This window comes from Prionailurus bengalensis, chromosome C1 (assembly GCF_016509475.1).
Source record: "Prionailurus bengalensis isolate Pbe53 chromosome C1, Fcat_Pben_1.1_paternal_pri, whole genome shotgun sequence".
In the NCBI taxonomy this organism is placed as follows: domain Eukaryota; kingdom Metazoa; phylum Chordata; class Mammalia; order Carnivora; family Felidae; genus Prionailurus; species Prionailurus bengalensis.
The window spans coordinates 182,640-240,145 of record NC_057345.1 but is presented as its reverse complement, the minus strand read 5'-3'; the positions used below and the strand labels follow the sequence as shown (position 1 = coordinate 240,145).

Genomic DNA, 57,506 nt, shown 5'->3' with positions numbered 1-57,506 from the left:
TATCTCTTGTTTTAGCCTAGAGAACTTTCTTTAACTTTATGGGCTCCTAAGGAGATGTCTTGTATTATCTCCCTAGCCTAATAAAATCTTACATTCTTTCATATTCTCGGCACTGTCTAGCTCATGGGGTTACTTAAAATGTTCCAAGAATGTCTCTCTTGGCCTTTTCTGGGCCACAGGGGGCCACCGCCCATCAGAATTTTCACCTAATGCAGACTTTTCCTCAGTGTTTGCTGGGTGCCCTCACTGACAACAGCTTCACAGATCCTGCTGGCCTTCCCCTGCCCTAGGAGGTGCCGGGCAACCCCCGCCTGCCTTCCACAGGAGGGAGGGGCACTGGGCTGAGGATGGGCCACTGGGGGGGAGGAGGGGCACTGGGTGGGGAGGAGGGGCACTGGGTTGATGGAGGGGCACTGGGTTGAGGGAGGGGCACTGGGTGGGGAGGGGGGGCACTGGGGGGTGGCGGTTCACACCACCCTGCAGTTGCTTGGCAGCCAGGACACGAGCTGGAGAGAATACTGCCCTCAGTGCCTGAATGAGGTAGGGGACAGGAGATACTCGTACAGCAAGGCCACGAAAGGACACGTGGGGAACCAGAGACAGTCATCCAGGACCACAGCCAGAGGGCAGGAGGCAAGATGTAGAAGTAAGTTGGTCCCTCCCAGGGGCCAGGTTCCCTGACCATCCCAAGGGATGTCCAGGAAGCCTGGGGAAGAGGCTTGAGCTGGGAGGGAGGTGGGGTCTGGCAGGGGCTGAATTTAGGCGAGTTGAGGGGCGTGGGGCAGAGAAACAGTCAGTCCTGAGCTCTGTCCTGCCGTTGAGCAAAGGGAGAGCCTGTGGGAACCGGCAGTGATGGGGGCGGGGGGGACTGGGTGATGGAGAATCCTTCGGGTGAGGAACCAGATGGCTGGCTGGGAGTCAGCCTGGCTTATGGCCCAGCCCCCACCAGGGTCCCTGTGGTCAGTTCCTGCCCTCAGAGCCCTAACCCTTAGGTGGACCCTGGGTATAGCTCCTGCATGGGACCCCTCCCCCTACACCTCCACCAGCTTCCTGGGGCCGTGGGCCTGACCTTGCCCTCCAGCTTGGAACCAATCAGGACCAGAATGTTCAGAAAGGCCGAAGCCCACCACTGGGCCTAGCAGGAACAGCCCGCGTTCACCTTCCCACAGCAGCCTCTCTGGCCAGCTCCGTCGGCCCCTGGCGCTCTCACGGCAAGTCTGTCCCTGGAACACTGGCCTGCACACCCGACAGCCGTGCCTGTAACACGTCAACTGCCACAGAGGCCCCCGAGGGGCACCCACCTCCAATTAAAGAGGCTCGGAGAATGCCGTCTTCCAAGAAAGAGACACAAAAGGACTCTCCCTCCTGTTCTCAATACTCCTGCTTGGAAATATCCTTATGCTGCAAGGCTAGCACTCTATTTTCGCTGAAAAGTCTGGGCATTCAGACTTGGGAAGGATGTCCTAAGGTGCATTCTGAAGGGAAGAGAACACCCAGGACGCAGGCACAGAGGCCAGCTGGGAAGGAGGTCGCATGGATGTCCCGGAGCTGGGGAGCCCCGGGTGCCAGAGTCCTGTGGCACCCACGCCCCAGTACACTTGCAACTCCTAACCCTGACCCACACTCACCTCTCACTCAGACACCCCTAGGAAGGCTGACAGGCTCCAAACCCTTTTATTAGCACACGAGAGACTCTATCTGTTGAAAAGCTGTGAGTGTGCAGGATGCACACAACTGTTCTTTTTGTCCGGGGGCAGCTCAGAAGCAGAGCCTGAGACCACACTTGTGGAAATTCCACCAGCCACGGGGTCATCCTGTTGGCACAGAGCGAACCCAGCACACTAGACACACAGATCCCATGGACTTTGGAACTCATTGTGGGGAGCAGTCACAGCCCCCTCCCCATCCATGAGTCCTTATGGCTGCAGGGTAGTCTAGTGGGAAGAGTAACCAGTCTGACTGGCCCCACCGGCTGGCACCTGTCTCTTTTCCATCTATTCCTATCCGCAGCGAGGTGCAAGTGCAGGTGAGGCCTGGGTGCCTCCTTGTGCCTGTGCTGGGCAATGGGTGCCCTTCCTGGTTCAGGCTGAGGTCGTAGCTCTCCCGGTTCACTTACAGGCCCTTGAGGAAAACCGGTCTCAGCCCCATGGGAAAGCAGCCATTCTTTATTCATGATGACCCCCCCCCCCCCTTTGTCCTTTCCTGTCTGCTGTGCTCTGGAGGGCCATCAGGAAGGTATAACCATGCTGGACATACAAAGGGGAGCAGTCTTACTCCGTTTTCTCCTGGAAGCTCCTTGGCATACCCTTTCTCCAGGGGCCAGCCCGCGGGGCCATCCTCTGCATGCCCGCGGGAGGATGGGGGGGGGGGGGGGTTTGAAAGGCCAGCCTTGGTATGGACCAAACACTAAGATATCCTATTTAATCCCGACCCCACCCTGTGAGAAAGGCTCTGCATCACCCATGAAAGCTGACCAAGGTCTTTAAAGCAGCAAAACTGGTCTGCAAGGTAAGCCAAGAACAAAGATTCCTTTCTAGGGCTTCACATCAAGAATTCCACAAAGAGCAAACATTTCAAAGGCCTAGTCTCTCCCCAGCTCTTCACTGGGGCCAAGTGCTGGCCTCTCGTCCAGACAGCCAGGACACAGGGGTCTGAAAGGTCTTGAAGGGGCACCCCAGACCTGAGGTAGGAAGTGTAGATTTTACAGCGGGCTTATTAGGAGACACATCTTCGCTTCCCAAAGGAGTTTTTGCTTTTCAGTGGGCTAGTAGGCTTACTCTCCAGACAAATCATAAAATTGCATTGTCCTCTGCGGATGTTCCTGTCACGTAACCTTGTCATGTGTGTAAGGTCACACCTGTTCTCATTTCCTCTCGTAAAACCGAAAGGTAGCCCTAGAATCAGCCACACGTTGGAGCTCTCTATCCCCCGCCTAAACCCGACAGTATTTGATAAACGTTGTCGCCTTGGGGACGGACGTGGCGGTCTTCATTTCCAGGCAGCCTCCGCTAAAGCGGAGATGGGCCGAAGCCCCGGTTATCCAGGACTTCCTCTAGGGTAACGCGCCGACGCTGACTCCCCGCACCCGTCCCTGCTGACGCGGGGCCGCGGAACACATTGCCTTTCGCGCGCCGCCACCTGCTGGCCTGCATCCTGGGGCTTCCCGGTCTCCTGGCAACGCCAAAGATGGCCGGCGCGCGAGGACTCCTGGGGAGTGTAGTTCTTCCCCTCCTTTCCACCCTGTCCATGGCTCAGCTATTAGGACCTAGGTGCCCTGGACTACACTTCCTAGGTTGCTCCACGCGCGCCTCCCACAGCTTCGCGAGAACCCTGTGCCGGAACCCATCTGGAGAGAGGGAGCTCTCGCGAGGACCGCCGGTAGTTGTAGTTTGAGGCTGAGGAGAGACTACAGAGGAGTCTACAAGGCTGAGCGGAGACTACGAAGGCGGAGAGACTACAAGTCCCAGGGGGAGAGGCGCGACCGCCTGGAGGGCGGGGGGTACGAAAGACGAACGCGAAGGGCGCCGGGGTGAGTGATGGGCCGGGGGCGGGCGCGCGGTCTGCAGGGCCGGGGGCGGACCGGGGGCGGACCGGGGGCGGACCGGGGGCGGCCTTGGGGCGCGGACGCCCGGGCCGGATGGTCTCCGGCGCGGTGTGGGGCGCGGAACCCGGACAAAGGTCCGCGGGGACCCGGCTCCCCTCCGGCTACCGAACCTCCCGCAGGAGTCGTCATCTGAGAGAGGCCGTCGGTAGCTGGACTCAGGCCCCCTCCCCCGCCCCCGAAGCCGCGGAGCCCCAGGAGGTCTCGCCCTCAGGACCGAACGCAGGCCGGGGTGGGTGGGGGGAGTGTGAGGCCGCCGGCTGTCCTTGGAAGCCGTGTTCACACCGGCACTCTCCCTGGAGGTTGCGGGATCTATTAGTCCGTTTATCGCCACGACATTGTCAAGGTTGAGTCGTTATGCAGGTTTTCGAGGAGTGTGTTGCCACCGTAACAATTTGACTGATGTGTTAGTTCCGGTGTAACTTAAGAGCAGGTCACTAGGGTACATTCGGATACGGCCTTTCAAGGGTTTGAAGGAGTAGCATTTTGGCAAATGCAGCTTCACCCAAAAACCTGTTTTCTGACAATTCTTAACGGTTTCGTTTGATTCGAAGGTGTCAACCTTGGCCCCGTTTTTCGTTTTGTGTTTTTCTTAGTATTGCTACATTATAAGGAGAATGCTGACCTAGGTCTTCATCTTTCTCGTGGTTTTTAACCTGAGGAAGGCCTGGACGGGTTCCCGTACCGGGTGGTCAGGGAGCCCGCCTGGATTACTCCCACTCCCGCTCCCACTCCCAGCCAGGAGCCACTGGATAAGTAGTCTGTGTTCAGGCAGAATCTTAATGGCCACATTGTTTTCAGAAGTTCTTAGAAGGAGATAGAATCTGAATTATCCAAAAAGTTTCTTTTCGTAACACATGCCCCCGCCCTGGTACAGTCCTCCCCAGAGCCGAGCAAACAGATGCATTGGTGGGTGATCACCTGAGTGGGCTGGTCCACAGGGGCACCGCAGGACCCCAAAGGCACCTCCCAGCCCCTCGCTTACTTCTGTCCTCCAAGACAAGCTGTGACTTATCACGTGACTCAGAAGCATGAAGGAGTCACCACAGCGCTGAGAGTTCCGCACCTCCAAGGCGAGGGATGCCTTTGAGTGGTTTTCCCGCATGCAGACCCCAGGCGGAGGCTGCAGGGGTCCACACCCCTGTGAGGTGTGCAGAGGCCGCAGAATGGTGGGCAGTGGGTGCCACGTGGCATTCGTGGCATCGGCCACACGTGTCAACAGACCGGAATGTTTCCTTTCTATCCGGTCAAACCGTGGACGGCATTTACTTTCCATCACAGCTCGAGATGGGACTTTTAGATCGGGAAGCATGTTCGAAAGTTCTCAACGGTTCTTATCTTCCCGAGAGACGAGTTCCACGATGGCTTCCTTTGCTTGCTGAGAAGACCATCGGCAGTACCTACTCTGATTGGCGGGGAGGGGTGGGCAACGGGCCTGTGTTGTGCTTCATCAGTGCCTCAGAGCCCGAAGCTGGTGACCCCCTGTCCCCACTCTCCTGTCCGGCCACAGCTGCCTGGAGGCTCAGGGAACCGAGCTGCAGTGAGCACTTGTGTGCTCACTCTGGCTGAAGAGCCTTTTGCAGGGTCCTCCCCCCAGCCCTAACTCCTTATGGAGGGACCGAAGATAACCCCACCCAGTCAGCCCTGATACATTACTTGCTTAGGGTCACAGCGGCCTGGAGGCTTTATTTCTTCACTGAAACCAGTTCTTCTAAGGAAAAATGAGCTGTGAGAGAACATACAGTACAATTTAAATTCTCACCAAGTTTTGGGGTGCGTGGGTGGCTCAGTCGGTTGAGCATCCGACTTCTGCTCAGGTCACGATCTCCTGGTTCCGAGTTCGAGCCCTGTGTTGGGCTCTGTGCTGACAGCTCGGAGCCTGGAGCCTGCTTCGGGTTCTGTGTCTCCCTCTCTCTGCCCTTCCCCCGCTCGTGCTTGCTCTCTCTCTCTCTCTCTCAAAAATAAACATTAAAAACTTTTTTAGGGGCGCCTGGGTGGCACAGTCGGTTAAGCGTCCGACTTCAGCCAGGTCATGATCTCGCAGTCCGTGAGTTCAAGCCCCGCGTCAGGCTCTGGGCTGATGGCTCAGAGCCTGGAGCCTGTTTCCGATTCTGTGTCTCCCTCTCTCTGATCCTCCCCTGTTCATGCTCTGTCTCTCTCTGTCCCAAAAATAAATAAACGCTGAAAAAAAAAAAAAAACTTTTTTAAAATAAATGAATTAATTCTCACCAAATTTTTCATTGCCACGTAGAAATATTTTTATCCAGTTACTTAACTTTTTCGCTCTGATACGATCAGGACGAATCACATCTATTCAGTCGGTTAGTGAGGTGTAATTCACATGCAGTTATTGACAGATGCACCCAGCTGTGTAACCTGCACACCGATCATGATAGAAAACATTTCTGTCATCCTGGAAAGGTCTCTCGTGTTGTGGACTGAATGGTGTGTCCCCCAAATCCATATGTTGAAGCCCTAACTTGCAGTGTTTTGGTATTTGGACGCTGGTGGGGCCCTTGGGAGGTGGTCAGGGTTAGATGAGGGCACGAGAATGGACCCCATGGTGGGATTAGTGCCCTTAGGAGAGAAGAGAGAAATCTGGTCACAGGCACAGGGAAGGCTGTGTGACACCGAAAGAAGTTACCATCTGCAGGACGGGAAGGAGGCTGAGCCAGACACGGAATCTCTGGAATCTTCCGGCATCTTGGAGTCTTGGCTCCAGTCCCTCCGTGTTGCTGTGTCAGCACTCCTGGGATGTGCCACAGTGCACCTATCAGTCCTGTGGTGGCACTTGGCTTAGGTGACTAAAGAGGTTATGGACATTGTGCACATCTGTGGGTATGCTTTCCTTTCTCTTGGGAAAATCCCTGGGAGTGACGCTGCTGGGTTGGGTCTACTGAGCAGAGCAGTGTTTCGGGGTGGCTTTAATTTGCATTTCCTTGAGCTTAGTGATGCTGAGCACCTTCCCACCTGCTCATTACTGCTCACACCTCTTTTCTGAAATGTCTGATCCAGTCTTTTGCCCTTTTTAAAAAATTACCAAGTTGTGAAAGTCCTTTCTATCTTCTGGATACATGGTTTGCCAGATATATATTGCAAATATCTCTCATTCTTTGACTTGCTTATTCATTTATTAATGTTACATTTTAAAAATTAACTTTAAAAATTTTGGAGGAGTTTTAGATTTACAGGAAAGTGTTAAAGATAGCCAGTTTCCCCTACTACAGACATTTAGGTGACTATGGTGCATTTTTCAGAACTGAGAATAGCAGTGCTCACATTCCAGACGGCAGGTGTCACTCAGGTCCACAGCGTCCCTGTCCGGGTCCCACACTGCGCTGAGTTGTCACAGCTTCTTTGTCCCCTCCGGGATGTGTCTCTCAGCTTCTCTTGCTTTGTCATGACCTTGACAGTTTTGAGGAGGACCGCACAGGTGTTGTGTCGAATGTCCCTCGTTTCGGGTTTGTCTCTTGTGTTTTCTCATGGTCAGAGGGGGTTGTGGCTTGGGGAAAGGACACCCCAGAGGCGAGGTGGCCCTCTTGTCACATCCTATCAGGGGGTCCTGTTGGCCGGTCACCTGGTTCGGGTGGTGCCTGCCGGGTGTCCCTCCTGTCTTCCTGGGCAGCAGCCACTCAGTGAGGCGGTCTCCCTGCGGGGCTGGGGACGAAGCTGTGCCTCCCTCCCGGGACCGGGGGGCGGGGGGCGGGGGGGAAGAACCGCTGTAGTATTTGGAGTTCTGGAGGGAGGAGTTCTGTCTCCCCCACGTGCTCACGTTTCTCAGCGGTTCCCTCCACCAGCAGGGACTCCTGGATGTGTGTTGTGTACTTGGGGTCCAGTCCCGCACTGTGTTGTTTTGCCCTGGCCGTTGGGGGCTCTTTCATTTGCTTGTTTCGGGGGCACCGCCTTACTTTGTGGCCCTGCCGGGGGCTCCAGGTTCATCTCGTCGTGTGCCCGCCTCAGCCGTAGCGCAGCCACGTCTCCAAGGAGCCCTGGTGTCTTTTATTGGAGGACGGTGTTTAGAAGCCAAGATCTGGGCACTGGTGTGCGCCTTGCTGCAGCTGTCATGGCCTGAGGTCTTGTTGGCGGATGAAGTTAGATAACGTGTACGACTGTTTGTCTGTGTGTATGTGTGTGTGTGATCTGTGTGTGTGTGATCTGTGTGTGTGTCTGATCTGTGTGTGTCTGTGATCTGTGTGTGTGTGTGCGTCTGTGGTCTCTGTGTGTGTGTGTGTGTCTGTGATGTGTGTGTGTGTCTGTGATGTGTGTGTGTGTGTGTGGGTGTCTGTGATCTGTGTGTGCGTGTCTGTGATCTGTGTGCGTGTCTGTGATCTGTGTGTGTGTGTAACCTTCCTGTGAGAACCTGGCTCCTACAGCCGCCATCGGTTTCTTATCTCTAGCCCCAAGGTGCACACAGAGGCAGTTTCAGAACTGCTCGCCCGCATTCCACCCGACAAGAAACAAATTCACCAAGCTGAGCGCAGCTTAAGTGTGGTTCTTTGGCTCTTTAGCTTCTTAGTCAAACACCGTTTTCCAGGGGTGCTGAGGTCAGCTCCTTGTGTTGCATCCCCTTCCGTGTATTGTCATATATTTGTGACCCAGTTAGAACCACTGGTCGCAGTCTGTGTTCTGTCTCGAGATCCCCAACAGTGTTTGATTTGTGTACATTAGACTCTACTCTCTGTGATACATGATCCTACGGCTTTTGACAAGTCCTAGTCTTGTGTCCACTGTGATGGTGTATTTTGATGAGCAGAAGTTTTTAATGTTGATAAAGTTTAATTTATGAATCGGTTTTCTTTCTTGGTTCATACTTTCTGCGTCCTTTCTAAAAGTCTTTGACTAACCAGGTCACCAAGATATTCTCCTATATTTTCTTCTAGGGGCTTTTTCTGGCTTCAGATTTTACATTTAGCCTCATGATCCATTTCTTAGTTTTCATACTATGTGAGTACAGGTCCAGTTTTTTTTTTTTAATGCTTATTTATTATTTTGAGAGAGACAGACAGACAGACATGAGCAGGGGAGGGGGCAGAGAGAGAGGGAGACACAGAATCTGAAGCAGGCTCCAGACTGTGAGCTGTCAGCACAGAGCCCGATGTGGGGCTTGAACCCATGAACCGTGAGATCACGACCTGAGTCCAAGTCTGACGCTTAACCAACTGAACCACCCAGGTGCCCCTGTTTTTATTTATTTTTGAGAAGAGAGAGACAGAGAATGAGCGGGGGGAGGGGTAGAGAGAGGGAGACACAGAATCTGAAGAGGCCAGGCTGTGAGCTGTCAGCACAGAGCCCGACACGGGCTTGAACCTGAGCCAAAAGTTGGACGCTCAACCGACTGAGCCACCCAAGTGCCCCTGTATTTTATTATTTTTAAAAAAATAAGTTTATTTATTTATTTTGAGAGAGAGAGAGAGAGAGAGAGAGAGAGAATCTCAAGCAGGCTCCGCACTGTCAGCTCGAACCCGTGAACTCTGAGATCATGACCTGAGTTGAAATGAAGAGTTGGACGCTCAACCGACTGAGCCACCCAGGTGCCCCTTGGTCTTACATATTTTAAAATAAATTTATTCCCACAAACTATGTTTTTGAATGCCGTTGTAAATTATATTTATTTGTCATTTTCCAAATAGTTGTTGCTAGTATATAGAAATAACAATTGATTTGTGTGTTCTTAGAACATGGCTAAATTCACTTATACTAGCTTTTTTCTGTAGATTTCTTAGGATTTTCCATATAAATAGTCATGCCATCTAAACAGAGACAGTTTCTTTGTTTTCTCTCCTTATTCTACGGACTAGCACCAAGGATATTGGCTATCTTGATTCCTTCAGTCTTCAGGGGGAATGTCCGATATTTCACTGTTAATATGTCAGCTGTAGGTTTTTTATAGGTATCTTCTATCAGGTTGGGGGTGTTGCCTTTTATTTTTCATTTGCTGAGAGTTTTTATTATGAATGATCCTGAAATTGTGTCAAAAGCTTGTTTTGCAGCTACTGAAAAGGTCACATGATTGTTTTTCTTCTTTAATCTGTTAAAGCATTGGATTGTAATAACCGGTGTTTGTGTGGCAAGCCAGCCTCGTGTCCCGAAAGGAGCTCATTTGGTCACGTTCTATCACCTTTTTCATGTGTTACTGTATACAGTTTGCTGATATTTTGTCAGAGTTTTTGGATTGATGTTCATGAAGGATAGTAGTCTGTACTTTTTTCTTTGTAATGTCCTTGTCTGATTTCCATCCGGGTTATATTGGACTATCTTTGAGTCTTGCTGGCCTTGTAAGTGAGCTGGGACATGTTTCCTCTTTGTTTTTTGAAGGACTTTGTGTAATATTGGTACTTCTTCCTTAAATATTTGATAGACTTCATCAGTGAAGACACTGTCTGGGTTGTTTTCTCTGGGGGAAGCTTTACAATTGTGAATTCAATTTCTTTAATGGCTATAAGGCTATTCATATTTTCTGCTTCATCTTGTATCATTTTTGGTAATTTTTATCTTTAAATAAATGAGGCCATTTCATGTAAATTGTTGAATTTATTGACTTAAAGTTGTTTATAATACTGTCTGATTATCCTGCCATGTTTGTAGGATTTATAGTGATTTCTCCCCTTTCATTTCTGATATAGATAATTTGTATTGATATTTTTTCTTGATTATTCTTGCTAGAGGTTTGTCAGTTTTATCTATTTATTTTTATAGAAGTATGATTAACATACAGTGTTATATTAGTTTCTGGTGCAAAGTGTAGTGATTCAACAATTCTTATGTTACTCAGTGTCAGTGCTCACTGCAGTCAGTGAGGTCATCATCTGTCCCCGTGCAACACGTCTACAATCTATTGACTGCGTTCCCTGTGCTGTACTTCCCGCCGGTGACTTACTTATCTTGTAACTGGAAGTTAATCCCTTTTATCTATTTTACCCATCCCCCACCTGCCTCCCTCTGACAACCACCAGTTTTCTATATTTAAAAGTCTGAGTTGGGGCGCCTGGGTGGCTCAGTTGGATAAGCGTCCGACTTTGGCTCCGGTCATGATCTCGCGGTTCGTGAGTTCGAGCCCCGCGTCGGGCTCTGTGAGGACAGCCCAGAGCCTGGAGCCCGCTTCGGATTCTGTGTCTCTGTCTCTCTGCTCCTCCCCCACTTACACTCTGTCTCTGTCTCAAAAATAAATCAAGCTTAAAAAAAAAGTCTGAGTTTGTCTCTTTTTTTTCTTTTTTCTTCCACTGTTTTGTTTCTTCCATCCCACATATGAGTGAAATCATATGCTATTTGTCTTTCTCTGTCTGATTGTTTCACTTAGTGTAATTTGCGCAAGCTCCATCCGTGTTGTTGCAAATGGCCGAGCAATATTCCATTGTGCACGTTTCCCCCCTTCCTTCTCCACTCACCCGTGGAGACACTTGCGCTGCTCCCGTACCTTGGCTATTGTAATTCTTGTAATTGGTGCCGCCGTAAGCATGGGGTGTGTGCACCTTTTTGAACTGGTGTTTTTGCTTTCTTTGGTTAAATCCCCGGAGTGGATTTACTAGATCATATGGTAGTTCTATTTTTAATTGTTTGAGGAACCTCCATACGGTTTTCCACAATTGCTGCACCAATTTACATTCCCGCCAGCAGTACACCAGGGTTCCTCCTTCTCCATATCCTCACCAGCACTTGTTATTTCTTGTCTTTTTTGTTGTAGCCGTTCTGACAGATGTAGGACGATCTCTCGTTGTGGTTTTGATTTGCATTGCCTGATAATTAGTGATGTTGATGTTTTCACAGATCCAAGTTTTGATTTTACTTTTGTTTCTAATTTTTGTCCATTTTCTATTTCATTAATTTCTACTCTTATTTTTATTATTTCCTTTCTTTTCCCTAACATGGGTTTAATTTGATCTTTTTCATCTTAAGATGGAAGCATAGATCAATTATTTTACATGTGCCTTCTTTTCTTACATAAATATTTAAACTATAAATTTCCCTCTAAGCATAGCTTTAGCTTCTTACACAAAATCTGATATGTTACACTTCATGATCTTTCTGTTAAAATGGGTTTTTATTATTTATTTATTTATTTATTTGAGAGAGAACAAGTGGCGGAGGGGCAGAGAGGTGGGGTAGAGGATCCAAAGCAGGCTCTGCGCTGACAGCAGAGAACCTGATGCGGGGCTTGAACTTACAAACCGTGAGATCATGACCTGAGCCAAAGTCAGATGCTTTACCAGCTGAGCCGCTCAGGCTCCCCCCTTTCTGTTGAAATGTTTTGAAATTACCTTTGTTTCATCCGTGACTGGCTTAGAAGTCTATTGTTTAATTTCCAAATATTTGGAGATTTTCTAAATATCTTTTGTTATTGATTTTTAATATAATTCCATTGTAATCAGAGACTATGCTCTATGATTTTGATCCTTTGAAATTCATTGGTATTTGTTTATGGTTTAGCATGTGATCTCTTAGTAAATATTCTGTTTGCACTTAAGAAGAATGTGTATTCCATTTTTGTGGAGTGTCATGTTCTACAATTACGAGTTGAGTTAGTTGAGAATTTTACCCAAATCTTTTATATCCTTACTAATTTTGTTTTCTACTTAATCAGTTATTCGAAGAGGGATGTTAAAGTCTTCAACCATGGTTGTAGATTTGTCTTTTTCCTTTTCACTCTGCCACCTTATTCTTTATGTATTTAGAAGCCTTCTATTAAGTGCATACGTATTTGAAATTGACTTATCTTCTTGGGGCACCTGAGTGGCTCAGTTTTTTTTTAACGTTTATTCATTTTTGAGACAGAGAGAGAGAGAGAGCAAGAGAGAGAGTATGATCAGGGGAGGGGCAGAGAGAGAGAGGAGAAGACACAGTATCCAAAGCAGGCTCCAGGCTCTGAGCTGTCAGCATAAAGCCCAACCTGGGCTCAAACTCACGAACCATGAGATCATGACCTGAGCTGAAGTCGGACCCTTAACCGACTGAGCCACCCAGGTGCCCCTCCTTTCAAGATTTTTAAAGTTAATCTTTAGTTTCCAGTAATTTGAAAATGATGTGTCTAAGTATGGCTTTATTATATTTGTCCCATCTATGTCTTCCACCAAATTTGGAAAGGTTTTAGTCATTGTTTCTTCACATATTTCTTCTGCTCCACTATGTGTCTCTCCTCTTCTTCTGGAATGTATAATTACCCATGTGTTAGATGTTTCATACAGTTGTATTGGCCCCTATACCCCTCTTGGCGCTCTTCATGGTTTTCTCCCAGTCATTTCTCTTTTTTTCCTTCAGACTATGATTTCTATCAATCTTTGATGTTACCAAGTATTTCCTGTCACTCGCATTCTACTAAGCTGTTCAGTAAAGTTTTTATTTCAGATGCTTTATTTTTCAGTTCTAAAATTTCCATTTTGCTCATTAAAAGTGTGTGTGTGTGTACATATACATATATGTCTTCTATTTCTTTGCTGGGATTTTCTATATTTTTATTCATCTTGAGTGTATTTTCCTTTATCTCATTGGATATAATTATTAAGTCTGCTTTAAAGTGTTTGATCAATACCTGGGTCATAATATAATTAGTATCTGTTGTGTGCCTTTTCCCTTGAGAATGGCTGATGTTATTGTGGTTCTTCATATGCTTGATAATTTTGGATCGTATCCTATATACTGCAAATGTTATGTTGTGGAGACTCTGGATTTGATTATATTCCTCTGAAGAGAGTTAATGTTTTTGTAAGCATGCAACTACTTTCATTAGATTCAAAATGCAAATTCTGCCACACCTGTGATAAGTTCTGGCTCAGATCTCAATTCAGATGGCTTCTCAGCCCGGACTGCACACAGACAGTTCAAGACTTGGCTGGAAATCTGAGCAGAGTTTATACACAGAATCCCTCTTTCTCAGATTTCTCCTCTCACTCTTTAGCAGCACTGGTTGCCCAGCTCCTTCTCCTGGTTTCTCTACCAAGAAAGATAGTGGGCTTTCTATCAGAGTTTTCATCACCTAATACCACCACTGTGATGACTGTGCTGCCCTCAGGGTAAAGACACGAAAACAGGAAATGCATTCCGGGCTACTTCCTTTAAGTTTAAACTGCCCTCAAAATCTGCCTGTTTTTGTTCAGAGCCTTCAGGTAGCTGTTTTTGTCCAGAATGCGTAATTACCAGTGGGAGAGTCATTTTGTTAGAAGCCAATTCTTCCATACTGGAAATAGAACTGCATGGCTTTTGTATTCAGAAACCAAAGCCACTTTAGTTTCCAAATGGGGGGCACAGGTGCCGTTTCCTAAGCACTACAGCTGTCAGCAACAGAACACTTGCAGGGAACTGCTGTGCCCCTAGAATATCATCTTCACTGGGCAGGAATTAGATAAAGACAGGCTTCGTGTGGGCCTCAGGACAGTAAACTAAGGATGCATGCTAAAAGACACTCTTATGGGATAAGAATATGAATCTAATTGCAAAAAGATAAATTTGAGATAATAAGTTGCACTTACCTTACTTTAATAGCCCCTTTTATCTTTAAAGCATTCTTCAAAGAACAACCAAATTAATAAATAATATTCTGACATTTAGTCTCCTATGAAGTGTTATTTTACGTCCTTAGAGACTGTATGTGAAGCTAGGGTTGGCCTTTCATGCCATATTGGTTTGAGAAGTATCAAGAAGTCTCTTGTTGTTGGGGTGTCTGGGTGGCTTAGTCGGTTAAGCATCTGACTTCAGTTCAGGTCATGATCTCACGGTCCAGGAGTTCGAGCTCTGCATCCGGCTCTGTGCTGACATCTCAGAGCCTGGAGCCTGCTTCAGATTCTGTGTCTCCCTCTCTCTCTGCCCCTCCCCTGCTTGCACTCTGTCTGTCTCAAAAATAAATAAACATTAAAAAAACAAGTCTCTTTTTGCTGTAGATCCTGGTTCTCCAAGGGACGTGAATCTGTTCACTATCTAACAAGAGCAAGAACAATGCTTATATAGCACTGACTGTGCGCCGAGGACCACTCTGAGTGATTTACATACAAGAACTCATTTTACCCTCTCAACAACGCCTATTATCAACCTGTTTTAAAGAGGACAAAACAGGTTTGCAGCAGATCCCACAGCAAGTACAGGCAGGGTAAGGAATGGGCCTGGCCTCTAGCTCTAGAACCTCTGCTCACCGACCATACTAAACTAGCATCTGAGAGTTTTTCAGCTGGAGCCAATGAATATGGCTTGTTTTACAACGTTGAACAAATAATATGTTTTACACATCTGCCCAAGTATGATGCAGTTCTACAGAAATTCTCAATTTAACAAGTGCAAGTACCCAAAATTGAAAAAAATATATATATAATACATCTTTAACTATTATTTAAAGACTATTAACTGAAGTAAAAATAATACAGTCTGTTGTAGAATTTTCTCACATATGTAGAAGTAAAAGACATGCCAACAAGAGCTCTAGGGGTAGGAGGTGGTCTGGGGCCTGCTGTAAAGGTTCTCACATTGCTCATGAAGTACAAGAGTATTTTTTAGACCACATAGACAATGATGAGTTTGATATGCATATTTAGTCTGCAGAGGAACCGCTAAAAAATAGCATAAAAAGGGAGAATTAAAAAATCAGTAGAGGAAATAAAATGGACTTTAAAAACTTGACTCACCCCCCCCCCCCCAGAAAAAGGGAGGAAGAACAGAGAACAGAGGGGAAATACAGAATTCAAACATTCAGGTGGTAGATTTAAACTAAAATACTCTAATAACTGCATTAAATGTAAATGGATTAAATACTCCAAATAAAAAGTAGAGATTAGCATTTCTAATCATCAGGGAAAATGCTACTTTGCATCCATGAGGATGGCTATTATAAAAAAACAGAAATAACAAATGTTGACTAATTTTTTTAATTAGTCAAAATTTTTAATTTTTGAGAGAGAGAGAGTGAGAGAGAGCATGTGAGTGGGAGAGGGAGACACAGAATCTGAAGCAGGCTCCAGTCTCCGAGCTGTCAGCACAGAGCCCAACGTGGGGCTCGGACCCATGAAATGTGAGATCATGACTGGAGCCAAAGTCGGACGCTTAACTGACTGAGCCACCCAGGCACCCCCTAACCCCAATTTTTTTTTAATCTTGAAAGCAGAGAGAAGCAGCATATCACATAATAGTATAGCATTGAAAAGACTGAATCAGGGAACATGGAGGCCAGGGTCAAGTGGTATTGCACCCTAAAATACTAAAAAGAAAGAACTGTCAACACAGAATTCTGTACTCTCCAAGACTGAATGTGAAATGAAAGCATTTTCAGAGAAAGGAAAACTGATAGAATTTGTTGCTATCAAATGTGTACTGCTAAAAATGCTAGAGAAGTGTTTGTAGACTGAAGGTAAATACCAAAGTGAAATTCAGATCTTATGAGTGAATGATGAACATCAGGAATGGTAAATATCTGGGGGAAATGTTTTCTTTCTTTCAAGTACGTATTTTAATTTATTTATTTTTAATGTTTATTATTGAGAGCACAAGAGTGTGCAAGTGGAGGAGGGGCAGAGGGAAGGGGACAGAGGATCCGAAGCAGGATCCGCGCTGATGGCAGCGAGCCTGATGTGGGACTCGAACTTACGAACCTCGAGATCATGACCTGAGCCAAAGTTGGATATTCAACCAACTGAGCCAGCCAGGCACCCCTCAAGTACATATTTTTTAAAAAATTAAAACATCTCTTGTGTTTGCAATGTATGCAGATGTAATAGGTATGACAGTTGTAGCACAAAGAATAGTAAAGGATACACGAACCTATAGAGTTGCAAAGTTTCTAGATTTTTTAAAAAGTTTATCAGAGAGACAGGGAGAGAGAGAATCCCAAGCAGGTTCCATGCTGTCATCCCAGAGCCTGATGCAGGGCTCAATCTCATGAACTGTGAGATCATGACCTGAGTGAAAATCAAGAGTCCTGGGCTTAATTGACTGAGCCCCTTAGGCACTCTGCAGTGTCTACATTAAAAAAATTTTTTTTAATGTTTTATTTATTTTTGAGAGAGACAGAGTGCGAGTGGGGGAAGGGCAGAGAGAGAGGAGACACAGAATCTGAAGCAGGCTCCAGGCTCCAAGCTGACAGCACAGAGCCCGAGGCGGGGCTCGAACCCATGAACTGTGTGACCATGACCTGAGCCAAAGTCGATGCTTAACTGACTGAGCCACCCAGGCACCCCTGCAGTGTCTACATTTTAGTAGAAGTGGTGCCATATTCTAATTAGGCTGTGAAAAAGGAAGCATTGTATGTTGCAGTCTCTATAGCAACAGCTATAAAAATACGCAAAGAACCAAAAGATAAACTGAAAAGAATTTTTTAAATATTCAAATAATATAAAAGAAAGCAGGAAAGAGAGAACAGAGGAATAAAACACCATAGAGACCAAAAGAAAACAAAATAGTAGCCATAGTGTCTTTATACATTTTTCAAAGCCCACATATACATCGAGAGTGACCATAAGGGTGTTTGGGTGGCTGAGTTGATTGAACGTCTGACTTTTGATTTTGGCTTGGGTCCTGACCTCACGGTCTGTGAGTTTGAGCCCCGAGTTGGGTTTTGTGCTCTTAGCTCTGACAGCACAGAGCCTGCTTGGGATTCTCTCTCTCCTTCTCTCTGCTCCTCCCCCATTCACACATGCACACATGCACACACACTCTCTATCAAAATAAATAAGTAAACTTAGAAAAACAAGAGTGACCATAGTGTAAATATGGACTTTGGGTGACAATGATGAGTCGGTATAGGTTCGTTGATTATACCAAATTACAGGATGTTGATAGTGGAGGAGGTTCTGCTTCTGTTGTGGTGGGGGACTATGGGAACTTGCTTACCTCCTGCTCAATTTTGCTGTGAACCTAAAACTGCTCTAAAAATATTTTATATATTAAAACAAAATAGAGGCACAAGCAGAAAACGGACAATAAAATGGTAGACCTAAGTCTAACAATAGTGATAATTACATTAAGTGTTAATGGACTGAACTCTCCAATTAAAAGGTAGAGATTGGGGCACCTGGATGGCTCAGTCGGTTTAGCGTCTGACTTCAGCTCAGGTCATGATCTCACAGTTCGTGAGTTCTAGCCCCGCATCGGGCTCTGTGCTGACAGCTTAGAGCCTGGAGCCTGCTTCGAATCCTGTGTCTCCCTCTCTCTCTGTTCCTCCCCTGCTCATGCTCTGTCTCTCTCTCTCTCTCTCTCTCTGTCTCTCTCTCTCTCCCTCCTTCAAAAATAAATAAAAACATTAAAAAAAAAAAAAAAGGTAGGGGCGCCTGGGTGGCGCAGTCGGTTAAGCGTCCGACTTCAGCCAGGTCACGATCTCGCAGTCCGGGAGTTCAAGCCCCACGTCAGGCTCTGGGCTGATGGCTTGGAGCCTGGAGCCTGTTTCCGATTCTGTGTCTCCCTCTCTCTCTGCCCCTCCCCCGTTCATGCTCTGTCTCTCTCTGTCCCAAAAATAAATAAAAAACGTTGAAAAAAAAATTAAAAAAAAAAAAAGGTAGAGATTGCCACAATGGATACATAAGCAAGACCTACTACATACTGTATATAGGAGATTCACTTTAAATATTAAAAAACACAGGTTGAAGACAAGATACATAGATGCAAAATATATCTATAGGTCTAAAAATCCATCTATGCTGCAAACAGTGAATATCAGACTGTATTGGCTGCATTTATATCAGATAAAATAGATTCCAGTATATTGAGTATTACCAAAGATAAAGGGGAAATATCTGATAATAAAAGGGTCATTTCTTCAAGAAGACTATCAATTTATGAATGTGCCTAATAACAGAGCCTCACAATAAATGAAGCAAAATTGACAGAGTTAAAAGGAGAAATAGATAGTTCCATGATTATAATAAGAGAGTTTAACGTCTCTTTCTGTCACCAATTATTAGAATAAAACAGCAAAGAAATTAGTAGAGACATAGAGGATGTGAACACTACGCTCAGGCATCTTGACCTACTTGACATTTGTAGAAAGCTATACTCATCAAAAGCACAACACGGATTCCTACTAAGTGCACAATGTATATTCTCTAACATAGACCAATTGCTGTGCCCTAAAACAAGTTTCAAAAAACAACTAAAGAAGTAAAGCTGTATTTATTTGCAGATGACACGATTGTTCATGTAGAATAATCTAAGGAATCTACAAAAAGTGCTAGAACTATCAAATGAATTTAGTAAGATTTCAGAAAGCAAGGCAAATGCACGGATTTTAATTGTATTTTTATGTACTAGCAGCAAACTATTAGAAAGTGAAATTAGAAATTCAATTCTATTTACACTAGTACCAAAAAATAAAAGATTTAGCAAGAAGTTTGACAAGCTCACTTATTAAGTAGTCTGAGCTCATGTGTAGGACTGGCTTGTTCAGAACCCACTTCTGCCCAGGACCACCTCTTCACTGCAAACTACAGAATGTTGCCGAGATAGCTTAAAAGAAAATGTGAAGAAATAAATGGAGGGTGATAGCACATTCATAGATCGGAAGACTCGTGATTGCTAAAATGTCCATTATTCTAGCCAAAATGCCACCAGGCTCTTTTATAGAAATTAACAAGGTGATTTTGAAAATACAGAAATGCATATGACCTAGACCTGACAGAGCAAAGCTTATGCTACTGGTTTACAAGCTTTCAGGAAAGCTTCGGTAATCGAGACTGGTGCTGGTGAAGGACAGACACACAGATGCATGGGGCAGAGCAGAGTCCAGATGTAGACCCATACATACACACTCGGTTGATTTTCAACAAAGACGCCACGATGGAAGATGCCAGAAGGAAAGTCTTTTTACATTTTTTATTAAAAAAATTTTTTTGGGGGGCGCCTGGGTGGCACAGTCGGTTAAGCGTCCGACTTCAGCCAGGTCATGATCTCGCGGTCCGTGAGTTCGAGCCCCGCGTCAGGCTCTGGGCTGATGGCTCAGAGCCTGGAGCCTGTTTCCGATTCTGTGTCTCCCTCTCTCTCTGCCCCTCCCCTGTTCATACTGTCTCTCTCTGTCCCAAAAATAAATAAACGTTGAAAAAAAAATTTTTTTTTAATGTATGTTTTTGAGAGAGAGACAGAGAAAAATAGAGTGTGAGCGGGGGAGGGGCAGAGAGAGAGAGAGAGAGAGAGGGAGATAGAGAATCCAAAGCAGGCTCCAGGGTCTGAGCTGTCAGCACAGAGCCCGATGCAGGGCTTGAACCCATAAACTGAGAGATGATAACCTGAGCTGAAGTTGAATGCTCAACCCACTGAGCCACCCAGGTGTTCAATTTTATTTTTTTATTTTAGAGAGAGAGTGCACATGAGTGGGGGAGAGGGCAGAGAGAGAGAGAATCTTAAGCAGGGCTCAATCCCACGACCTTGGGATCCTGACCTGAGCTGAAATCAAGAGTCGAATGTTCAACTAACTGAGCCACCCAGGTGCCCCAAGAAAGAAAATATTAAAAAAAAAAAATCCCAGGGACAGGTAGGCTGTTTTAATTTAATTTTAATTTTTTAAATTAATTTATTTTGAGAGAGAGAGGGAGGGAGGGAGGGAGAGAATGAGTGGGGAGGGGCAGAGGGAGAGGGAGAGAGAGAATCCCAAGGATGCTCCAAACTTCAGTGTGGAGCCCAGTGTGCGGCTCAGTCCCACAAACTGAAATCATGACCTGACCCCAAATCAAGAGTCAGATTCTCAACCAACTGAGCCACCCAGGCACCCCCACAAAGGATAATCTTTTTATCAAACAGTGCTATAACCCCTGGACACACATATGAGAAAAATGAACCTTGATCTTTGCTTCCAACCATACACAAAAGTAACTCAAAGTGTAAAACCTAAAACTCTAGAACTTCTAGAATAAAACACAGGAATGACCCTCGGGTCAAGGCAGAGATTAACCTTAGGACACAAAAAGCAAGAAATGTAAAAGAAAAAATGGATGCATTAGATTTTATCAAAGTGAAAACATTTGTTCTTCTGGATCCCATGTGAAAATGAAAAGTCAAGCCGCAGATGGGAGGAAATACTTGCAATATACTAACATCTGAAAATACACATATCTGACAAAGAGCGTGTGAAGAGCTATTATGACCCAGTGATAGAAGGACAGCCAGTTAAACAAAATGGACAAATGATTGAAGAAGACATATGAGGGTGAGGAACCATCATTAGTGACCAGAGAAATGCAAGTTAAAGCAACAGTGAGATGCTCACGGCACAGCCACCGACACAATGCCCACTGTTGGCGAGAATGTGGAGCCGAAGAGCCCTCACACCGTGCTGGTGGGAGCGCACGTGGCACCGCGGGAGACTGATCGGCAGGTTACACTTCCCTTGACCCCGTTGCTGCAGTACTGAGTGCTTACCCGAGAAATTAAAGCAAATGTCCACGCAAAGATATGTATAAAAATGTCCACAGTAGCTTTATTCACAGCCACTAAAATCCAGAAACAGTCCAGGTGAACATCAGCAGGTGGTTGGGTAAAGGCAACGTTGCGTATCATTCAGCCATAAAAGGAACGAGGTACAGATGAATCTAAAGATTATCATTTCAAATGGAAGGAGCCAGGCACACAAGTGTACACACTGTGTTCATTTACGTAGAATTCTAGAAAATGCAGGCCGATGCAGTGACAAAGGTCAGCCCCGTGGGTGCATGAAGCCAGGGTTGAGGGAAGGACGGCAGAGGGGCTCAGGCGTCGTCTGTGGGTGGCAGAGACATCCTGCACAGCGTGTCCGAACTCACCGAGTTGTGTGCTCTATGTGGATGCGGTTTATTGTATGTGAATTATACCCTAAGAGGTTGACTGACTAGCAGATGATAGTGTTGGTTAAAATATGTACTTCTGATTCCTGAATTGAAAGGGTGTTTTGTGACTTGGTATGACCCTGGGGTTGCCTCTTAACCACAGATTGAGCTGAAGGTCCCATGACATTTAGAGTTTCCACAAGGCACGGAGAGATAGATGGCCTCTACTGAGCCAACCTTACATGGGCAAAAATGGAAAAGATGCGATCATACCCTGTAGATGAGGGTCAGTGCGTCTGTGACATCAGCAGTTGCTGTCCTAGAAAGAAGGTGCATTTCGAATAAAGCGTGCGTTTTGAATGGATGGCATGAATGAGGGGCAGCAAGGGGGCTCTTAACAAGGCCTGATAGTTGTTTCTGCCTGTGTAGGGCTTCTAGCATGAAGCGGATAACAGGACGGAGCCCCGCCCTTGTTCCTATACCGCCCTCCTCCTGTCATCCTGCCTTCACCCTCCCTCCCCGCCACGCTCAGAACCCTGGGGCCCACAGTGCAAGGGGCCTGTCAACCATCCTCGGCAGTGGGGCTCTTCCCCAGGACCCCCAGCCAGGAGCTCGCCCACCGCCTGGTCTTGATGGGCCCTCGGCTGGCTGAGGGGGTGGTTTCTCATTCCCCGGCTCCAAATGGGTTCCTTGCCGACCCACCTTGCCACTGTGGAAGCTTCATCTCCAGGAACCTGAACAGGTTCCCTGAATAAGCGGCTCTTTCTGTCAAATAAAAAGTCCTTTTATTTTTTTTAAAAACCTTTTTTTAATGTTTTATTTATTTTTGACAGAGACAGACAGAGCATGAGCGGGGGAGGGGCAGAGAGAGAGGGAAACACAGAATCCGAAGCAGGCTCCAGGCTCCGAGCTGTCAACACAGAGCCCGACACAGGGCTCGAACCCACAAACCGTGAGATCATGACCTGAGCCGAAGTCGGACGCTCAACCGACTGAGCCACCCAGGCACCCCGTAAAAAGTCCTTTTAGAGTTGACTTTTCTATGTCCAAATATTTAGCCAGCTGTGTTTTGGACAGATTATAATTATGGTTACCACCCTGTAAGTTAACAGAAATTTGTTCAAAACTGAAACAATTCACTGCAGGGGTTGTGCGGGTTAGTGGGTTTTCTCTGACCACATTGGAAGTGTGGCAGCGTAAGCACATCTCACGGGCTGTGGAGTTTTGAATTTGCTAGTGTCAGGAAACTTACCTACTGCGTGGGGCCCCATCAGCCATCAGAAGTCCTCTGCTCTGGAGTTGTCCTCAGTTGTGGTTTTAGGTAGTACTTTTATCACCCAAGCTGACATCTTTCCTGCAGTTTCCATGACAAGAACAGGGTGAGTAGCAGAAAATTATATGACTGCAGGTCCCTAACTGGCCCGCGCTGGCCCCAGAGGCACCTCGCTGCCCAGGTGTTCTGTGTCTTGGTGAAAATGGTTGAGTTGGGGTTTCCCTAGGACAGAACAAGATGGCAGATGGACAACATCCATCTGAGCTCATGAGTAGGACGGGCTGGTCCAGAACCCCCTTGTGCTTAGTCCTTTCAGGAGGCAGTGAATGGCTGAAAGCTTTGGAGGAAGCAGTGAGTCTATCCAGCTCCAGCTCCAGACGGACTGAGCACAGCCCCTCCAGTCCCCCAGCTCCGGGGGCTCCTTGTGGTGAGTCCAGTCGACCTGGGAACAACGGGCCTCAACTGTGTGCCTTGGTTTGCAGGCCCGGGACCAGGGATCTGCGGCTTCTTAGCAACCCCACCCTGCCCCCTGAGCACTGGGCGACAGGCTCTGGATGTCTGCAGCTCCCATCCCAGAAGGCCAGGTAAGGGTCCGGCACCTCGGCCCCCACGGTGCCCCAGAAGGAGGTGCCTGCACCCACACAGTGCCCCTGTCTGTTGCAGACCCTGCGCTCTGGGACATGGAGCTCCAGCGCGCTGTCCTTCTGGCGGGTCTCCTGGTGGAAGTTGCTAGCAAATCCTCAGAAAGTGTGGTAGGTGACGCGTCACGGGGCAGCATGGGTGCCAGGAAGTACAGTCTTCCCAGTTGCTTGCCCCGAGGGGCCTCACCCTTCGACCTTTGGGGGTCACCCTTGCTCTGGCCCCAGAGACACTGACTGTGCCCTCTGTCATGGTCAGGGAGGCCTGTGCCACATGGAGGTCAGCAAACACATGCCCCCAACTGTCACCTGTTCTGTTATGTCCCCTAGAACCGCCTTTCTGTCTCTGCCAAAGTGAACCTGTTGCTGTAGCTGAAATAGGGTCTCTACACAGCTGCCCCCCACTGGCCCTGAATGGAGCCTGCGGGCTTTCTGCCCGACAGCGGGGTGGTTGGAGACTGCTTACTCCAGGCAAGCAGTGGCATAAGGCAGGGTCTGCCCCAGGCTTCCTGTGACCAGGTGCCCTGGCTCTCCCAAGCCACACGTCATCCAGGCCAGGTGGGGCCTTCCACCACTCTGCCTCTGCTAGGGTTGGGTGGAATGGGATGGCTGGGGTGTCCCTCGTGGGCTGGGCCTCAGCTGTGAACCGGCCTTCGACACTTCCTGTGGTGGTGTGGGTACTCCGTGCCATTCCTTAGACGCCTTACTGTTCACTGTGGTCTTGTCGCAAGAAACGAAAGCTCAGCTACGATAAACACACTGCGCCGAGCTCCCCTTGGAAACCCCTCAAGTCTGGTCCCGTAAACGCCAGCGCTTGGCATGTCTGTCCCCCGCGTGGTGCACTCCTGCGTGCTCACCCAGCAGGTGTGAGGTCATACCCCACAGCCTGCCCTGGTCTGGGCACTTCCTCTTCGAGGGCCAAGCTGAAAACCCCCGGTGGAAGGCATCCGTAGCATTTCTGAGAACATCGGTGGACTAACCAGGACCCAGGGGGTGACTCTTTTGTTGGGAGTGAGGGGCAGACACACCTCACCAGGGAGGCCAGGGCCGCCTGGGTTTATCTTCATATCTTATTATAGCCGAGAAAAACGTGTGTGTCCTTTTTTCATGAAGGAGTCCACATGTGTCCCTGCAGTAGGGTTTAGCACCTTTGTCGTCTGGCAGGTGGCGAATAGCCAGGCACACCTCATTTTATCGCGCTGTGCAGATACTGCATTTTTCCAGATTGAAGGTTCGCGGCCACCCTGCGTTGAGCGAGTCTGTGGGTGCCACGTTTCCACCAGCATCTGCTCACAACGTGTCTCTGTGCCACGTTTTGGTGATTCTCACAATATTTCGACTCTTTCATTACTATCACATTTGTTACGGTGACTTGTGATCAGTGATTATGACCCGCTGAAAGTTCGGGCGACGGCCAGCATTTTGCAGCAGCAGAGCAGTTTTAATTAAGGCACGTACATTGTGCTTTAGACACGACGCGATTGCACGCCTAATGGACTGTAGTGTAAACGTAACTTGTACACATACCTGAAACCAGAAAATTCACTTGACGCGCTTTATTGTGGTCTGGAACTGAATCCGCGGTACCTCTGAGTAAAGCCCGTCAATCGTTTCTTGGACTGAAGTGCCCCACCGCGTATCCGCCTGTGGTCCGCGGGGCGATCGGCAGCAGCTCCGCCCCGGACCCGAGACCCACCTGGAGAAAGGGCCACGGCCCCCACCACCTCCCAGGCGAGGCCTTGGGTGGTCAGCCGGGCAGGCAGTGGAGGGAAGCGACAACATAAACCTCGGTCCCGGAAGTGTTCCCGGGACCGCTCCCTGCCCCTCCTCGCTGCCCCAGGCCAGGGCCGTTCCCAGCCTGGCCTGCTTGTCCTGCCCGAGCGTCCGGCTGTGGGGTCTGGCAGCTCACCACCGTCTCCCCTCTAGGGCCAGCAGCCTGAATGTTGTGTGGACTTGGTGGATGTCAACACCACCTGCCAGAGCACAAGCCCGTGTGGCCCAGGTAAGCTGCTTTGGCATGAGCCAACCCTGACCGGTCATCACCAGCGTGGTGACGAGGACAGTGCTCATGGGAACTCTGCTGAGCTCACCGTGCCTGGTGTGAGCAGGAGGGCACACGGCCCCTCAGGAAGGACGCTGGAGAGGCCCGGGAGCTGGGCCAGGGGCTGGGAGAGCGGACAGAAGCCGCAGGAAGGGGACAGGACCGCGTCTGAGCCTCCCTCCTGGCCAGCAGCCCGGCTGCCTCTTCTTGGGCAGAAGGGGCAGGACCCCGTGAGGAGACTGGCTCCGGGCAGTGGGAGGTGTGGGGGAAGCGAGACTCTACCTCTCCTCCTAGGGTGTCCGGCCGGCCGATTCGCGGGGACAAGCCCCCAGCCCGAGTAACATAAGCTTTATGTGACACGGGAGCCTCATAAAGAAGCCGAGACGGGAGCGCTCACGCGCCAGGCTGAGCAGGGAGAGGCGACTGCGGGAAAGTAGGCTGTGTGTGGGGTGGAGGCAGGTGAGGGCGACCTTAACGAGGTCCGCCGGGCTCGGGTCCCTGGCGATGCGCGCGTTCCTTTCCCCCTGCTGCGTGGGCGTCCTCCACGTGGGGCCTTTGTCCCTGCTTCTCAGGGAGAGAAAGGGACGCCAGAGCCCTTCTTGGTCCTGTGTTTTGAGGGTCTTCGGCTCAAAATAATTTTTGTGTGAAAGAGGCATATTTTGGGGTGACGTTCGGGTTCCCTCAGCCCCCACTTGAAACTTCATCCTCAGAACGTTTCACACATTAAAAGCCAAGCTGGTAGCCGAGGGAGATTTGCTTGGAAGTTGAGATAAGGGACGGGCAGTGGGAGAAAGAGCGTAGTGGAGTGGGCAGGAAAGAGCGGGTCTGAGCCCCTGGTGGCACGCCTCGGGCTCGGTGTCCTGGTGGCCGTCCGCCCGGTGAGACCGATGCTCAGGCCGGGCCTCCACCGGAACGAGGCCTCGGCATGGCGTGAGCGGGCAGGTGTGTAGTCAGAGGCATTTCTGGGGAAACAAAAGAAAACGGATGTGAATGGTGGTAGCGAGTTACAAACCTGGTTTTTCAGTCTAGAGGCCAGTCTCTAAGTACCTTTCTGGATGCTGCACTCAAAGCCCGTTTGGGGGGTGAGGACAGCAAGAGGCAGTCTGACGGATTTCCCGGGTTGCACCGCGGCGAGTGTCTCTGGTGAAGTCGTGGGGCTTCTCGTGAGCTTCCCGAGTGGCCCACACGGCAGCAGGCACGAGGTTGTCCACACGTGAGGTGTCGAGGTGACTTCTGCAAGGTTCGGGTCAAGACGTCCAGCCTCAGCTTTCAGGGCTTTGGGGAGACGGCAGTTTTAGTTCTTTTTTTTTTTTTTTTTTTTTAAATGTTTGTTTATTGCCCGCCTGGGCGGCTCAGTCAGTGAAGCATCCGAGTCTTGATTTCGGCTCAGGCCACGATCTCATGGTTCGTGGGATCGAGCCCTGCGTCAGCCTCTGTGCCTGCTTGGAATTCTCTCTCTCTCTCCCCCTCTGTCTGCCCCTCCCCCTACTCGTGCACGTGTGCTCTCTCTCTCTCTCCAAATAAATAATAAACATTCAGCACGGAGCCCGTCGTGGGGCTTGATCCCACGAACCGTGAGATCATGGCCTGAGCTGAAACCAAGAGTTGGATGCTCAACCAACTGAGCCACCCAGGCGCCCCGAATTGAATTTGTTTTTAAAATAAGTCTAGCCTCACTAAACTTGGCCCGATTACCTAGCTAAGTGCAGCAAGAATAGTGATTAACCATTTAGACTTTTAAGTCTGCCTTGCTGGACCTTTTCACAAGGAATCTTAGGTTGGACTCTCAAGGCTGGGAAGCCAAGCCAAGGACTCGCCATCAGACCTTACCTGCAGTACCTATAGATGTTGGTGAATTCCTCTCTCCTTTTTTTTATGTTATGTATTTAAAAAAAATTTTTTTTTTCAATGTTTATTTATTTTTGGGACAGAGAGAGACAGGGCATGAATGGGGGAGGGTCAGAGAGAGAGGGAGACACAGAATCGGAAACAGGCTCCAGGCTCTGAGCCATCAGCCCAGAGCCTGACGCGGGGCTCGAACTCACGGACCGCGAGATCGTGACCTGGCTGAAGTCGGACGCTTAACCGACTGCGCCACCCAGGCGCCCCTATGTTTATGTATTTTAGAGAGAGGGAGAGAGAGAGTATGTACGAGCAAGGGAGGGACAGGGAGAGAGGGAGACAAAGGATCTGAAGCAGGCTCTGAGAGTGCACTGCCCGACGTGGGGCTCGAACTCACAAACTGTGAGATCATGACCTGAGCAGAAGTTGGATGCTTCACCTATGGAGCCCCCCAGGCGCCCTGAATTCCCCTCTTCTCAAGGTCAAAATACCCTTAAGTTTCCTGGATTTGCCAGGAAGTGAGCTTCCTTACTCACCTATAAGTGAGGCTGGGAAGTATCAGGTGGTTTTCCTTCCTTCCTTCCTTCCTTCCTCCCTCCCTCCCTCCCTCCCTCCCTTCCTCCTTCCCTCCTTCCTTCCCCTTTCCTCCCCTCCCCTCCCCTTCCCGTCCCTCTTTTCCCTTCGCCTCTTATCTCCCCTTCCCTTCCCTTACGGATTTTTTTTTTTTAAGTAATCTCTACACCCATCGTGGGGCTTGAACCCATGACCCTGAGATCAAGAGTCACACGCTCCGCTGACCGAGTCTGCCAGGCACCCCTCCTGTGGTTTTTCAAAAGCGGCTTCATTGGCTTCGTAAAGTCAACCTTAGCTCCTTTGTCTGGTCACCAGTCCTGGCTCTCTAACTGTGCCTTGTCCCTGCACAAAGCAGCCCAGCCCTGGGCCTCCTTGGGGCCGGCAGCCCTGCACCGCTTTGCCCGGTTACCTTGCAGCCGGTTGGAGGAGTGCTTCCCAGAAGAATGGCCTCGCTGGCGCCGGGTCTGTTCCGGGACCCCATGCTCCCAGGCCTCCTGGTGTGGTGCTGGGCCTGCCTGCCCGCGGTACCACAGGAGTAACCGCTGGTCAGTCTTCAGGCCTGCCATCCACTTAGCGTCATCTCACAGTGACACATTGTGTAGATTAAACGTCGCACCTGAGTCTGGGGCTTGTCCCTGGACACTGCCCCAGCGGCCAGCGCTAGCATTTAGGCCCAGGTCAGTACCTGCAATCGAGCATGTGTTTGCTTAGCCTCTGTGCTAAATGTTGGGGATGTTAAGAAAAAATAAAGGTACAAGACACAATTCTTGCCCTTAAGGGGTTCCCTGGCTACTTGGCAAAACAGACTGTCCATGAACCGCTGGCCGGTGAGAGCTGGGCTGCTCCCAGCACCGGGGGAGGGGGAGGCTGCTGGCCGGCACATCAGTCTGGGACCTCCCCGGGGAAGGGCGCGGAGGGCGGGGACAACACGGGGGCAAGGGTCACCCCTGGGCTGGAGGCAGTGCCACTGACGGGGCAGGGTGAGGGCCGGCGGTCAGGCCATCGTGGTCCTCCCACGGCCGTGCGTGGCGCCCGCCTGCAGGATTTTACGAGACGTCCGGTAAAGGAGCCCGCAGGAGCCCCTGGGTGAGCGAGCTCGCCGCGGCTCCCGTCGAGTTTGTTTCTTTTTCTGAGAGCAGGTATGCCGCTCCATCCAGACCTGCAGAACACACATTCTTGGACGAACTCTCATTTCACCAAGTCAGAATACAGAAAAGCCCCCTGAAGACAGCTGGCGTGGGTCACTCGCAGCTGAGTCACTGTCTCTTGCGCAGGCTGCTACAGGCACCGGAACGAAGACGGCAGTGTCAGCTGCGTCCGATGCAGAAATGGCACCTACCACGGCTCCGAATGCAGAGGCCGCACGTCGCTGCCCGGCCGCCCCGCGGCACCCCCCACCGGGCCCGCCTGGCCTGCTTCCCGCCGAGGGGCCTCGTCTCCAAGTTCTGGAGGAACGGGTGGGAGTTGCCTTTCTTGTTCCCACAGCAGCGGGTGGCCCACCTCGCCCGGGACCACCAGCCGTCGAGTGACCACCCTCGCTCGGGTCCCCTCTGTGCCCAAATCCTTGTCCCTGCGGGACGGCCATGGGGCGAGGGCAGCTGTGTCCCCATGGCCACCTCCCTTTCTGGTTTCTGGCCTGTGATTCCCCGCTGAGCTGTGTCTCTGGTCCCCTGGGTGTCCTCAGCTGGGTCCCCGTGCGTGGTCCAGACCTGCCCGTGGGTCTGGGCTGCCCAGGAGCCGGCACACTGACACGTCTGCTTCCCCACAGCCGCTGGCTGGGGCACGCACTTCCCGGTGAACAGGAGCACAGGGACACCGGGGCGGCCTCATTTCGGTAAGTCTCTGGCTCACCGGCCCAGAGCAGGGCTTCTGCCAGGTCTCGGTGGAAAAGGGGGCATTCCTAGTGCCCGTGACCACTTACGCCGGCCTCAGCAGGGCCACGGCTAAGGCCAAGGTCGAACTGCAGCCCGGCCGAGGGATCTATGTGCGAGAACCCTGCCCGATCACAGGGCAGGGCTGGCGTCAGTGAGCACAGGCAGGAGGCCTTTGCCACAGCACTCACACGTGCCCCCGAGGTTCTAGTTAGTGGAATGCCACCTCACCCGTGGCCTCAGTCCTTGCCCACCCAGCCCCTCAATCCGCAGAAACTCTGTGTGTGCGGTTCTCTGGAGACTGGATGGTGCCCTGAGGTCCCCTTGCCTCCCTCCGCTGTGGCTCTTCTGGGGATGTGGGGTCTGGCCTGCAAACACTGCGTGCCAGGCCGAAGAGCCCATCACACCACCCGGTCCTCAGGGCCAGACACAGGCCCCTCTCCTGCACACTCTGTCCTCAGCCTGCTCCTGATCACTGGGCGTCCCATCCCGTGCGAGATACGGCACGGTCCTGCCACGGAGGTGTGGCACCCCAGCCGCTGGGGCCACTGCAGTCGGGGAGCAGGACCGGCCCCAGGAGTGGTCGCCTCTTCTGAGGCGTGACCTGCAGACGCTGGGCCTTCAGCAGAGGACACGTTGTACGTGGACTGAGAGGGCTCTGACCTTCTGCACAAGTTTCAGGACCAGAAGCAAGTGGCTTTGTGCTGACCTGGACCACCAAGGTCGGCCACCAGAGGAGGAGTTTTAGGGCGGGGTCAGCAGAGACGGCCCCAGCCTCCTGGGATACCGTGCCGGGCCTAGCAGTGGGGGTGCTGATGGCGGAAGGCCGCGAGTCTGGCTGTCGGGCCCATTTTCCCTGCAGCAGGTTTGGGGCGGGACACCCTTGCCAAATGAGCTGGAATTCATCCCCGCTTCTAGGTTCCAGTGTAGCCACAGCCGCGCCTCATGCCTGTCCACAGGCAGTCTGAGAGCACTTTCCCCACAGTTGCCATCCAGAGCCCCCACCCACGGGCCCAGCCAGCCTGTCCTGCTGACCCGTGTAGGTAAAGATGGGCAGGCATCGTGGGCCCAGGGTCCCCTCTGCTGAGCGGCCCCCAGGAGGGGAGGATGTCGTGGGAACCGCTGCCTCTGAGTCGAGGGCTTTGACCTGGATGCCAGGGGTACGGGAGCCCACAGTCCGTGCCGAGCCTTTGGGAAGGCGACGGGGACCCCGGGGCCTGCTGTTCTCGGGGGCTGGAATCCTCAGCCCTCTCCATATCCCACCCCCCTGTGAGAAGCCTGAGGTGGAGGGAGGCTGAGCACCTCAGCCCCACAGCCCAGGTGTGTTCAGGAACAGGGGTCTGGGGGGTCCCCTGAGGCCTGTCCAGGCTTGCCACTGGCTGCCACTCACTCTGCTCACAGGGGGCCCTCAAGTGGCAGCCTCTCTCTTCCTGGGGACATTCTTCATCAGCTCTGGCCTCATCCTCTCCGTGGCTGGGTTCTTCTATCTGAAGCGAACCAGTAAACTCCCCAAGGTCTTCTACGGAAGAAACAAAGGTATTTCCTCCTGCCACCGTGGCAACACCCTGCTGAGCCAGAGGGTCCTGCCCAGTGCACACACCCGCACGGAGCCACGGGTACTGCCTGGGGGGCACGGAGAAGTGGGGGCCGGGGTGGCGAGATCCAGGGTGCCCAGCAATGAAGACTCCTCACAGAACGACAGGAAGGGGACTGGCTTGTCACGTGGTTCTTGTGTCTGAGAGTAAGAGGGGCAGCCACTTCCTAGGGAGGCTCCCGTGTGGATTCTGTGGGACTCTCAGGGTGGAGGTGTTGGCGAGACTCCACCTCAGGGCATCACAGCGGGGTCGCTGATGCGGGGTGGGAGGGGTGTGGGGAGGGGGTGACATCCCTGGTCGAGGGGCCACCTGCCTGCAGCTCCTCCAGCCAGCTGTCTCCTCTCCCCGTCCTGCCTCCCTGGGACTGGGGGGGACAGGCAGGCTGGTGCAGGGACAGTGGGGCCCCATGCCACTCCAGCTTACCCTGGACTGGATTGCAGACCCGCCTCCCTCCCGAAGATATGGGTGTCACTCCTGCCGTGCCCTTGGGTGTGCCGGGCAGATGGTCTGGCCGACGGATCTGATCCTACAGTGGACAGTGCTGGGGGTGATTAGCTAGAGCTTCCTTACCTGGCCTCAGTGAGACCCTGTCCACCCACTGATGGCCAATGCTGGGGGCCTCCGAGGGGCTGTTGTAGCTCGAAGGTCCTGAGAGTCAGGGGCCGGGCCCCCACGCCAGTCAGGATGGGCACTCCGAATCCACCGTGGGAGGCTGCTCCACTGCAGTGGCCACGGAGGTCCTGGTGTGTCAGTGCAGTGGCCGGGGCACTCCCACTCCGAGCCTTCTCCCTACCGCCCCCAGAGCTGCTCCTGGGCAGCCTAGGTGCCCACCCAGAGCGCAGGGGTGCATAGCGGCCTACCCAACGGAGGTGAGAAGTGGGCACTGTGGTGGTCTTCTGAGGCGGGCCCTCAGCCCTGGGCCTCACCTGGAAATGCAGGCAAGGGTAGAGCCTTTTCTGTCTTCCTGACGGTGCTGGAGACCAAGAGAAATGTGCCTGCTGAGGGCTGGCTTGTGGCTCCGCCAAGAGGGCCTGGGAGGGCGGCTCTCCCTGGGGTGCTTGGGGGCCCGTCTCCCCAAGTGCATCTGGGAAGTGTGGCCGGACAGACCACTGCTAGGCTGAGGGCACTGCTGGGCAGGTGTGTGGAGGTGGGGCTGGGCTGAGCCTGGAGCGGGGAAAGAGCCTCTGCGGGCCCTGGGGACCCCCTCCCTAGGCGAGGGACCCCCGCCCCGGGCGAGGCAGCTATGTGGCCTCCAGGTGACGCCTGTGTTTGCCCGCAGCCCCTGCCCTGCAGCCTGGCGAAGCTGTAAGTAACCAGAAGGATGGGCTGAGTGCCCCCGTGTCGTGGGCCTCTGTGCTGGGGGCCACCTGCACTTCTCACTGTGCCTTTTCTCCTTTTCAAGGCTGCTATGATTCCCCCGCCACAGTCCTCAGGTACGTCAGTCCTCATCTCAGGGTGAAAGATTTCAAAATTGTCCCTCCCTTGGGATCAGTCGCCCTCAGGGACCACTGCAGGACTGGGCTCTGCAGGCACCCGCCCCTGTAGTTCTCGGGACACCAGGTTCTCCCCTCATCAGCCACGGGACACTGGGTTCCCCCGTCGTCAACCACGGGACACCGGATTCCCCCATCGTCAGCCACGGACACCGGGTTCCCCCATGGTCAACTGCAGCTCTCATGCCTTTTCCTTTCGTTCCTGACATGCTGAGTCTGTCGGGAGAGAAGGAGAATACCCAGCAGAGGGTCTGGGGCCATCCCCGGAAGCTTTGCTTGGCCCTCCCCAAGTCCCAGCTCTAGCTGGGTGGTAGGTGCAGGGAGCAGGCTGGCCCCTCCGGGTGGCTGGCACTTCAGTTTTACTGGGTCAGGTGTGCCCCACCTTGGATGATTCCGGGAGTCGGTACACATATGAACCCTGTTATAGATGACGCCATGACCACAGAGAGGTTAAGTGACTGGCCCGTGGTCACACAGCCACAGGCCGTGCAGCAAGTCTCCTGGCCTTCCCAGTCTTGTTCTTACCTCTGTGCACAAGTCTGGAGTGGGGACAGGGTGGGTGTCCCTCTTCTTTGGGCACAAAGAAGTTACTTGGTCAAGGCTAGCTCCTCCCTGCCCCATACAACGCTTGTCTGTGATGTCTCTAAAGCAGTACCATCTAAAGGCATCTTGAATGTAAGTTCCTTGCATTAGCACCCTGGGGCCGTCATAACAAACGCCCGCGAACTGCAGCTGCGGGGCTTGAAGCGACAGAAATGCACTCCGTCCCAGCTCAGGAGGCCAGAGGTCAGAAATCAAGGTGGGGGTGGGGGCACTCCTTCCCGAGTCTCCAGGGGAGGGTCTGCCCTGCCTCCTCCGGCCTCTGGTGGCTCCAGGCGTCCCTGGGCTCGTGGCCACACCACTCCAGCCTCTGTCCCCCATCTTCACGTGACTTCTCCTGGGTCTCCTCTCTCTGCCTCCCTCTTGTGAGGACGCTGGCCATCGGATTTAGGGCCCACCAGATAATCCAGGAGCATCTCAAGACCCTCAATCACATCTGCAAATACCCTTTTTCCAAGTAAGGTCACATCTGCAGGTTCTGGGGCTCCGGACATGGACACATTTGGGGGGACACCATCCAGTCCTATTGTGCCTCATGGGACCTGTTGGCCTCTGTGTTTCGGGAGAGCAAGGTGCTCGCCCAGGCCAAGGTGCTTGGGGTGCAGGGGCACCGAGTGTCCCAAATGAGCGGAGCGTTCGTCACAGAGTCTCCCCTCAGCTGCGGCCACTCCGCTCACAAGCTGGAGCTCAGTGGGATTCCCTCCCCCTCGGCTGCGGCCACACCCCACTCCTGTGAGCTGTGCTGAGAGCCGACACCGGGGGCCATTCCTCCCGTCCCAGGCCCCCCTCTGACCCTGCCCGTTTCTGACCCTGTTTCAGTGCGAAAGCCGCGCTATGTCAGACGCGAGCGGCCTTTGGACAGGGACACAGGCCCCACTGCCATCTCCTCGGTGGAGGCCCGGGTCAGCAACGTCTGACCCGGGGACCCACCCGCAACTCTGCACACCGCCTCGGAGAGAGCCCAATACACTGAGGGCAGGTCTGGACACGGCCCCTGGCTCAGCTTGACCGTCTCCCAGCGACAGATGCCCGGTTGGAACCCGCCCAGCTGCTGGAAGGTGCTTCTTCCCACCCCACAGCTGCTCAGTGTAATGGAGGGGGAGGCGCCCCTGAGGCGGGCTCCAGAGCGTGGCCATGTGGGGTCTGGGCCCCTCAGGAGAGACAAGGACTGCCGGGCTTCTCCGTGCTTGGCAAAGCCGGGAGCTCGGCCACCCTGCCTATCAGAGCCCACAGCGGGCAGACATCCCCCGCACCACCAGGCCAGTCGGCCTCCTGGCCTCCCCGCCCGGACGGTGTCCGGCCCAGGGGAGGTGGGGCATGAGAACTGGCCCCTCCAAGGCTGAGGCGCCTACAGGGCCATCCTGTAGCCAAGAGCCCCGCCCCCTCACCCCGAGCCCCAAACCACAGATTTCCAGGAGCTGCAGAGGCGAGTTTCTTGGTTTGCTACTGACTTCTGTCAGTTTGAAGCAGCAAAGGCGGAGGGGCCCTGCTGTCCTCTCTGTCTCCTGCTCATCACCTGCTCCCCACACGGGGCCCACGTGCTGCAGGGACTTGTCCACCCAGGGACTGACCTGAAAGCTCTGGAGGCCAAGGCCAGGCCCCCTGAGGGACGTGTCCACCCAGGGTCACATTTACCTGTGACTGCTGCCTGGGTAGCCTGGTCTGGATGGACCTGTGGAGGGCCGTGCTGTCCCTGGCTGCTTGCACACAGAAAGGGGTTCCCGAGGAGAAAGGAGCGATTGTGGCTACCTCCCACGCACTGGGCTCGGCACTGTCCTTCCCAGATTCTCAGTCGAGAATGATGGCTCCTTCAGCACCTGGTCCACATCCCAGGGTCCCGAGGCAGGGCCTGTGTGCTCAGCTGCTGTGCCCTTCTGCACCGTGACACGTGGCCCACGCGTCTACAGTTTATGGGTACGAGCTCGTTCGAGACTTGAACCCACGACGGGCCCAGCACTGAGCGGGGCGCAGCAGCTCAAAATCAGTGTCAATAAACTATTCAGGGCTTTCCCCATCCTCACTGCGCCAAGGGTCCTCTGTTCCTCAGTAAGGGTGAGGCCCCGCCGTGGCCTGGCCCCACCTGCCCCACTGTGGGGGAGACCTAGGGGCGCCGAGAAAGCCAAGTCCCCCACGGCGGGCCCCCAGCCAGGCTGACGTGGACTCCTTCACTTCTCCAGGAATGGTGACCGGTCCCTGTGGGCACTGTTGTTCTTTCCTCTGTCCCCTTGGTGTGAGGAGAAGGGGACCCAGAAGGAGGTGGGGAGACCAGGCTCAGGGTCCCCCCCGCCCAGCTTCAGGGACCACGGGGAAGTGAGGTGACACTCCACTGCCCATCTGTGCCGATCGGAGGCTGGGAGGCTGGGGCTGAGAGCCAGGGGAGAACGTGCAGGACCGTCCAGACTCCCTTGGTTTCTGTGGCCCCGAGGTCGGGGGCGGGGGGGGCGGCCATCCCATCCTGTGGATCCTTGTGGGGAGGGAGGCAGACGTGCGAAGACACTTGCTCGTCCCGGTTCCCACATTTGCACCAAACCCTTGCTGCTAATCTGGGGACAAAACAGGAAATGAAGAGCCATGTTCAACCAGGACAGCAGGTACAGCCAGTCAGGCCCTGAAGGCCCAGGCTGGGCACAGATGCCCCCAACCCCACCTCCGGCGGCCTTCTCTATTTCCTCCACCCTAAGCTGCCAACTGGAAACCTGGGGCCATTCTAACATCTCCGAGTCCTCCCCCGACCCCCAGCCCCCAGCCCCAGCTTTGCCCCATCCCTGGCAGCAAAGGCAAGTCTGTATTTCACCCTGCAACCCCTCCGGCTCCTACACTCAGGATGACCTTCCCCTGAGATTCAAGGCCTGGGTGGCTTGGCCTCTGTGGCCCTCAGCCACGCCAGCTGAGCCCCCGCCCCCAAGCCTGAGACCACAGATTTCCAGGAGCTGCAGAGGCAAGATTCTGCCACTGGAACCCCGGGGCCTGCGTGCCACTGTTCTCTAGGCCCCAGTGGGGAGTGTGGTCACTGGACCAGTTCCATGACCCTAATGGGCATTCAGGCTAGAAAGCTTGTGAGTGAGTGGGTGCCATAGGGTATGGGGGCACCTGAGCTGGGGGCGGGTTAGCTGGCAGAGTCAAGGCATCCCCAGTGGGGCCCTGAGCAGCCACTCCCATGTCCCTCCTGAGCTCCGGCCGCAGCCAGCCCTTCCCTGGATCCCAGCTCTCGTGTAAGAAGCCAAAACGAGGCCGATTTATGGGGTCATCGCTCAGGCCAAAGGCAGGTGGGGTACCTGTCACCTCCTGACCCCCCACCATGTCAATTGCTTTGGAGATCCCCCTCACCCTGGGAGGTGAGCGTGGTGTGGGCGGTGAGCAGTTGGCACGGTCCCCGGGTCATAGCTGGCAGCTCATTCATTCATTCGTTCACTCAGCACTAGGAGAATCACTGAAAGCCGGAAGAGGTCAGAGGCCAGCAAGAGGAAGCACTCCAGCAGCATTAGGAGGTGGGTGCACAGAGCAGGACCGAGTGGGGCGCAAGGAGGTAATGTGAGTGCAGAGGTCCTGGCCAGGAGCCTGGGCACAAGACCCCAGAAGGAGTTGGCCGCAGCATGATGGGGGAGGGCTGGCCGATTGACCTGAGGGGACCCGGTTCTCCATGCTGGGCATGAGAGGGACAGGACTGGCTGAGTCCACCGGACATCCTGGCAGGGTTTCCTCATGCCCACAGGGCAGTGCTGAGCCCATCCAGAGCCCAGGGCCCGTTCTCTGCCCATGTCAGAATCGCAGCCCGGATGTGTCCCAGAGTCTCTCCCGTATCACTGTCCCTAGCTGGTAGGGATGGGGCAGCAGAGCAGTTGACAGATCAGCCAACACTGGGCAGGTAGGGTTGGGGGACTCAGCCCTCACACCCCCAGGCCACCTGGGCCCCAGGTGAGCCCTGAAGGGCCTCTTCGTGCAGCGGCCATTGTATGTGTCCTTGACAGCACTTGGGGTTTGAAGCCTGTTCTGTCCCAGTCCTGGGGGGGGGGGGTGGGCCCATAGCCGAGGTGGCCCTTGGGGTACAGTCCTCCCTGCTCATCTGGCCAAGGACAACGTCTGTGTCCAGCCCAGGACTCCTAGGTGTCTGGGGAACCCCACATCTCAAAAGCCACAGATGGACAGGGGTGAGGTGCTCATTAGGGACCTTGTCTTCTCCTCAGCACAGCGAGTCCCAGGCCTGTGGGGTCACACACTGAAAGCCATGCTCCCTGCACATGTGTGTGTGTGCACCTGCACCCGAGGGACACATTTGTGCTCAGACACAGCCAGGTTGGCCTGTTGGCACACATATACCCCCTTACACAGAGAGCGCGTGTGGCCCCGCATCCACGCAGCACAGCTGCCCGTCGCTGGGTGGAGTATGAGCAGGGGTGTGGGTACCAGCTGGGTCAGCCAGGTCCTGAGCTGCCGAGATCCCAGTGCCAGGGTCTGGACCCTGCTCCCGTGCAGTCAGGCCTGGCCACCGCCCCAGATGGCACATTCCTTGGGTCTTCCCTTTGCCTCTGGGCACTGACTTGTCCACTGAGGAGCTCAAGTGATCTCAGAGCTTGAATATTCCCAGAAGCCCTCAGGAGGGTGTTCTCAGAGCAGAGAGACAGAGGGCACTTCCTGGAGGCAGCATGTGGCCCTGAGTCACGGTCCCCTTGGGAACCAGCACCCTGTCACGCAGACGCTGGGCCAGGCCCACACAGTAGCTCCCCACATTGAGCCCCCAGCCCTCTGAATTTCCACCCCCTCTCTGGGTCCCTACCCCCTGGCTGAGCTCCCCCTCCCCTGGCCAGCCAGCACACCTCTGTGTGTCAGAGCAGCTGCGACGTGGCCGGGAGGGGCACGAGCCGTACCACTGGCTGGGCCTCAGCCCCCCACGTCCTCCACCCGGGCCCCCAGGCCCTCCATTCAGCCCCCCTGCCTTAGCCCCAGGCCTTTGCATAGGCTGGCCCTGGGCTCTGCGAGGACCCCACACTGGCTGAAGCCATTATCCCTCCCCGCAGGAAGATCTCCAGGCCTCCTGGCTGTGTCCGGGCTTCCTTGTGCTCCAATATCCCTGCCCTTGTGTGTAACTGAGGGTGTCCCCAGCAGACACTCACCCAAAACAAGTCCTATGGCCAGTCTGATCCCTCACTTGTCCTTGCCCTGACTCCACCCCGGGGGTGCCCAGCCCCGACCTCTCGCCCCACTCCCTGGACCCAGAGCAGGAAGTTCCCTCGTGGGTGTGTACGTTGGGGTGGCACACGCATGTAAGTGGGCAGTGTGGATGAGGTGGGGGGTGACGAGCGAGGCTGAGATTGGGGGTGGGGGGCTCCTCGGAGAGGCCCTCCTGGGAGGCCCACCTAGTAGCTCAGGTGCACCAGGGCCTTAAACAGGGCTAGTGAGTGGATTGGTTTCTGGACCGGCTCCTCCAGTATCCCTGGGCCTGCTGCGGGGGGAGGTTTTACCCAGGCATCCGGCCCGACCATGGAGGCCTACGCTGACCCCCAGCCTCACCCCAGACTCTGATCTCTCACCTCTGACTTCCTGCCCGCCGCTGCCCAGCCTGCCAGGGTGAGGACAGGAGGCCAGCCAATCCCGGAGGCCCCAGGCCACGCCCCTGGCCTGCATGACCTCGAGTGTATAAATACACCTGCCAGGAGTCCACACCCAGAGAACTCACACCTGCTCAGACGGTGCTCTGCATCTGGAAGAGCACACACGCTCCCCCGAGCCCCACCTGCCTGAGATAGAGAAGAGGGCACGCTTGCCAGACCGGTGCCACCAGGACAGCTGCTGGCAGCCTCTTCCGTAGGGGGACGCCTGCCAGGTGGAGCACGGGCCGGCCCTGCTGGGCAGGAGGGCTCAGGGCCTGGCCGTGGCCCGGCCAAGAGGATCATGCCCAGCCCTTGCTGAACCCCGGCCACCAGGTAAGGCCAGCTCGGCTGGCACTCACCCCTCACTGGTACAGGCTCAGGGTGGGGTGCCTCTGAGGAGGGCCGGGACCTCAGTGCCAAGGAACTGATCATGTGGGGGCACGCTGGCCTGGAAGAGGTTAGCCCGCGGTCCCCTCCCAGACCATGCCGAGGCTGCTGCCACCCCCAAAATGTGGTGACATTTCATGTTGCAATGCTGGGAGCACTCGTGACATCACGGTGACCTCACCATGATTCACGGTGGTCACGGTCATCATGCAGCAACACCCAAACCTTCAGGACACATCACCACAGAGTCATTCCGCCGGTCCACCTGGATTAACCAGCAAGTCAGGGTCAGGGGTCACGTTTGGGGGCGGGGGGGATTCCTTCTGAACTCCATGGGGTCTGTCCACTGTCCTCCTTGCCTTTCCTCCTCCAGGCAGGGCCCTGGGCAGCAGGCAGGTCACCTGAGTCCTCCCCGGTGAACAGAGGCCCGGTCTGCTGTGGAAATGGGAGTCAGGAGGGTCAGGAGGGTGGCGGCCGTGTGCCTACGGGACCCTGCAGGGGGCCGGGTTATCCTGGAGGATGGCTGGGGCTCCTCCACCTCTGGCTCCCGGGCTGAGGTGCATTTCCAGGCCCCGAGGGCCAGCAGAAAGCCCTCGTCACCAGCCGGACATGCTGGCCCTACCGGTTCGGGCAAGGCTGGGAAATGAACCATCCTTAGGACGCCGGCCCCCACCCCTGTGCAGCCGGCCCTGCTTGACTTCCCACAGCCTACCAGCTCATCCTGGAGCCTAGACCGAGTCCGGACTCTCACCCAGTTGGGCCTGGCACCCTGCCCTCACGCACCTGCCCGAAAACTGGATGTGTACCAACAAATCAGATCCCCGTGTCGGGATCCATGTTCAAACCCATTTCGTCTGACCCAGAGTCACACTCTTCCAGCGAGAGCCCAGGCCCTGCCGACCTCTTGGCCAGGTGACCCTGGCTGAGTCACTCCACCCTCTAAGGTACCTTTTTTATACCGCGGCTCTTGTGTCACGTGACCTGGGCCCAGTGTGGCAGAGCCCAGATGTCAATAGTAACGATTGTGGGCCATTGTCATCAACTTTATTTCTGCTCAGATGGCACAGCCAGGTAGGACAGGCCCCGTAGGTGGCGTCCGCTAAGCAGTCAGCACGATGCCCTTGCGCGCACGGACTCCGTGGCCAGGCCATCCGTGGGCCGGTCAGACCTGGAGCACCCCCACCCGCAGATGCTCACCCCTGACTCGGCATGTGGGGGAGGGCAGGATTACAACTTGAACAGGAAGACCTTGACTTGGGTACGGGGCCTTTCTAGAGTGAGCCTAGCAGAGATCTCTGGGGCCGGTGTGGGTGAGAGAGACACAGGGTGAAAAGCAGCAGACTGTGCAGGGAAGGGGCAGCCTGTGGTCACTCACAGCGCACTCCGTTCGTCCCACAGCTCGGAGGCATGTCGTCAGGCCAGCAGGCGTGGCATACGGCCATGCTGGCCCCCGGTCGGACCAGCCCTGCAGCCACGGTGCCCGGGTCCCCCAGCTCAGCCAGCAGCCCCAGGTCCCCCAGCACCCCGAGCTCAGAGAAGGCGGCCTCCCCGCTGGAATGCTCCATCTGCTTCTCGGGCTACGACAACCTCTTCAAGACGCCGAAGGAGCTCTCCTGCACACACGTCTTCTGCCTGGAGTGCCTGGCACGGCTGGCGGCCGCCCAGCCAACCGGCCAGCCCGGCAGCGAGGCCGTGCCCTGCCCGTTCTGCCGGCAGCCTACGGCTGTGCCTGCCGCCGGGGCCCCCGCGCTGCGCACCAGCCGCCGGCTGCAGGCCAGGATGCCGGCGCACCTGCGGCGGGAGGAGCCCGTGTGGCTGGAGGGCACGAAGCTGTGTTGCCGCCCACCGCCCGCCGCGCCGGGCCTTCCCGAGCCTGGCTTCGTGTGTGTGGACGTGGGCCTGAGCAAGCCTGCCCAGCCCGCCGCACCCACGCCCACTCCAGACCCCGCGCGCCACCGGGGCCGCCTGGCCCGCTGCTGGGCCCGCTGCAGGAACTGGAGGCGGGTGGCGCTGGTCACAGCCCTGCTGCTGGTGCTCTCCTGTGTGGTGCTCTGGCCCGTGCAGTGCGCGCTCAAGACTGGGAACTTGCACTGCCTTCCTCAGCCCTCCGCGGCCACGGCCACGGCCACGGCCACGGCCACCGCTTTCTCTTCTGGGCCCCTGGCTGACAACTAGGGTCAGCCACGCCTGCCCCAGCTGCCCGCGTGGGTCCCTTGCCCCCCGCTGGGTCACAGGTGCAGCAGCTCTTGGGAGTTGGCCCCCTGGAGGAGCCCCAACATCTCTGAGGACCCCATTTCCCATTCGACTCACCTTCCTTGCACTCTGTGGTGCTGGGTCCCGACGGCATGAATAAAAGGGTCCCCGAAGCCTCCAAGAATCACAGGCTCCCACGGATCCCAGAGCCCACCTTCCTCTTTCCCAGGGTGCAGATGGACACCCGGGCCCAGGAGAGACGGCCTTGGTCAGGTCCCTCCCTCTACGCGGTGAACCGCCTGCAGTGGGAGCCCTGGGCTGAGAAGGGAGGGGACTCGCCATCTTTATTTTCACATTTCACCCATGGCCCCTTCTCCAGGCAGGGCTGGCCCCTTCCATTGTGCGGGAAGCGGGGAGGGCGGGGGGGTGGCGACCAGGGGGACAGAGGGCAGCAGCAAGAGGCCGGGTCCCCCGGTGCCCACCCCCCTCTCCTAAACTGTACATTTTTAAATAAATTATTTTGTATCCACATTTGGTAAGGGGTCCTCACCCTGTAAGCCCTCCTCCCTGCACCACCGAGCCTCTCCCTCCCAGAAGAGCCAGGTCTGCCCCTGCCTCAGAGAGCTTTAAGCCAAGCGGACACCCCCATTGGATTGAACTCCCAGCAGCCCCCAGGGCAGATAGACCCCAGGTTCTAGGGTGTCCAACTCCTGTTCCCTGGGCTGTGGATAGGTTGGCGCAGTCCTGCCCTTCCCCTAGAACTTTGAGGCTCCCCCAGGAAGATGGGGAGGGGCTGGAGCAGCTGGGCCAGAGTGGGGCGGGGCCCTGGCATGGTTCAGAACCCCCCCCACTATGGACACAGCAGGTGGCACCCCAAGAAGTCGTAGAACCCCAGGACTGAGCTCCTGGGAACCAAGGCCTAAGGGTGTACAGAAGCAGAAGTGACCCCCAGTGTGTCCCTGAAGATCTCTCACAGACCCTCCCTGGGCCCGGCCTGGCTGGTGAAGCCGCAAGGTGCGTTGGCTGGAGGGATGGGCGGGAGGCCGCCCGGACCCGCTCCTGCTGTCGGCCCCAGGAATCCCGCACCGCCAGTTTGCACGGTGAAGAGAGGCCAGGCTGGTTCCGGCTCGCCAGGCCTCAGACTCCTCACCCCTCGCCCCAAAGCCCAGGACTTCCTGTTCCAACCAGCGGGGTTTCTGGCCGGCCTGGGATAGGGAGGGTGCTCAGGGAGACCCTCGAGAAGCTGGGCCCCAGACCCCAACGAAGACGCAGAACTGAGAACGAGGCATTTTATTGAGGATCCCACAAAGCCACAGGGCCTTCCGAGATGGGAGGGTGTGGCCACAGACTACATGCGGGCGACATCACACCCGTCACACACACCAGTCCACACGTGAGACCCACGCCAGGCACGTGATGTCGCACACGCACTCACACGGGCATCTCGCACATTCCCTGATGAAGCGTTTTCCACATGTAACCTGTGCTGTGGGTCGGGCTGAAGACCAGCTCTGAAGGGGGGTGGTTGGGGTACAGGGGAGCTAGGCACAAGGCCAACGGCTACAGTCCCGTCAAGCACAGACTGGCCACTTGCTCGTCGGTGACTCACGTCACACATACAGGCCGACACTCACACGTGGGGTCGCACTGGTCACTGTGCTGTGCGGGTGGTGACTGGTGGCCCCCCGGTGAGCGTCGAACCACCGCCCTGAAGCCCTGCTTCCCCCTCTTCCCTCACCTGGGAGCCCCAGAAAGGGCAGGGGCACTCGGGGCTCCCGACTGCCCCTCCCCATTTCTAGGCATCCAGGCCCAGGCCAGGGAGGGTCTGAGGGTTCCGGGACCCCTCCCCCAGCACTCAGGGACAAGCTCCGGGCTGTACAGTGCTGAGCACAGTCTTTGGAGGAGTGCGTCTTGCTGGCTCCCGCCTCCAGCCGCGGCTCCAGGCCCTGGGGGGTGGGGGTGGGGGGCGGCGCACGCGAAGACCGTCACCGCCCGAGGCCCCGCAGGTTCTCTACACGCCGCCGGGGCCCTCTGGGGTCCTGCGGGCGGAGAGAGGGTTCGGCCGGCGCAGGCGCGCGGGATCCCGTCCCCCCACGGCCTGCCCACTCCCGGAGACGACGCCGTCCCGCCCCCACCCCGGGCCCCGGGCCCGCGCCCTGACGGCCCCACTCACGCCGCCGGTGCCCGGGACGACGCGGGCCCAGGGCTGCGGCCCGGGTCTGCCGACGCGAGGCCCGCGTTCAGATGGTCGTGCTCTTCTGGCGGCTGGCGCGGGAGGGGGGGGGTCGGGGTGAGGGTGGGGTGGGGGGACACCCGCCGGTCACCAGGGCGCGGTCGGCGCAGGCCCCGCCCCAGCCCGGCCCCGCCCCCACCTGCTCGCGCAGACGCAGCTGCTCGTCCTGGATGTACCGCTGCAGCGCCAGGTACACGAACTTGTACTGCGCCTCGGTCTGCACCATCCCCGAGCGCTGCCGTCGCACCAGCTGGATCGTCTTGGGCACATCGATGTCGCAGTCCAGACCTGGGCACGAGCGCGCTCAGGGCGGAACTGGGGGGGGGGGGGGGGGGGGGGGGGAGGGTGCGGCGGGGTAGACGGGGGGCGGGGCCGGCGCCGGGGAGGCGGGGTAGCCGGGAGGAGAGGGCCCAGATAGGAGGGGCTGGCCTGCGGGAGGGGGCCGCGCGGCTCACCCTGCCTGCGGATGATGTCCACCAGGATGTCAATCACGATGATGGTGCCAGTGCGTCCGATGCCGGCGCTGTGGGGACGGACCAGGAGGCCTGGGAAGAGTTTAGGGGAGAAGGCCGCGGCCCCGCCTCGGGTTGCACCTGCGTTGCCCGCCCACCCCATCCCCGATCGCACCTGCAATGCACCACCATGGGTCCGGCCCCTGGCATGCTGCTCTGTGCCCTGTTCACTTGGTCCAGGAAGTCGAGGACGCTGGCCGGCTCGGCCGGGACCCCGTGGTCTGGCCAGCTGAAGTACTGGTAGTGCTTCACTGTGCGCGGTGGCTCCCCCTGGGCAGGGCAGGCTGGTGAGTGCCAGCCAGGCCAGAATGAGCAGTTCCCAGGTGGGGCCGGGCCACAGGGTCAGAGTGGCACTGCTGTGACCTCCGCACCCCCAGGGCATGAGCTGGGAGGAGGCGGGGATTGCCATAAGGAGTGACCAGCAGGGTCAAGGCTGAGCAGAAAGGCTTGGGAGGGAAATAGGGAATTCAGGGCGTGGGGGCCCTCAGATGGCCCCAGGTGGCTCAGGCCCCTAGGGGAAGGAAGAGGGTGTGATGGGGTGAGGGAGCAAGTTTCAGGGACAACGACCTCCATTTGGGAAGAACCAAAGGGATGGTTAGACATAAGGGACGGGGTGGGCCATGGGAAGGGATCTGTGCCTGACACGAAAATAGGTACCACTGGCATATGAAGGGCACTGAACCTGCTCAGTTGGCGCAGGGAAAGACTGGGGAGGGCGAGGCGGTGTGGGTGTGAGGCCACCCTGGAGTCGGGGACCTGGGACCAGCGGCCTAAGGTTGAGATTGTGGCCTGCCTGTGAATGCTGCCCAGTAGAGCCCAGGCCAGGACTGTGCCCACTGGGTTGAGGGATATGAATACCCCCAAGGCCAATGGGCTTGGATGGAGCCACATGGGTGGGTGGGTTTTCTCTCCCAGCACAGGGCTCACCCCCAGCGCAGACCTGGGGACTTCCTGACCACTGTGACCCTGGCCCTGCATATCTTGTGGCCCTCTAGGCTCACCCGATCTGGCCGCCACACCTGCAGTTCCCGCACACAGTAGCCCTGGGCCTGGTACTCAGCCAAGTTGCAGACACACACACGGCCATGTTCTTGGCGGCCATGCAGCTCTGGCCAATATCGGAAACATTTGTTCTGGGAGGGAGGGTGCATTGCATCAGCTGTGCTGGAAGGCCACCTGCGCCCTTGCCCCTGTGCCCTGTGGGGACTCATGCATGCACATGCATCCGCAGGGGCTTTCCAGAGTCGTCCGCTGCTCCCCCCAGCTTCCCAAAGGCTGCAGGAGAAGAGAGACTGGGCCAGCCACCACACGAACACGTGGTGGGGACAGGGCTGTCAAACCCAAGCTCATACCCGGCCTCGCTCCACCTCCCTTGTGGCCATGACAATGACACGTGTGTTCTCCTGGTGCACCATCGCCCAGAAGGCCGCCACTGTGGTCTGCAGACAGCCCTGGGTAGCGATGTATACCTTGCCCTGTCCATGGCCTGGCTTCTCTTCTGGATCACTCTGTAAGGGGATGGGGGCCAGGTGTCTGCAGTTTCCAGGATTTAAAGTGCCAGAGGACGATGCAAGTCTATGCAAACGATGTGCAAAGTAGCAGCAGGTGGCTCACACACAGCCCCTCCTGCCCTAGGTGAGGGAGGAGCTTAGGACCAATATTTAGTCCGGCCCACTCTGAGGACTCCTTGGAAACCACCACAGTCCCTCTCCAACAACGTCTACTGTCCTGTCAGGGTCCATGGGTCGTTCCTGGGCCCGCCAGAAAGAGCTCCAGGTTCCTAATAGGGGGATGGGGTGACTGGTGTGTCCACATGTGGCTCAAGATGTCTGTCGGATCCATGCAAGACTACGCACACGGCCGGCCACACACACCTGTCTCTCGCACACCCACCCTGATGTAGTTGGCGTTGATGTAGTTGGCTCCAGGCACGCTGTCGTCCACGTCATGCAGGGTGACACGGGTGGTATCAACTGGGAAGGGGAAGATACTGCTCGGGTCTCCGGGGGGGGGGGGGGGGCATGGACCCACCTGCCTCCTTGCCCGCTGACCCCATGGTGAGCAGGAGGAGGGAGGAAGGAGCCCTGAACGTGCAAGAGGGAAAAAGTCACACCGGTGGTGGGAAATGACATCCGGCCTCAACCTCCCCAGGGCCCCTCCTTGCCAGATGGGCCCCACATGGAGTGGATGGAGCTCTGGCCCCCAACAAAGCCCCCGCCCCTGGCCCTCACATGGAAGGATGTTCTTGTAGCGATTCTTGGCTTTGTTCTCCAGCCGCTGTCCCTCCTTCCGGGGATACAGGAGCTGGCATTCCTGCTGCTGCAGCATCTGGGGGGGGGGGGGGGCGGGGGCAGAAGCTTCAGCCTACTGCCCCACCCTCCCCCAGAGCCTTCAGTGACTGACCTACCTCCCCTCTGCTGGCCCTCACCCCAGCACCAAAGGACGGGAGTCCGTGGGAGAGCGGGCGGTGGGGAGAGGGGCGGGCACCTCAAACTCCTCCCAGAAGCCCTGCTTGGCCTTCTCGCCGGCGTCAGTGGCTCTGGTGAGCTCCTGTACTCGGCTCTCGATGCTTGCGGCATTGATCCTCGTGGCCTTGAGGGGCTGGCACGGAGAGGCCTGTGTCCAGGCTTAGCAGGGTCCAGCAGACCCCACAGCGCCCCACAGGGGCGGCTGCTCCGGCCCCAGATTGGCCACCCTGCCCTCGGCACTGGCTAGCATCCTTTTTCCTGGGCACCACTGCCCCTGGGGCCCTCCCACCCCAGGGGTGCAGCTCGCTCCGGATCCTAAGGGTCATGTGCCTTGGGGCGTACCTGCTTGAGGTGCACCACGACCCCCGACTTCTCCACCATGGGGTTCTTCTTGTAGCATTCCACCAGGTCTCCGAGGGTGTCGAACCGTTCCCCACCTCCCACGTCATACGTGCCGTCTGGCTGTAGGGGCAGCGATGAGGGGCCCGGCCGCTGCCCGCCTCCAGAGTCACACCCCTACCTCACCCCTGCTGCCACCTCCCACCTGGAAGCGGATCATGATGTGTGTGACCCGCGGCCGGCGGTCTGCCTTGTCCGGCGGCTGCGTGAGCACCGACAGCACGAAGTCCCCGGGTTTGCTCCGACTCTCCCGCACCAGGAAGGTGCCCGGACGTCCTTTTTCCATCAGCAGCTGCTCGGCCTCCTGTCCAGACAGGTGCCCATGGTACCACCTGGCCCAGGTGGAGGTGGGAAGGGGTGCAGGTGAGACTGGAGGCCATGGCCTGGCCAGGTGAGGGGACACGGACCCACCTGCAGCCAGAAGGCTCCAAGCCAGGACACAGACACAGGGACAGACAGACCCACTCAGACTTCAAGGGCCCCGGCAGTACACCTGCCCTGCCCAGCTCTCTGACTCTCACCCTACCCAGGAGAAGGCAGGAGTCAAGACAGGTGGGCTCTGCGGGGCCCAGGGTGGCCACCAGGTGGCAGCCTGGTCCCCAGCAAGGAGGGGCAGGGCCACCTTCCCAGACCCGCTCCATGCCCCCTCCCTGGCAGATGCAGCCTCTTCAGGCCTCAGCAGGGCAGGCAGGGAAACTGAGGCTGGAGAAAACTGCCCACGTGAGTCACCAGCCAGAGGGAAGGTACAAGACTGGCTACAGGGCTCCTGCTGTACACTCCCACCCCTGCAGCGAGTGCCCAGAACCCCAGGGGACACTCCCTCAACTTTGCTGCAGCTGTGCCCAAGCCTGAGCCTGAGCCGTGGAGGGCAGAGGACGCCCGGGGGCCGTGCCCAGCACACCCCGCGCCCCTCGGACACGCACACGTTCACAAACATGCAGATGCCTGCCGCTCACCGCTCAGATGTGGGGTCCCGGCAGCCCAGTGGGTGCCGGAGCTCGACAGGGGCCCCGCTACGCTCGCGGAGCAGCCCCCCGTGCTGGCCTGTGTGGTGCTGCACCAGCTCGGCCAGCGTCGCAAATTTCTCCCCTCCGTAGAGGCCATAGTAGTCGCCCGTGTTTTGGATCTTGATGTGTGTCACCTCATCATGGCGCCTGGAAGGGTGGGCGTACCAATCACTGCTGTGGGGGGGGGGGTCTGTCCCCACAACCCCCTTCTTCCCATCACCGCCCTCAGTTTTCAGAACAGTCCCTGAGCTTTTCCAGCCCTGGCATCTCTGCCTGTGTGCTCTTCCTCCATCAGGAACAGCCAAGGACAGGCCCCTCCGTGTCCAGCTAGGGTGGGGGCCCCACCATAGGGGGCGGACACCCCACCCCCGCTGCCTCCTCCCCACCGTGCAGTCAGGACTGGGCTTGCAGACCATAGGCCTGATTCTCCCTCGGCCTGGAGGCAGATGCTAAAGCAGCCCTCCGCAAGGGGCTCTGCCTCACCCCAGACCACCTGCCTAGGGGCTCCAGCTGACTGGGGACAGGGCCCTCAAGATGGCTTCCCCAGGGTCACAGCATGTGATGCTATCAGGGAAGCGCCTGGAGGGAGAACCTCGGTCTCTCCGAGGTGGAGGAAGTCCATCCTGAGGGCTGGCATCATGATGCCTGCTGCCTCAGTTTTAGCAGAGAAACTGGAAAGATCTAGAGGCCTCTGGAAGCCCCCCCCCCCCAGCCCTGATCACCACTCTGCTGGTTGCAGCCCTTTCCCATTCCTCCTCCCTACGCAGTGGCCCTTTCATGGACTCCAGCCAGACCCCCTGTGGGCAGCATTTGCGAGTATCCCCAGGACACGGGATCATAATCAGGGCCACCAAGGCCCCTGTCCAGCACGCCAGACCCCTCGGAGGGCAGGAGGGAGGTCCTGACAACTCTCTACCTCACCGGGCCCTTCTAAATGACTCCCTCCTGCTCGGAAGCCATCTGGTCAGGAATGCCAGACTTCCACCCACCCCTTGCCAAACCGTTGGCTCCCACCCCCCGACAAGACCCGGATTCTTGGATGTCCAGCCCCCAGCAGGGATCCTTACTGCCCAGGATGATGCCCAACACCCCTCTGGGAAGAGAGGGAGACTGATCCCCACCTGTCCCCCAGCTGAGGGTGTTCAGACGGCTGAGGCTCCTGGAGCCTCAGGCCCGTTCACATCTGGCCGTAGCACCCACCCACCTTCACCCACCTGACAGACAGTGTGAAGGCCCCTGGGCAGCTCTTGCTGGGTCTTGCCAGGAAGCTCCCGTGCTGGCCCCTGGACAGGAGCAGCCTCTCTGCTTCAACTCCACTGATGTTGGGGTGAAACCACCTGGCACGAGGACCACAAGTTGGTGATCCCAGACAGCTGGGGTGACACTAACACTCCGGCCCCCTCCCCCGCCCCCCAAAATCCCGGCCCACATCCAACCTCCACCCATGGTGCCTGTTTTGGCCCCCCTGCGCGAAACCCGCATGGGTAATGACCACAGGGCCTGAGGCCTGTGTGGAAGGAGGTGGGGCTATGGGGTCCTAGGGACACAACTGGGCAGACCCCTGCAGCTGGGGCGGGGTGGAACAGACACCCTCCAGCACCTGCACACAGCTACCATTAGGAGCCTCGCCTCAAACTCTGTGTCTGGTCCCTCCGGCCTTGCCAGGGCATCCCAGCTAGGCCAAAGGCACTCGGGTGCTCCAGTGTCACCCAGGGCTTCCTTCCTGCCCTCAGAGCCCATCGACAGACCCTGTTCGCTCCACCCTTTCCGGTGTGGTGTTGGCTACCACCTTCTCCCAAGGGGCACCGGCCGCAGCCCCAGGAACTGCGCCATAATGTGTTAGTCGCTTAGTCAGCCCTCCCAGCCACCGTTGTCCCCCGCCCCAGAACAAAAGCACAGCCTACAGGCTCAGGCCTACCTTCCGCCCTGACCCCTCTCCCAGCCCTAGCTCCTCACTCACGTGAGGTCATTGACCACAGGGCCTTTATACTAGCTGTTCTCTGCTCCCTTGGCCCACATCCATATGGCTGAGGACTCCTCTCACTTCTCATCCTTTATTTTATTCTGCTTTATCTTTCTTCATAGTTTTTGTCACCTTCTGACACATGATATATTTATTGGTTTACTGTCTATCTCCCACTTAAGGATTTAAGCTCCAAGGGGCAGAAACGGTTCTGTGCAGTGCTGTATCCCAGGGGCGAAAACAGTGCCTGGGTATTAGTGACTGTACTTGAATTAAGAAGTGAATGAATACGTGGGGCGCCTGGGTGGCTCGGTCGGTTGAGCGTCTGACTTCGGCTCAAGTCACGATCTCATGGTTCGGTTCATGAGTTCGAGCCCTGCGTCGGGCTCTGTGCCGACAGCTCAGAACCTGGAGGCTGTTTCGGATTCTGTGTCTCCCTCTCTCTGCCGCTCCCCCACTCGTGCTCGGTCTCTCAAAAACGTTTTAAAAAATTAAAAAAAAAAGAAGTGAATGAATACGTAAATGGATGGTGGGGGCATGGGTGGATGGATGGGCTTCACTTGAGAGAAGGGCCTGGGCAGCTGCAGGTCAGGTCAGGAGCTGTGTTCCTTCTGCCAACCGTGGGGCCCGATACAGACTGAGGCAGGTGTTGGTAAAGGACTAGAGGTGAGGGGGGAGTGTAGGCTGAGAGGGACCCCGCCTCTGCCCCCCGCCCTGCCTCCCGGGACTGTCCTCCTTCGCAGCCTCTGCCATGAAGTGGGGGACAGGCCAGGAGGGCCCTCGCTCAGGGCTGTGCATAAGCCCATGTCCAGGGTCAGAGCTGCTGTGTTCTTTGCCCTCATAGCTTTTGCTTCCCTGTTACGGCAGGAATTTCGGGCCCAGGTTTAGATCTGACCCAACAATAGGAGCAACGATGGGCCTGCCCCGTGGAGGCTTTTCTACAATGGAAATTAGACCATGTGTCTAAAGCTGCAGGACCCTTCTCCTCCGGGCTCTTCTCGCCCATCAGGCTTCCTTTCACTCCTGCCTTCAGGGCCTGTCCTGACGCCTCCAAGGAGCTGTCTGTGTGCACAGTTTGCATGGGCGTGCCCAGCACAGCAGCCTACAGCCCGCTGAAATGTGAATGTAAATGAATGAGAATTCAGCAAAGTCAAGACCTGGTTCCTCAGTCACACGGCCACATTTCACTGCTGAGGGCCACGTGTGGCTCCAGAGGCCATTGACAGTGGTAGGAGATACTTCCCTTGCTCGGTGCTGCTCTCCACCGTCCGCCCTTGCCTGAGTCCTCACAGACCTGTTTGCCCTCCAGCCCTACTGAGACCTCAGCATTGAGGGTGCCCATCGGGCTCGGGGACCTGTGGTCGGGCCTCGGTCCTCAGCAGCATCTGACTGACACAGGCACCCTGCCTCCTTCTAGACACATGTTCTCCGCTCCCCCCTGGTTTTCTGCCTCACCTGGCCAGGACCCCTTGCTGGGCCCTCCTCTTTGACCCGTCCATGTCAGAGCTCCCCACCTGTGCCCTGCGTGTGCCTACGCACCCGTGCGCCCTCTACACCTCCAGCCCCACCTGGGCTCATAGGCACTTCTCCCCTCGGCATCTCTACTTGGAAGCGTAGCACCATTTCTGTCTTAACATGTGCAAAACCGAAAACTCCTGGCCGTGCCCACAAGCCCCTGTTCTTTTACGTGGTCCTCACTCAGTGAAGGGAGCCGCCACCCCTCACAGCTCTGGTCACCAACCCGCAGCCCCTCCGTGCTCTCTTCCCCAGAGCCCTCTTGTCCTACCTTCCAAACGCTCCCAGAACCAACCACCCCTGCTGGGCACGGCTCACCTTCTCTGCGTTTTACTGCAGCCCCACCGCTGTCCTCCCCTCTACACAGGACATCCGTTAACAGCCCACGGGCACCTCCACACTTTTGTGTCAGCCTTGTCTTCACTGAGGGCAGGCTCAGTTCTGACCTTGATGGCTCCCCAGGGTCCACGTGTTGGCTCAGAGAGGCCTGGGAGCTCAGGTGGCCCGCCTGGGGCCACCCAGCCTGAGCGACTCTCCTGTTTTCACTCTCCCTGGGGAATGGGGGTTACCGCTGTCCGGGCACTTCCTGAGCACACTCTGAGCATAGCGTTTTGAGTTCTCCCTGACATGGGTTTGTAGGGGAGCCAGACCTGGGGGCAATTTTTGGTCAAGTGGTCCAGCAGGTGAGGCTGCCAGGGAAGGCCTCCTAGAAGAGGAGATGCCACATGGTGACCTCCAGAGCCCATCACAGGAGAGTGGGCGAGGCCACCAGGAAGAGGGCAATGGCTTTGTGCTGTCGCTGGACCCGTGATGAGATACTGTGGAGGCGGGGGGGGGGACCCGAACCCAGGAGAAAGCTTCCGACCACCCCTCCACCCTGGGCCACCTACTCTGCCGAACCACATCCTGTGCCCAGATGCCCCCTCCCCCTGGCCACAGCAGCCTCAGATTCCAGTCCAAGATGGGCAATGCCCAGAGTGTGGGGACAGGGGTGGAGGGCGGAGGCCCAGAGTCAAAGCCACAGAGAGGGGTGCAGGGTACCTTGTTGTCCTTCCAGGGACTCTCAGTCATACTTTCCACTGCCCTCTCCTCCCCACAAACTGCCGCTGGGTATATCAGGTGGAAATCTCCAGGGGTGGGGCGTCCTGAGAGGTTGCGGCCACTCACACCACCGCCCTCCAGAATCCCAGGCTGAGGCAGGGCCTCACATCCCCCCAACCAAGCCTCGAGGTGGAGCTGACGCCCGGGAGGCCAGGAGGCTTGCTGCCCCTGGCTGAGGGGGAGGGGGAGGTGGGGAGGCTACAGGTCCCCACCTCCGAGTCCCATACCCTCTCTGTGCCAGGGCCCAGGGTCACCTCTGTGCCAAAGCGCTCCCTGCTCTGTGATGGGTCAGTGACTCAGCTCTGCCCTGGTGACATGTCCTTGCAGGCCCAGGGAAGGGGGGCAAGCAGGGTGAGCAAGGCATACTGGGCCCCTAACAGGTCTAATGGCTCGGACTCCTCAAGCCCAGCTGAGCCCCGTCAGTGCTCTGGAGCCCAGGGACCGCCCGTGTCACCCAACGGATCAGCCTGAACCCAGACAGGGCACTGGCTGGTCTGGCTCCCTGTGTGGCCTTGCTCCAACCTTGGAACCCTGGAAGGCACACGAACAGCCCGTCAACACGCCTACACACACGATACAGCGGCTGGACACTCCTGCAGGGCAGATGCTGTTGTGACGGTGGGGAATACACAGGCCAGTGGAGAAGGATTCTGGGTTAGAATTGCAGGCCTCAGGACCCCAGAGCACAGCCAATAATCCTTCTCCTTCTCCCTGCTCCCAGCGCCCCATCTGCAGACCCTGACCCTTCTGGTCCAAGAGGAAACTGAACCAAGGTCCACCCTGTCTATATAGAACTAAATTAACCAGAGATGCACCTTCTTCTCCAACTCCTGGAACAGAGGGTAAGCCTGAGGGGTGTAGCAGGCCCCCCACCCCACTGTAGGATCCAGCCCCCTCCCAGGCATCAGTACCAATGTACCTGCACCCAGTTCTGCCCCACAGCACTAGAGGCCCCTGAGTGAGCCGAGCTGACAGAGGTGCCCATTGGCTCACAAGCCAGAGGGTGACTGGAAGGGGACACGAGGTGGAGTTGGGCACAGGGGGATAGATCTTACATGGGTTTTAGTCAGACCTGCCCAGGCCTGACAGGGGTGTGTAAGGGGCCCAGGGGCCAGAGGAGTGACAATCCAGATGGTCGCCACAGGGTGGGGCAGACAGGGGTTGGCAAGGGCGGGCAGAGCCCTACTCGGGGCTTTCCCAGGCTGGAGCAAGGTCACAGGCATGTGACACAGACGGGGCCTTCTCTGAGCACCAGAACTTGCCTGGAGAACAATTAAGAGTGAGGCTGAGGTGAGTCTGAGAGGTCATTCCAACCAGACCTCAAAACCTCCTCCTCCCTCAATTTGGGCTATTATCACAGAGCTTTGGAGCTGACAAGTTCCGATTTCCACTACTCCTGAGCCTGTGACCTTGATGGAGGCCTCTGTGCCTGGCTGCTTTCTAACCACATCCCTCATAGGGATCCCGGGACCCTCATCACTGAGGCACTGCTGGTGGGAGCTGTGGGGAGGCAGTGGCGTCCGCCTTGGGCTAAGGATCTTGCTCAGGCAGAGAGATACCCTTGGACCCTGAAGCCCAGACCTTGTCCAGCCCCTCATTGATCTAGGGAGTCACGCAGCGTCCTAGCACGACCCCTGCTGTGACCTCTGGCCTCATCCAGCCCCTAGTGATATGTGTTTCACACCTGTATGACCCCCCACTCACATCCACATGCACGCTAGAGTCTGAGCTCACATGCGTGTGCGCACACATCCAGATAGCAGGGATCCAGCAGAAAGGGCAGGAAGTGCCCAGTTCCTGTCACATTTCCCATTTTCCCTCTCCACGGAGGCAGGAAGCTGGCTTGACCTGCGGCCGCTTAGGCTCTCGAATCCCTTCTGCGAAGGTTGCCCCCTAAACCCGGCCCCAGGAGGGTCTAGAGCAAAGACGAGCCTGTCCAGGGGGAGCTGGTCCTTACAGTGAGGCAGGGTCAAGGGACCGAGTCTAGAGCAGGGGAAACTAGACCCTGCAGGACCCCTCAGTGCTACTGCCCTGGGTTTCAGGCCCGGGGAAGGAAGAGGTAGCCCCCACCTGGCAGAAAACAGCTCCGATGGCCCAAACAGAGTCAGGAGCTGGGCAGGGTCTACACCTGCCGCCCATTCTAGGCTCCAACGACTGTTACCCACCACCTGCAGGGCATCCTCTGTTCCCTAGAGTTAGGGTACCTCTGACCTTCACCCAGGCGCAGCCCCTCACCTCCCATTAAGAAAGAGTCCTTTCATTTGCCTGGGTGAGGCCCAGCCTCAAGGGCCTGGCAGTGGAGAGAGGCTGCGCCAGGAGGTCAGGCCTGGGGACATGTCACCGCTAACCCGTCGGTGCCCGTCGGACCCGAAGCACATCTCCAGGGGTCGCGGCGTCAAGCCACCTAGCGGCCCTGGCTCACCTGCGCGAGGTCATGTCTGCTCCACGCTGGGCGGGCGCTTGGCGGGTCCAGGCGGCCGCGCCCTCGGGCCTCTTCAAGAAGGCCCCGCCCCCAGGAGCCCCGCCCACGCTGAGCCCCGCCCTCTCGGAGCCCAGTCCCTGAGCTTCCTTAAAGGCGCCACGCCCACACGTCTCTCCGCGCTTGGGAGAAGTTGGGATAAAAGCAAAAGTTTTCGACGGCGCCCAACTTCAGAACCAGGGGATTCACGCGGGAGTCCCGGGCTCGGAGGACGAGGGAGCCGGGCGGCAGGGGCCCGAGTGGCCCCCAGCCTGGCCAGCCGCCTCCGCCGCTCTGCGACAAGCGGATCAGTCCCGGCCCCCGCGTGTCCCAGAACCCGCAGACCTTTCCTGCCTTGCCTCCTTAAGGGGGGGGAGGGGGGATGTGCTCCCCTCATGGGGAGTGGGGGTTGGGGACTCGGAGCCAGAGGAGGAGACCCCTGAAGTGTCGAGGTGGAGGACGGGTTACTGGATCCACTGTGATAACCGCATCTTCCTCTAACCCCTCCTACCTAACGGGGCTTCCCTCGCCCCCCTCCACCTCTGCCACTCACACCGGACAGTCTCCGCACGTCCTAAGTGATGCTGACACCCCCTTCACCTCAGAGCCTTTGCTTCTGCTACAGCTGCCCCCTGTCTGCTTGTTTCTTGCCCCCACTGGCCAAACCACCTTTCATAAGCCTCTCGCGGGGGAGCACCACCCTAATTTATCTGGGCTCTCAACCTTGAGATTCCCTCGTTCGGAATTTTGGGGCCCTCTCCTGTTCAACTCCCCTCTGCCACCTTTTCAGGAGTGGTACACCAAGGCATGGAAACTTCTGCAGCTTCCAACCCCTGTTCCTAGATCCCTACGCACCAAGGTGGAGAGCAGGTCAGCTCTGGCTACCATGCTTCCTCTCCCACTCACCCAGGTCACCTCACCTGGCCACCTGCGGGTCCTGACCCTCAGCAGCAGTTACCCTGAGAGCCCCCTCCTTCTGGAAGCATCAGCTCCCAGACACTCTTGGTCTTCCCGGCCTCACCGGCCCACCTTCTCCTTAACCTCCTGGTGTGAGGTCCTCTTCTCCCCTCACTCGACGCCCAGAGCAGTCCACCTGCTCCCTTATGTGCTGGACTTCAGTTCAGCACCCCTCCCACCTGGTACTACATGGCTTCCTGGGCTCCATTCAGGTGGCTCTCAGCTCCTCAAGCCCGGCCCCTCCACATGCAGTCAGGGTGGTGCCCACCCAGGCGCCCTAGGGCCTCCATCAGTGTCCCCTGCCCAGCCCAGCCCAGGCCTATCCACTCTTCTCCCAAATCCCTCTCTTCTCTTTTTTAGAGAGAGTGCGAGAGCGAGAGCATGCGTGCATGTGTGGGGGAAGGGCAGCGGAAGAGAGAAAGAATTTCAAGCAGGCTCCGCGCTGTCAGGACAGAGCCCAATGTGGGACTCGATCCCACGACCCTGGGATCATGACCTGAGCTGGAATCAAGAGTCAGATGCTTGGGGACACCTGTGTGGCTCAGCTAGTTAAGCGTCCAACTCTTGGTTATGGCTCAGGTCATGATCTCACAGTTTGTGAGTTCGAGCCCCTCGGCGGGCTCCAGCAGGACAGTGTGGAGCCTGCTTGAGATTCTCTCTCTGTCTCCCTCTCTCTGCCCCTCCCCCCCCCCACTCTTTCTCTCTCTCAAAAAAAGTTAAGAAGAGTCAGATACTCAACCAACTGAGCTACCCAGGTGCCTCACCCCTCTGCTTTTTATTAGTACTTGGGACCCAGCACTCTCTCACACATCAGGAGGCCTTCTCATGAAGTCCGAGCAACGCCGGCTCAAACCCCCCCAAGATCTGTCCTGTCCATCTTCGCCTGTTCCTACCAGCTTGGCTGTTGGCCTCACGGTCCTGCATGTGTGGCCTCCAGCTATTTGGGCTGGCCCTGCACTTTCTCTTTCCACCTCAGGCCTTTACACCCTTGCTCCAGCAACTTGCTCATCCTCAGGCCGGGGTCTGAGCACCAGGCCTCCTGGAACTTTCACGGAGCCCCAGGCTAGTCCCGCCCTCCCTTCCTCCATCTCACCTGCCAATCCCTCCCTAGCACTGGGGGTTTAGGGCTTCCCTCCCCTCCATCCCCAGTACCTGACAGGTGACCGGGTGATGGGAACACAGCATCTACTCCATACACGTCTCCTGAACAAAACAGTGAAAGAATAATGGATGAAAATGTGAATGCCCAAGGGCTAATAGGTCACCCGGGTCCTGTGTGTATGGGTATTTTTTTTCTTACATTCATTGTGGGTTTTTTTCTATTAACGCAAAACAAAAAAAGAACATTTAGTTATCTTTAATAAAAGTCAGGAGTTCCAGAGGGAAAGCCACTCGACTCTCCCTTTTTCCCGTTCCTCATTAGAGGCTCTCAGCAGCTGGGGGTGCTGGTCGGTCACAGCTCCCCAGGACCAACATGGCTCAGGCTTCCTGCTTAGGGCTCA

General features: G+C 55.8%; 3 protein-coding genes across 4 annotated transcripts; 2 read left to right on the top strand and 1 right to left on the bottom strand.

The window, feature by feature from the left end:
- Positions 1 to 3,407: 3,407 nt before the first annotated feature.
- Positions 3,408 to 35,239, top strand: CC1H1orf159 (chromosome C1 C1orf159 homolog). 2 transcript variants are annotated; one of them, XM_043573492.1, is made up of 11 exons: positions 3,408 to 3,529; positions 23,053 to 23,154; positions 23,234 to 23,322; positions 25,135 to 25,210; positions 28,939 to 29,121; positions 29,433 to 29,498; positions 30,937 to 31,071; positions 32,410 to 32,435; positions 32,533 to 32,563; positions 33,317 to 33,409; positions 34,043 to 35,239. In XM_043573492.1, the coding sequence occupies exons 3-11, from the start codon at positions 23,251 to 23,253 to the stop codon at positions 34,138 to 34,140; spliced, it is 780 nt and encodes a 259-aa protein (XP_043429427.1). In that variant the 5' UTR covers positions 3,408 to 3,529; positions 23,053 to 23,154; positions 23,234 to 23,250; the 3' UTR covers positions 34,141 to 35,239. The 2 variants fall into 2 exon arrangements, with proteins under 2 accessions (XP_043429427.1, XP_043429428.1); XM_043573493.1 differs by lacking the exon at positions 33,317 to 33,409 and having other exon boundaries at positions 3,409 to 3,529; positions 34,043 to 34,153.
- A 3,797-nt stretch (positions 35,240 to 39,036) lies between these two features.
- RNF223 (ring finger protein 223) lies at positions 39,037 to 41,922 on the top strand. The gene is made up of 2 exons (XM_043573494.1): positions 39,037 to 39,144; positions 40,597 to 41,922. The coding sequence occupies exon 2, from the start codon at positions 40,606 to 40,608 to the stop codon at positions 41,371 to 41,373; it is 768 nt and encodes a 255-aa protein (XP_043429429.1). The 5' UTR covers positions 39,037 to 39,144; positions 40,597 to 40,605; the 3' UTR covers positions 41,374 to 41,922.
- Positions 41,923 to 42,666: 744 nt separating this feature from the next.
- Positions 42,667 to 55,088, bottom strand: LOC122479767 (tyrosine-protein phosphatase non-receptor type 11-like). Its single transcript, XM_043573491.1, has 15 exons — positions 55,012 to 55,088; positions 49,225 to 49,347; positions 47,960 to 48,157; positions 47,149 to 47,335; positions 46,947 to 47,066; positions 46,624 to 46,737; positions 46,368 to 46,464; positions 46,030 to 46,109; positions 45,489 to 45,644; positions 45,138 to 45,269; positions 44,252 to 44,406; positions 44,080 to 44,147; positions 43,764 to 43,912; positions 43,565 to 43,656; positions 42,667 to 43,430 (listed from the first exon to the last, which is right to left on the bottom strand). Exons 1-15 carry the CDS (start codon positions 55,023 to 55,025, stop codon positions 43,403 to 43,405), a joined length of 1,713 nt encoding a protein of 570 aa, XP_043429426.1. The 5' UTR covers positions 55,026 to 55,088; the 3' UTR covers positions 42,667 to 43,402.
- Positions 55,089 to 57,506: the final 2,418 nt, after the last annotated feature.

What these genes read in the sequence shown, in the direction of transcription:
- CC1H1orf159 (XM_043573492.1), top strand. Translation starts at nt 23,251, where the DNA reads ATGGAGCTCCAGCGCGCTGTCCTTCTGGCGGGTCTCCTGGTGGAAGTT. An exon ending in ACCGGGGCGGCCTCATTTCG is followed by an intron (nt 29,499 to 30,936) that starts GTAAGTCTCTGG and finishes CTCTGCTCACAG; the next exon opens with GGGGCCCTCAAGTGGCAGCC. An exon ending in CCCTGCAGCCTGGCGAAGCT is followed by an intron (nt 32,436 to 32,532) that starts GTAAGTAACCAG and finishes CTCCTTTTCAAG; the next exon opens with GCTGCTATGATTCCCCCGCC.
- RNF223 (XM_043573494.1), top strand. Translation starts at nt 40,606, where the DNA reads ATGTCGTCAGGCCAGCAGGCGTGGCATACGGCCATGCTGGCCCCCGGT.
- LOC122479767 (XM_043573491.1), bottom strand. An exon ending in CGGGACCCCACATCTGAGCG is followed by an intron (nt 47,336 to 47,959) that starts GTGAGCGGCAGG and finishes CACCTGGGCCAG; the next exon opens with GTGGTACCATGGGCACCTGT. An exon ending in CTACAAGAACATCCTTCCAT is followed by an intron (nt 46,110 to 46,367) that starts GTGAGGGCCAGG and finishes TCCCCTTCCCAG; the next exon opens with TTGATACCACCCGTGTCACC.